Below are 72,089 nucleotides of genomic sequence, written 5' to 3'. Positions count from 1 at the left end.
ATCTTTATTAGAGCCGGGTGGGAAATTTTAGCCAAAATATTTTTTTTTAAACAAAAAAATAAAGAGACTATAATGCTGAAATATTTTGTGAATTCAGGCTGATTTAGTTAAAACACACAGTTTTGGTTAAAAAAATTCATTTTGACATTTATGAAATTAAACATTTTTATTTTTAGGTTCAAAATGACTTTTGGGTCAGAGTTTCTTTGATTTGTATTTGAAAAGCAACACAAAACATTAAAAACGTTCAAAATCAAAATGTAACCAATTTTTCCCAGCTTATTTTGGCTTGACTGAAATTTTTTTTCGATATTGCCAGCACACCAAAAAATCGGTTATTGGCACAGCTGTAATCTTTATTACTGGCGATGAGGCATGGTCCCGAAAGAGCTCAGTTTGAAAGCTCGTCTCTCTCACCAACAGAAGTTGGTCCAATAAGAGATATTATGTCACTCACCTTGTCTGGCTAATAGAACCCTCCCAAGTCACTTTGCAGAGTAAAACGGCAGCTAGGCACTTCGAAGATAGGCTTTTGTGATTGTTTGATGTTAGAATTTTATTACTTTGTAACAAAAATGTTAAGGCTTGTACAGACACTACTAAAACCTTTATAGTGATATTGGTTATCCTTATGACTGGGGAGGGGGGTGGCTGGGCCACATCTCAATAAGTGGTGTTGCAACCTGGTGCACTGGGTCACAGGGCTGCTCAGGTTTGGCCTGCCGCCTTTCCACCATCATGTGCAATGGGCAGCCAGGCCAAACCTGAACAGCCTTACGACCTCAAGTGTGAAGTTGCAACAACTAGAGCAGGGAACTGGCCCAGCCTTGCCAGCCAAGAGTTGCAGGAGCTACTGCTGCAGGGTCAGTTTTTTTGATTTATACATTGTTTTTCCATTTTATTTTGTGTTATTTCACCTGGGGCTCTACCTGCTGCTGATAATGCTGCGTTAATTCCCTCTGGATGGCTTCAGCCTAGTATGACAGTAATGTCATCTTGCACATCCCCAAAAGTGGGACCAGTGAGGGAGACTGGCTTTGAAAATGTAAAAAAAAATTGATGACTGGCTTTGAAAATGCATCTATCAAGAGAATACATTGAAATGGTTCTTGTGAGATTGTTACAATGACTTTAATCAAATTTTATTTCATTTATATTTGCTCAATGTGTGACAGCTGTTGTCTTGGCCAACACCCCGTGGATTAAACTGGGGACCTTGTGACTTAAAAGCATGCACTGCTATAGCTTGAACTTAGCTTTCCAGCTGGGACTGTAACAAACTTATAACTTCTGTGGCCTGGGCACACAGGGGGACCTATAACACACACTCACTAGGGGGTTACATAATCACTTCTGAAGACTTAACGAACAGTTCCAATTAATTTTAAATTCCTTCCCAAGCATTTCTAATGCTTAAAAGGTGCAGTTTTATCTGTCTAGTATATGAAACATATTTAAACAGCTGCATTGTTTTAATGCAGGTGGCTACAAGCTATGCTTTTTATTTTTAAAGCCTAAATTGGATTTGAAAGAAACCCTCAATACTTATCAAGACGTTAAACAACTGCAATGACCTAGAAATTGGTCTAACACATGAAGTGTTTTTTTTTTTTTTTAAAGTGTTCTATATTCTGTGACCTGGACACAGAATACAAGTCTATCACAATATCTGCAACAGCTAGACCAGGGGCATCCACAACTCTTTTCAGCGGCCCGAGTTCTGTGATGGCTAATATGTAATAGTTTTAAGTTGGAGCATGGTATTTCCCTTTCAGCCTGAACTTTGAATATTATAGACTAGTATTTGGTGGACACATTATTCTAAGAGAAGTCAAGGTATTCCATGGTACGAAACTTTTTCAGGAACAGACGTAAGTCATTACATGCTTTCTAACACAGTTTTAGAAAAACAAGTCTCCAAAGGCACATGTGCTTTGTTACTTACTAAGAACTCTGGCTTCATTTTTACACCTGGGCATTATGGCTAAGGCTCAGACTTGGTCAGGGATATTTTTAGTCAATATCATGGACAGGTCAAGGGCAATAAACAAAAATTCACAGCAGCCTGTGCTGTCTGTGATATTTACTAAAAATATCCCTGGCCAAATGGGGAGGAAGGGGGCTCCCCTGGCCGCTCCGGGGGATCCCCTCACCAGCTGTGGTGGCTGGAGCAATGGGTGGTCCTTCATCACCCTCAGCAGGTGAGAGCTGAGGGGTTCCCCTGCTGCCCAGGGGCTAGGAGCTGCTGGGGGCCTGCCACCAGCAGCGGCTGAAAGCTGTGCAGCCTGTCAGCTGACAGCTCCAGCCCCAGGCAGAAAATGTCACAGAGGTCTCTGGCAGTCACGGATTCCATGACATAATCATAGCCTTCATTATGGCATATCCTCTACCGCATCTGGCTTAATGTTAGGCATATAAAAAAGGAGGATTGTGGGTTCTGGAGCTAATTATATTACCTAGTTCTTTGCCCAGCCCAAGCCTGAAGCCCAGATTAGAGTGTGGAAGCTGCCCTAAAGATCATAGTGCTGGTTGGAAACTATTTGACAAAATGTTCTGCTGTCAGAAAACACTGCATTGGTGTAAATTAAATGCTTTGTGGAAACAGGTCGGTTTTGATGAAATGTTGTATTGGAAAAAGATTGGAAAAAAAGGCATTTTATTAACACTGAAATGTTCTGTTTTGACCTTTTAGGAATGCAATGGTTTGATTTGCCATTTTGAAACAACTGTTAGTTAATGTCTGTATACTAATTGCATTGTATAAAATAAAGTCAAAATTGGAATGAAACATTTTGATTTTTGTCCAGTTTTTCGATTGACCCAAAACTAAATTATTACTGGAATGATGTTTTGTGGGAAATTGAGAATTTTCTGTTTTTGTTCCATTTTGGAATGGAAAAAAATTAAAAACTACTGTGGAATTGCCCGCAAAATGGAAAATCCACTTCCCACCCAGCTCTAGCTCAGACCCAGCCAAGCATTGGGTCACTCCTCTACCTGCCCACCCCACCTTCTCAGCCAGAGGTCACAGGGCTAGAGATTTAGAAATTGACTAGGTTAGGTGTATGCCTACCGGAGACTCCCCATTCTGGAGATTTCTCCAGTTAAGTGGTCAAAGTCAGTCTCTGTTCCCCCGTGCTGTTCAAGACGTCCAAAGAAGTCTTGCTCCAATATTATTCTTATTAGTGAAATCCCTGCACAGTGATTGCAATGGCACAGAAGAGACATAGGTAGTTCTTGATGCAAGGAGTTTACAATCTAAAAACCTACTGCCCAAGCCTGATGTAAGAATGCAGAAATTCCATGATCTCAGGGAGTTTGATGGTGCCAACTCTGGAAAGGTGCCTGTCATATTTGTCCACATTTGTGACTGGAAAGTGAGTGATTTGGGGTTGTTAGGAGAATGTCTGCAAAGAGTTTGGAGTACTAAAAGCACAACAACTAACTGTGGTAAATATGGGTCTATCACCCAGGAGGGAGATAAAATCTTTTACCAGACAGATGACAGAATCCGATTCTAGATACTGTAACAGTTAAAGAGCTGGGGAAAGCCTACCATACTTATGTCAGTTCAGCCAGTGTGGGTGGAATGCAAGAGGGGAGCCTGCGGAGAGAGATTCTAAGAAACAGCACTAATCTATAGGTTTAGTTACCAAAATACTCAAGGTGGAAGAAAAGCGGGCTTATCAGTTGACCCAGTACGGTGGTGTGATGGGGGGAAAAGGAAGACAAAACTTCGTTCTACAGATCAGTCTCTGATTACTGAAAGTACTAAAGCAAATTCAGCAACTAAGGGTATGTCTACACTGCAATCATGGGGTGTAATTTAATCTAGCTACTTCAGGTGCTCAAGCAGTGAAGCCATGGCAGCATAGGCCTTGGCATGGCCGGTACAAAGCTGCCTCTAACCCGGGGTAATTACTTGGGTTGCTAGTCTGAACTGAAGACCATCCTGTACAGCTTCACTGCTCCAATACTGACTGCAGTATAGCCATATCCCCAAAGAAAATGATAAAGCATCGTCTCCCCCGACCCATCTTGAATTTGTGCAACAATTTACAATTCTATTTTTGTTTGATGGAGAAGTGTCGATTCTTTTTGCTTCCACCTTGGACTCTATGTTATGCTATCCTGGGAATGCCACAGAGAGTCACTTCCAGCGAAGGGGAACTGAGGTCCGTCTTCATTCCAAGCTTCCTTTCCCAGGCTTTTCATGCAAATTTAGGTATTGAAACATTAAACAGCAATTTGTGCAAGCAAACATAAGTGCACAAATGCATGTGCATTTATGTGCATGCAGATGTGCTCTTTCCTGTTGAAATATGGCCTTGGATGGTAGATCTGGGTTTTTGCTCATTACAGAGTGGGTGAAAAACTTTTGAAATGAAACTAAGCAAATTTCACATGGATTTGGCTTTCATGAAAAAAAAAACCAAAACTTAGGCCATGTTCACTAACAGGGAGGAAGGGTCAGAAAGAAAACATTTGCTTTCTGTTGCTGCTGGAAGTAGGTGGGTGAGAGCATGATCAATTTAATTTAAATCAGTGCAAAAAAATTAGCTTATTTTTTTAAAAGCAGAGATAAGGTCCAAACCAATATAACCCCCGAAAATGGGAAGCTTGATTAAACTTCAGGACTGGTCCATGCTGAATCTCTACAATGGGTGGAGCCAAAATCCAAACGCGCCTGCACTTTGAAGGGGTTCTGATCTGGATCCAAACTTGGGAGCTCAAGTCCATTAAAAGTGGCTCTGGAAAGTGCAAGAAAGCATTCAATTTAGCGTGCTGTTCAGAACCGTATCTACCAATGTGATGTATATTTCATTTCCTCTTTACTCCTAAACACATTTATGTGAAAACAGGATCTTTGCTTCTGAAGTGGACACATGCTCTTGCTTTTTCCCAACTGCAAGGCATCATTGTCCCTCAATTCACAGTGACCAGCTGTGATACGTCAGAAGGACTAAGGATTCACCCTGAGAGCAGCATTGCCTGTAATAAGCCAAAACCCCTGTTATGAAGTGGTGAAAAACTGCTGTGTTCTCTCTTCCCAGTAACAAATATCAGATAATTTGTTGTTTTAGATTGTCTGTTCTTCTGAGACACACTGTCTTGGTTTGTGTCCTGCATAGTGCCAAGCACAGTGTCAGTGCTTAATAATTAATAACATTGACAAACTTTTCCCGTTTTTCTCTGCCCAAGAGAGGCAGCTGCTTGCGAGGGCATGAAGCCCCATTGAAAGAGACTGGAAAATTAAACTGTACCTACAGCGAAGGCCTTTTGAAAGGTGCGTAGCACTGAAGTTGAAGCTGAAACCGCTCTGTACCCTACAAATTTGCACACAGAGCCTTTGGGGGCTCCCAATTAAGGCTCTGTGTTTCCACGTTTGTGCTTCTGGATGGTGACACTCTTGAAAATAAAGGGATAGCTTTGAATGCCTAATAAGGTCTCCATTCCGACTGATGATAGACAACTCCTCACTTCCCCCTGAGCACACGAGACAACCTTACAGCAATGAAACTATCTTGAAATGAGCCTTTACTGTTTAAATAACCCAGAGCCATATCTTATTGCTTAAGTTACGGTACGGTATATGGAAAGCTGGCACAAGGAAGCTGGATGTGTTAAACAATTACACTGATAGTAAGCTTTGGTTTTCCTTCTGCATAATAGTCAAAGTTTTACAGTGCTGTCACTTACCACCTCACTAGTAATCCTCCTCTTCCCCAGTGATTGATGAAGACTTGCTTCTTCCATGAACTTCTTTCCATGACTCTTTTTTTATATCAGGGGTTGTCTACATAGGAAAATTTTCCAGTTATACCAATATAATGACACAGGTGTAGTTAAAGCACTATAAATATACAAGTATAACTCCCAGTGTGGATACTTATAAACTAAGCCTGGAAAAAGGACTCCTACTGGAATCAGAATAAGTGTGCCCACATGGGGAGTTATATCAACATAACTTCACATACCACCTTATTATTGTAAGGTTGCTCACCACTTCCCAATATAAGACTCTGTTTACAACTTTGCCAAACTTCAAACATTTGGGCTGAAGTTTTCCATGCTGGATATCTGCCTCAGACTGAAATTATTTCTAAAAATTTCAGCCAGAACAAGTCAGTCATTTTGGAGAATGAAGCTAAGGAAACGTACGTTCTTGGGTTCATATTAAAAAATTCTTGAGACATTTTCTTTGAAATGCTCTCGTGCTCCTATACCTCGGTGGAGGAACCTGAAATTTGGCAAGGGGTTGACCTTTGTTTCAGGGATGTGCCTTTTGCCATCCCCAAATCTGGCCCTATTCCAAGCCTTTTAAAAACTCACTGTTTGCATTTGCTCAGTGGAGGTTTGCTAGAGCTTAACAACTAAAATCTCCAAAAAATCTGTCCTCCCTGAGCCTGATACGTTCTCACACTCCTAGCACCGATTGGACTGTACATGATCCATCTCTTCAGAGTGCCTGTGTGTAGCTGGATACTGCACACGCTGGCCCAGACTGATTGAACTATCCTCTCACAGCTCCTATGTGTGACCAGCCTGCACCTTTAGCGATCCCCACAGAGCAACCAAGCATGCGCCAAACCCAGGGCTACAGGGGCTCAGGACTTTCTCTGTAACTGCTGCTCTGAGCCAGATTGTCTCTCCTTTAGATGCCCCCCACTCAGCCATGTGTCCACAGGGAAGAGGAAGCTGTTTGATTTGAATGCAGAGAGGACAAAATCTGGATCAGTGGGTAGGGAAAGGAATAGACTAGGACAAGGAGTCTGGTGACACTGGAACCGGAGTGTGGAGGGAGAGAAACTGGAACTGGGAGGGGAAGCGTGGCACCAGTTGGGCAGAGAGGCTAGAAGTGGGAGTCAGGGAAACAGAGATTGGAAGATGGTGATGGAAATGATGGCGGGACTGGAAGCCAGTTCGAGTGGGGCTGAGGGAAACACTGAGCTTATAATTATATATATATATATACATATATATATTATAATTACTGAGCTTGGACATGAAGGTGAGTGAGAGCTCCCTCTACTCTGGTCATGAATCAGAGTAATATAGTAAAAGAGGCTGTTGTCTGTATGACCCCCAACAGAAGTTGGAACATGTGTATTGAATGAGGCAGGGGACTTCAGGAAGAGATAAGGGAGTCCCATGATAAAGGCAGATCAGTGCTTCCCTGGAGAACTGTATTCTATCCCTGTCTCTGCTACAGTGTTACTATGAGATGCTGAGCAAGCCCTTTTGGGTGATCACTAACTGTATGTTCCTTATTTTCTGGTTGCCCCCACCTGAGAGCCTGGGTCACGACTTCCAGAAGTTCAGAGCACCCAGAACTTAAGCTGGGTGAAATTTTCATGTGAAATGTTTTTCACCTCACAGGGGTTATGTGAAGACATATTAATTACTGTTGGTGAAGCCCACGAGGAAATTAATAATTCTATCTTCATTGCAGGTTTTGACTAAGTTATAGCAAATAAGTCATGTGTCCACATATTGAACAATGAAGATAAAACAAAATATTGACTCACTGAGTACTGTCCATTCTGGGCACTGAATGAGGTCTTTTGGAAGAAATAGCATGCGATCATGTAGTTAAAGACTGTATCATAATGATCATGAGCTTCCAGTACGATGCTGTAGCCAAAAGGGCTAATAAAATCCTTGGATGCATAAACAGGGGAATCTTGAGTAGGAGTAGAGGGGTTATTTATCTCTATATTTGGCATTGGTGCGACCACTGCTCCAGGACCTCCATCTATGCAGCTTAACAAAGAGAAGGTTAAGGGGTGACTTGGTTACCATCTATACGTCCTTACATGGGGAACAATATTTAGAAATGTGCTCTTCAATCCAGCAGACAAAGGTATAACACAGTCCAATGGCTGGAAAATGAAGCTAGACAATTCAGACACAAAATAAAGTGTAAATTTTTAACAGTGAGGGTCGTAAGACCTCATTCATTGGAACAATTTACCAAGGGTTGTGGAGGATTCTCATCACTGGCAATTGTTAAATCCAAGACTGAAATTTTTTCTAAAAGAGCTGCTCTAGTTCAAAAGGAATTATTTTGGGGAAGTATTATGGCCTCTGTAATACAGAAGATCGGCTAGATGATCACAGTGGTCCCTTTTGGCCTTGGAATCTATGAATGCATACATCATTCCATAACTTTTGAGTGCTTGATTTTGTAATTTTAATAATGTTATTTTATGACTTTTCTGAGTATGCAATACAAGTATAACTTTCCTGTGTTGACAAGCCCTCAGAGAGTATAGATCCTTACAGAAGGAAGAATTTTTCTAGAGTTCTTGATTGTTGCCTGATCTTTATTTTTAGGAGATGATGCAGGAGTTAAATGAATTTTTTTATAACCTGAATAGCGCCAAACATGAGTCACAATATATCTCATGTCAGCATGTGTAGTATCTCTTAATCAGTGGTTGATTTTATATGCCGTTTTGATAAGTATATTGGCAGTATACCACAGTAACATTTTTAGTAAGCAAATCATTTGGCTACATAAGCAAATGTAAATGATTGGTACAGAAAAATCCAAATAGGTATTTATTATTTTAGATAGGTCAATTTTGATGGAATGAGAGACTAAGTAGAATTGTAAATTGTATCAAGTTAGCCAAAGTTGAACCTTTCAGTTCTCATGTACAAATAGATGATAAAATATTGGTTAGATACATGTTGGCCAAGTAGTTAGCACAGAATTGTCATACTGAAATAGATTAGGTCAGATATTTAAATGTTGTTTAAATAATAAACTGTTCCACAGTTACAAGGAGATATTAAAAGGTTAAACATTTAAAAGCATCATCTATATTTATGTATCCAAGTTTTGGGTTGTGACTGAGTTTTTGCAAAGTTGCTTTTGCTCACACACAAATAGAGTACTTTAGCCATCTAATTACCTTATTTGAATATGAAATTCTTAGTTTTAGGGCATGAAAAAACTTTAGTGGCTATAATTATGTATGAAAAAAACTGAACTTCCAAGTTAGAGATTATGCTGAGTATTTGTTCCTAGAAGAACCATTGGGATTTTTTCTTTTCCTTAAGTCATTATTTTATTTCAAGAGCCAGGGAACAGAGTTTTGGAAGCAAAGGGAGAATTTCCAACTTCCCTGACTGAAGAACTCTAAAATAAAGATTGAAATCTCTTCTGAGCGAGGACCTTGTCTTCATATCTGTCTGAAAGTGCTTAGCACGCTATTTTTGCTCCATAATAAATAATAAAATTAGTCATGACTTGTGTTGGTTTTGCATTAGTAGGGGAATACTGTTACTTATTTTACTATTTAGTGTGAATGTATTCAATTTATTTATTGGCATTTCTATAGCATTCATTACTGTAGTACCAGAGTTGCACCTTGTTTATTACACGTGGAGACTTCATGTAGACATAGGGCATAGCACAAGTAGCAGCCACAAATCATTAATATTTGAGAAAACATAAATGATGGATATAATGGAAACAAGCCAGTTTTAGAGCATGATACCTGATGTATATGTTTCCCTTGTTCTCACAAGTAGTATTCCCTCTTCAGGAGGGAAAGAGAACACAAGTCTGATTGGACAGCTGGCAGTTCGTAGGCATTGAAATGGAACCAGAAAGGGAACCAAGATGTCCTGAGAGACAGTCACATCGCTGCAATAAAAGAGCCCAACAGACATAGTAGGCCCTATAGGAGATTGCAGGCCATAGGGACCTCTCTAGAGTGTCCTCTGTTGTGACAGCCTGTCCAGCAGAGAAAAGGCCACAGGAAAATTGGAGGGAAACCTGCCACCAAAGAATGGGGGAGGAGAGCCAATTAACCCCACAATGTTACTGAGAGAAACACAGAAATGCCTAATGAATGTGAGAGAGGAGTTCTTTAAGTTAAGCGCCAGTGTTGACACAAGAACAAATGGAAATAAAACTGGCCAAGTTGAGGCTTGAAATTAGATGAAGGTTTCTAACGATTAGAGGAGTGAAATTCTGGAACAGCCTTCCAAGGGGAGCAGTGGGGGAAAAAACCTAACTGGCTTCATGATTGAGGTGTGAAATGTTTCTGGAGAGGATGGTACGATGACACTGCCTACACTGCAATGTACTAGATTTGTGACTGCTTGTAGCACATATCCCCAAAGGCTGGTGATGGGTCACTAGATGAGGAGGGCTCTGAGTTATTACAGAGAATTCTTTCCCAATGTGTTTGGCTGGTGGGTCTTGCTGATATGTTCAGGGTCTCAGCGTATGTCTACACTAAGAAATTAGGTCGATTTTATAGAAGTCGATTTTTAGAAATCAATTTTATACAGTTGATTGTGTATGTCCCCACCAAGCGCATTAAGTCGGTGGACTGTGTCTTCCATACCGTGGCTAGCATTGACTTCTGGAGCAGTGCACTGTGGGTGGGTGTCCCACAGTTCCCGCAGTCTCCACTGCCCATTGGAATTCTGGGTTAAGCTCCCAATCCCTGATGGGGCAAAAACATTATTGTGGGTGGTTTTGGGGACATGTGGTCAGTTGCCCCTCCCTCCCTCCCTCCACGAAAGCAACACCAGACAATTGTTTCGCAGCTTTTTTCCTGGGTTACCCGTGCAGACACCATACCACAGCAAACATGGAGCTCGCTCAGCTCACCACTGCTATTGTGAGCATTGTAAACACCTCGCTCATTATCCTGGAGTATGTGCAGAACCGAGCTAAGATGCCAGCACGAGGATGATTGTGATGAGGACATGGACACAGACGTTCCTGAAAGCACGGGCTGTAGCAATTGGGACATCATGGTGGCAGTGGGGCAGGTTGATACAGTGGAATGCCAATTCTGGGCCTGGCAAACAAGCACAGACTGGTGGGACCGCATAGTGTTGCGGGTCTGGGATGATTCACAGTGGCTGCTAAACTTTCGCATGCGTAAGACCACTTTCCTTGAACTTTGTGAGTTGCTTTCCCCTGCCCTGAAGTGCAGGAATACCATGATAAGAGCTGCCCTGACAGTTGAAAAGCGAGTGGCGATAGCCCTGTGGAAGCTTGTAACACCTGACTGCTACTGGTCAGTCGGGAATCAATTTGGAATGGACAAGTCTACTGTGGGGACTGCTGTGATACAAGTAGCCAATGCAATCACTGATGTTCTGCTATCAAGGCTAGTGACTCTGGAAAATGTGCAGGTCATGTTGGATAGATTTGCTGCAATGGGGTTCCCTAACTGTGGTGGGGTGATAGACGGAACACATATCCCTATCTTGGCACCGGACCACCTTGCCAACCAGAATATAAACCGCAAGGGGTATTTCTCAACAGTGCTGCAAGCACTGGTGGATCACAAGGAACGTTTCACCGACATCAACGTGGGATGGCTGGGAAAGGTGCATGACGCTCGCATCTTAAGGAACTCAGGGCTGTTTGAACAGTTGCAAGAAGGGACTTACTTCCCAGACCAGAAAATTACCATTGGGGATGTTGAAATGCCAATAATTATCCTTGGCGACCCAGCCTACCCCTTGCTCCCATAGCTCATGAAGCCATACACAGGCAGCCTGGACAGTAGTAAGGAGCGCCTGCTGGTATGGTGACACATCACACACAGCTGAGCAACAGATTTCAGTTTCCAGGCAGCCATGGTAAGCCTTTTGGTATGCGGGGTTGGCTTCCTCCGCCTTCATCACATGTGGGAATGGTTTCAATCTGCAGCACCATCCTTTCCCATAGCAAGCAATGCCAGCTGGATTTCACATTTAAAAGGAGGGGCTGTGGTTTTTGGGTGGATGTGTAGCACACACCTCCCCCCACCCCACCGCATGGCTCTTCTCTGGGATGATCCCTTTTATCCAAGCGCAAACAACCCAGCATGAACGGAGTCCTTTTACTGTTCCCTTACAAAAATTCCCCTATTTCAACCATGTAACCATGAATGATATCACTCTCCTGAGGCTAACACAGAAAGATAAAGACCAAAACCCAGGACCATTCGCTGCCATGCTTTGTGCTGCAATGATTCTAGAATACTTGCTACTGGCTTGGCGTGGTAAAGGATGAAGGATGAAATAAGGCAGCCCTCCCCAGAAAACTTCTGCAAAGGCTTTCAGAGTACCTCCAGGAGAGCTTCATGGAGATGTCCCTGGAGGATTCCCGCTCCATCCCCAGACACGTTAACAGACTTTTCCAGTAGCTGTACTGGCTGCGAATGCATCCCAATTCTGAAAGGCAAATCCAACATTAAACACTACTGCTTTTAAACCCTGTACTGTAGTTACAAATGTGCACTCACCAGAGCTGCCTTCTCCAGCTTCAGGGTCGGGGATCCCGTCTTGGGAGGATATTGGCTCCAGGGTGATGAAAAGGTCCTGGCTGCTGGGGAGAACGGATTCACCGCTTGTCTGCTGTGCATTCTCCTCCTCCTCCTCCTCTTCCTCATCCACAAAATCCTCCTCCCTGTTGCGTGAGACTCCCCCCTTGCAGGTATCCACGGACAGTGGTGGGGTAGTGGTAGGGTCCCCCCCCCCTAGAATTGCATGCAGCTGATCATAGAAGCGGCATATATGGGGCTCTGACCCGGAGCGACTGTTTGCCTCCTTTGTCTTTTGGTAGGCTTGCCTGAGCTCCTTAACTTTCACACGGCACTGCTGTGTGTCCCCGCTGTAGCCTCTCTCCACCATGCCCTGTGCGATTTTGGCATATAATTAGCATTTCTTCTTTTTGATTGGAGTTCAGCCTGCACAGATTCTTCTCCCCATACAGCAATCAGATCCAGTGTCTCCCTTTTGGTCCATGCTGGAGCTTGTTTGCGATTCTGGGGGACTGTATGGTCTCCTGTTCTGCTGAGCTCGCCACACTGACCAAACAGGAAATGAAATTCAAAATTTCCCAGGGCTTTTCCTGTGTACCTGGCTAGTGCATCGGAGTTCAAAGTGCTGTCCAGAGCGGTCACACTGGAGCACTCTGGGATAGCTCCCGGAGGCCAATATCATTGAATTGCGTCTGCACTACACCAAATTCGACCCAGCAAGGTCGATTTTAGCGCTACTCCCCTCGCCAGGGAGAATTACAGAAGTCGATTTTAAGAGCCCTTTAGGTTGATGGAACGGGGTTGGTTGTGTAGACGTATTTATTTTAAAATCGACCTATCGTGGCTAAATTCGACCTAACTCCGTAGTGTAGACCAGGACTAACTGACCTCCATATTTGGGGTCGGGAAGGAATTTTCTACCAGGTCAGATTGGCAGGGACCCTGGGAGTTTTTTGCTTTTTTCTGCAGCACGGGACACAGGTCACTTGCAGGTTTAAATTCGAGTAAATGGTGGACTCTCTGTAACATGAAATCTTTAAATCATGATTTGGGGACTTCCGTAACATGCAGGAGTCAGACTAGATGATCATGATGGTCTTTCTGGCCTGGAAGTATGAGTCTATGTAACTAACAGTATTGCCAAAGTCAAGTGTTAAAAAACTACGTGTCAGGACCCCCAAAATCATGACATTGGCTTAAAAATCCCTGGATATTTTAAAAAATAATATATTTTGATTTTTTTTATTTCCCTTCTGGTTTCCAGCTTTTCTCTGCCAATATGAGGGCTAGAAACTTACTTAAAACAAGACAAAAAACACAAGCAAACCCTGAGATTCTCATGCAATCTGTTGGTTCCAGCAGCGGTAGCTTTAAGTAAAATACCAAATACCACAAGACTCATGATAACATCAGGAGAGCTAACAACACTGTTAAAAGAAAGCCCTGAGCTCCTTGAGCCAAGGAAATGGGAAATTTCTTACCTAATATTTACCTTTTTTGCTAGTAGCATCTCTCACAATTCTGTGACATAAAAGCTGTTTTCACTCTTCTCTGCAGTTCTGGAGGGGGTTGTGTTGTAGTGAAGCCCATGCTTGCCATGTCTCCTGCTCTACCTTCCCATCAGAAGCATTATTCCAGAGCTCCGAGAATATGATTGGAATCAATAACCTCAATGCTAATCAGTGAAATTATGCAGCTGGCCCACATACTGTAGACATAAAAAATTAAAATGTCCCTTGGCTAACGAAGCCACACCAGGGAGGGAAGAATTGTGGGAGACGCTGCTAGCAGAAAGGAAATTATTGAATAAGAAATTTCCCACTCTGCAGCCCAGATGCCACAGTTCTGTGATATGTGGGAAGTAGCAAAAGCACTCAACATTAAATAGGGATGGAGAATGAAACAGACAAATAGAGAAGACTTTCCTTGAAAGTAAATGCCTGATTTGGCAGTTATTTTTGGATCAGTGGTGGCATCGCCTTCCTTCCGAAGTAAGCTGGTGTAGAAGATAGAAAATCCACCCTGTCACATTTAATAAAAGGTGTTGATAGAGCACCAAGCTGCTGCACTGCAGATTTCCTCAGTTGCAGCACAAGGTCCTTCTGCCCAAGTCACCAGCGGTCATGTAGAATTCACCTCAATACCTTCAAGAATAGGTTCACTTGATGCTTTGTGTGCCTCCACAATGCACAACTTAATCCATCTGGCCAGCATAGTTTGGATGCCTGAAAACCTGGGCACTTTGGGTGAAAGGACTCAAACAAGGAGCCAGATCCTCTAATCAATTCAGTGTGCTTGAGGTAGATCTTTAATACATACATCCAGACCATGTGATATATTTTCAATAGGATGCTGTGAATTTGGACAGAACAATGGGAGGACCACTGTTATCTTTGGTAAGAAAAATTCTGGAGTCCTTAAGAACCATCTTGTCATCACAGAACCTACAATAGGGTTCTTGCATGGATAGAGCTGCTAATTCCAAGACTTGTCTAGCAGATGTGATTGTGACCAAGTAGCAGGTGTTGATTGATAGATAGATAGAATGGTGTGACCATTGTTAAAGGTTCAAAGGGGTGGGTGGTCAGAGCTGCTAGTACCAGTGGTAGATCCCACTTTGGAAAGATTGGTCTGATTATAAGTCTAGCCAGTTTGAGCAAGCTGAGAAATCTTGAGACTTAAGTATTTTGCCTAAAACTCCCAAGGACCCTACTTGTAAGATAGGCAGGGACTATCCTGTGACCAACATCTGATGCACTATGGTACTGGTCTGAAGTCCCTTGCTCGTACGATCCTAAAGAGAAATCAGAACAGCTGGAATTCCAGGATCCTTCGGATGTCAGTGAAGGATGTCAAGGCTCATTGTTAGATGCAGTGAGGATTTCAACACCAAGTCTGCCAGGTCTAAAAACAATTCTTTCCTTGGCCACGTGAAACTATCAATCTGGCTCCATCCAAGCTAGAATGGTTTACTTTTCCCATGGCTAGTATCAAAGGAAATCCTAAACCTCAAATACTAGTAAACGAGGTAGGGGCCAGAGAATGCTTAGTGTGTCAGTGAAAACTGACAGACTGGCAACGAGATACACAGAGACAGAGCCACAGATACTGTGAGCAGGATAGGCTGCTTCTCCCTGCCAGTGATCGATTTAACAAGGCTAAAGGGAACTTAATAGCTAGCAAGGAAAGTTTAAGATGTCAGTGACACCCATGCATGTAGTTCTTTTCTTGTTTTTGCCCTTTGCTCTACCTGCTTTGTGCATTTGAGGGATAAATAAATAGTGCTTTGTTTTGAAGATGCTGTTTCTGTGTCACTGCAAATGTAGATGGTCACAGGCTCCCAAAGGGAAATTCTTATCAGTGCCACAACTAAGTTGGGCCTGTCTAGTTAACACAGTTGGGAACCAGGTGTGCTGGGATGTAGCCCAGAAAACCAGTGTAAGTGTGTTTGGACTGTGGAGGTTCACCCACAGTGAGGTGCAGGAAGCCAGGCCTGTCTCCTAAAGGGTACACTCAAGCGGAACTAAAGCGGTCAAAGGCACGTTCACTCTGTAGCTGTGACACAACCAGAACACAATCTGTAACAAATTGACGATTTTCTCTAAAGGGAGATTTAACAGATTTTTTAACATTTTAACAGATAAAGCACAAGATGAAGGACTAGTTGGTGTCTGTGACAGACCATCAAATCATGAGAGGACAAGATGACCAGCTTCTTAGGCATCTATCTATAATATGTAGGGAAAAAAAGCTGTGTTATCTTAGGGGACTTCAATCTAACATATACTGACAGTCTCATGCTGCCAGTATTAAAACAACCTTGGAATTTCTAAAAATTATAGATGATAATTTCCTCACTGAAAGAGCACTGCCTTCAATATGGGGAAATTCTACACTAGACCTTATTCTGACTGATAGATGGGAATTAATCAAAGAATTAAAATGAGTGGTTACTTATGTGAGAGACAAGATAGTATCTTTTATTGGACCACTTTCTGTTGGTGAAAGAGACAAGCTTTCAAGCCACATAGACTGTAAGAAGAGCTCTGTATGGCTTAAAAGCTTGCCTCTCTGACCAACGGAAATTGGTCCAATAAAATAGATTACCTCACCCACCTCATCTCTCTATTATCCTGGGACCAACACTGCATACAATGGGTGCAAGCAAACAACATGCATTTCATGTTGTTTGCTTGCACCCATTTACCAACACTGCATACATGGTTACTTACATGTAAGTGATCGTGACTTGATCACATTTGTTATGTGCAAACAGGATAAAGCCCAAACCAGCAATACATATACTTAACGCTTTAAAAGAGCAAATTTCTCAAAACCTGAAAACAATTATGACGAAAGAGCCACAATAAGACAACTGAGAAAGAAGACTTCACTGATTATAAACCCAACCTGGCTTAGAGGAGAAGTGAAAACAGCTACCAAAAAAAAAAAAAAAAATCAAACAATATGTAACAAATGGAAAAAGGGGAAAATTGATAGCAATGGATATAAATTAGAAACTAGGAACTGTAGAAATTGATATGGGAAACAAAAAGGCACGAGGAAAAAAATCTATGAATAGCAGAGTTAAAGATAATGAGGAAGTTTTTAAAGTATATTAAGAACTAAAGAAATCTCAACAATGGAATTGGTTCATTACTATTTGGAAATGGTAGAATCGTCAATAATAATGCAGAAAAGGAAGAAGCGTTAAATAAATATTTCTGTTCCGTAGTTGGGGGGAAAACAGATGATGTATTCATATCATGATGATGATGAAGAAACACTTTCCATTCCAACAGTAACTCAGGAGGCTATTAAACAGCAACTATTAAAGTTAGACCAGGAGTCTGTGGACCACAGGTTGAAAACCACTGAGTTAGACACTTTAAAATAAGCAGCTCTTGATAATGTCCATCCAAGAATTTTAAGAGAGCTAGCAGAGGAGCCCTCTGGACCATTAATGAGTTTCAGTAAGTCTGGAACACCAGAGAAGTTCCAAAGAACTGGAACAAAGTTAATGTGCCAATATTTTAAAAAAATTAATGGACTCAGCTTGACAATGATCCTGGGCAAAATAACGAACAACTAATATATCATTCAATTAATAAAGAATTAAAGATGGGTAATACAATTAATGTCAATCAACACAAGTTTATAGAAACAGGTCTTGTCACAGTAACTGGACATTTTTGATGAGATTACAAGTTTGGGTGATAACGGTAGAGTGCTGATGTAATATACTTAGATTTCTGCAAAGCATTAGACTTGGTACTGCATGATATTTTGATTAAGAAATTAGAACAATACAAAATCAACATCAAACATAAATGTAATAAAACCAGGCGAACTAAGAGGTCTCAAAATGTCATTATAAATGGGGAAATATCATCAAACAGATGGAGTTCCAGGGGGTTCAGTTCTTGGTCCTACACTATTTAAGATTTATCAGTGACCTGGAAGAAAACATAAAATCATTACTGATAAAGTCTGTGTATGACACAAAGATTGGGGGAATGGTAAATAATAAAGAGGAGAGGTCACGGATACAGAGTGGTCTGGGTCACTTGATAAAATGGGTGCAAGCAAACAACATGCATTTCAGTAAGGCCAAATGTAAAGTTATATACGTAGGAACATGAAATGCAGGTCAGGATGGAGGACTTTATCCTGGGAAGCTGCGACTCTGAAAAAGACTGTCACGGTGGATAATCCTATAAACATGAGCTCCCAGTGAGATGTTGAGGCCAAAAGGACTAATGTGATCCTGGGATGCATAAACAAGGGGATCTCAAGTAGGAATAGAGAGATAATTTTACCTGTATTTTGGCACTGGTACAACTACCACTAGAATACCGTGTCCAATTCTGAAGGATGTTGAAAAATTAGAGAGGGTTCAGAGAAGAGCCATAAAATTGACTGAGACATTGGAAAACATGCTTTATAGTGAAGGTCTTGAATAATTCCATCTATTTAGGTTTCAGAGTGGTAGTGGTGTTAATCTGTATCAGCAAAAATGAGGAGTCCTTGTGGCACCTTAGAGACTAACAAATTTATTTGGGCATAAGCTTTCGTAGGTTAGAACCAACATCATCAGCTGCATGGAGTGGAAAATACAGGAGCAGGTATAAATACATGAAAAGATAAGAGTTGCCTTACCAAGCGTGAGGTCAGTCTAATGAGACAATTCAATTGACAGCAGGATACCAAGGGAGGAAAAATAACTTTTGAAGTGGTAATGAGAGTGGCCCATTTCAGACAGTTGACAAGAAGGTGTGAGCAACAGTAGGGGGAAATTAGTATTGGGGAAATTAGATTTAGAAGATTAAAGGGGTGACTTGATCATAGTCCCATAAGTGGGGAATGGAAATATGATAGTAGAAGGCTCTTCAATCTTGCAGACAAACATACAATGTGATCCAGTAGCTGGAAGCTAAAGCTAGACAAATTTTGACTAGAAATAAGGTGCAAATTTTTAACAGTGAGGGTAATTAACATTGGAATAATTTAGTGAAGGTTGTGGTGGATTCTCCATCACTGGAAATTTAAATCAAGATTGGATGTTTTTCTAAACAATATTCTCAAGTTCAAACAGGATTTAATTCAGGGAACTCCTATGGCCTGTGTTATCAGGAAGTCAGACTAGATGATCACAACGATCCCTTCTAGCCTTGTAATTTATTAATCTCTAATTGCATTAAGGTTAATTAATATATCATATCATTAAGCTATCTTAATGAGGTGCTAGTGTGTTCTGACAGTTTTGGAAGAACTCTTCTGTTGGCCTGAGCTGAAAAGTAAGGCTTAGTATCTGCAGTCTCAAACAATGACACTGGACTGGCTCCAGATCCCACATGTGGAGGGCATTGCCATTAGTAATGAATGAGGAGAGAAGCTGTCTGGAGTGGGCCTCTGCAGTCCAAGGCCAGAACCAAATGTGGCATCTGTTTGGTGCCCTGGCTCTGCTATTGCCTGAGGGGAGTGGGAGGCAGAAGAGTGGCAAATGCAGGTGGATGAGGCCACCACGCTGCCAATTACCCAATCCAGGAGAAAAGGAAGAAAAAAAAGTTATAAATTGCTTGCTAATGCCTAAAAACTAAACGTTGCCATAGGAAATGGTTGGGAGCAAAGAAAACTGCCACTAACTGCTGCCCTAGAGGCAGAAGTTCTGGAGGGAAGCTGGAGAAAGGGATGTGTCCAGCACAGACTATGCTGCAGGCTACACGAGCTGCAGCCGGTCTGTTTCCAGACCGTGCCAAGGAAACATCTATACATGCTTGTGCTCCACACCCTTCACATCCTCACTCTTGTGTCCCGCCCCGACACAAAGTGGCAGGACCTCCTGCCACCTCTAGAGGGTGAAGAGCCCCAGTGGGCTGGCCTATATACCATCTTGGTCCCGAGGCCCGCTGGGGATATCAGTTGGCGGCTCCTTCACAGGGCCGTGAGCATGGGCGTGTACTTGGCGCGGTTCACCCTAATCCTGGACACCTGCCCCTTTTGCGGCATGAGGAAAACCCTGGCACACGTCTGCCTGGAGTGCGCCAGGCTGCAGCCCTATTCCAGCTCCTCACGAATATTTTGTTAAGATTTTGATTGCACTTTTCCCCTCACCTCCTTCTCTAGTCGCTCCCTGTCCATGGCCCCACTAAGTCACAGGACCTCCTGGTCAACCTCCTCCTGGCTCTGGCTAAAGTGGCTATCTATAAAACCAGGGTGAGGAGGTTGGCCGATGGAGTCTCCTGTGACTGTGGGGCCTATTTCCGATCCTCCGTCCGTTCATGCCTCTGGGGAGAGTTCCTCTGGGCTGCATCCACTGACTCCCTTGACGCCTTTGAGGAGCAGTGGGCGCTGTCCAGGGTTCTCTGCTCGGTGTCCCCATCCGGTTCCCTTCGTTTGACCCTTTGACCACACTCCTGTCCTTGTTGTTCATTAGTTGTCCCCCGTAATTATTTGGTTTTCCAGGTCCTGTGGATCCCCCTCTTAGGCTAGGGGGGGATCCTTTAGCAGTGGGTGGGCGAAGCCTGGATCCCAATAAGACAGACTATGCTGCAGCACTGAACCATCTCCAGAAATGCAGAGAAGGGGAGCAGTACATACATCACAGAGATGTTGGGTTGTAGAAATGAACTGTCTAGTGGCCTCAGACAAACCCCGTTCTTTTTGGATCAGACAGTCCTGAACTCCCTGTGTCAAGACATGAAATCGTAGGGGAAATCTGACAAGTAGCTCCAACACAAAAGTATCCTGGGGATGGCTAGTTGTTCTGGTTTTAACGGCACCCACTTGCCTTTTCTGGAGACATAGGATGTGCGTATTGTGAGGGGGAGGGTGGGAAGGTAGCAGAGCTTGAGCATGATGCACTGCTGCTGGTGATCTCTACATATTCTAACTTATGCCAGGGGCCCTGACAACAGGGGCTGACTTTTAGTTTTCCCTGAGGCACAGTCAAACAGCTGTGGCTGGTGTGTGCTGAGCACCCACTGTTTTTTTTATGTGGGTGCTTGAGCCCTGGAGCACCCACAGAGTCAGCGCCTATGGCCCAGACTCTCTGCACCCTGCCAAGGACATTTTCCTTGTGTTTGTATGTTTGAGGAGTTGTTTTTGTTGGGTTTTCTGTTGTTTTTTCCCCAAACACCTTTAGATTTGTGGGTGACACTACTGCTTTTTCGTTATGAGAAACTCTCTTTAGAGCTTATAAGGCATTCCCCCTTCTTCTCTGTCCGCAAGGGTCTTGGAGAGGAGATGCAAGGAACTCTTGAACAGGACTTAGGTCAAACCATTACAGGAGGTTGTAGAGCAAGGTGGGTAGGGACTGCGTGCTTCCTTCACAGAGGTTAATGCTTACTTAAGAACCTGAGTGAATATTAGAGACCTTGTTACCACTGGAAATGGGGAAAAGGTTTGGGGAGGAAGGTACTTTTTCTTTTCTCTGCAGCTCAATTGGTGGAAACGAATAGCATGGCCATGCTATCACCCATTTATCCAATAAGACAATGGATCAAGGTTGGCTGAAATGGGAAAGGCAGCTCCCAAAGGTAGTGGCAGGCTTTGGGTTGGCTCCAGTGTTGTCAGCCTTGTGAGCAAAATGGCATCCTCTGCCAAGGTTGATACCTTTATGGTTTCTGGAAGGCAGGGTATGAAAATCCCTAACAGTAACATACTCCTCGAGACCTTCAGAGAATGGAGAGCACCATCGGTTCTTTTGCTAAAGAGCTCCAACTTCTCAAAGGGCAGGTGACTTGTATCTCTTTGAGTAACTCAGATGCTAACAACTAAGAGATTCATCTCATCATGATGGCCACAGCCATCAACTGTGCTGGGTGTGTCCATGGCCACCCACAGTGACATTCTAGCAACATTTGGCACTCTTATGATTTCTGGCAACTCCTCCCTGTTGTTCTCCTGTCAGAGATCTCTAACAGGAAGGGAGTAACCCTCTCCCAGGTGAGAAATGTTATATTTTGCTAACAGGGCTTGATAGTTCTATCCCTGGAGCTGGAGTCAGGCAGAAGTGTACTCTTTGTACCCACACAGATCTAATTTCTTTGCGACTTTGTCCGTAGGTGTACCTTGTGATGACATGTATTTTCTATTGGACTGTGAACACCACTGAAGATCCTGGAGTTGGTGGATGTACAAAAGTTCAAAGCCCTTCGGAGACATCTGGTAATTTTTCCCCACCTGTTTAGATAGAGGAAGAGAGTGGATGAATTCTGACAGAGTCCCTTAGCTGGCTCCAGTATGCCACACTATGGGGAGGGAAATCCTGGCTGCAGGGAGGGAAATCCTGGCTGCAGTTATCAAACTTAAAAACCATCTCCAAAAGCACATGGGACTTCTCTCATATTACATTCCCTATTTCAATGTCCAGAGTATCTGCAATGTCAGACAGAAGAATGCTTTGAAGTCACCAGCTCCTAGGGGAGGAGCTGTTGTCACTGCCTCATCAGATGAGGCCTGCTGTTGGAGAATGGGATCTCCTCCTCTTCCTGGATGCGTGAAAGGGGCATCTGCTCCAGGGCACATGCAATGATGGTCCCCAGTTAAGTCAGTTATAGCTAAGGTGGCATGGGGTACTGATTTGCTTGAGGCTACTTGGCCCAGTGTCACTTATGCCCTGCCTGGGACAGAGATCTTATTAAGGACTTGTGGCACTGTCCTTGGGGTTGCTCTCTGAAGAGAGGGGAAAGGAATCCCTGCTCAATGCAAGGAAGGAGTAAGCTACCAAGAGTGAGGACAAATAAATCACTTCAAATGACAGTGCCATAATGTGGCATCTGCACCAATTCTGGAGCTGGTTGCCACTCTGGAGTGGGGGATGCTGGAGTCTCTGAGGGAAGTAACTGAGCCTGTAATTGGCTCAGTCATCAGCACTAATATCAGTGCCAGGCCTCCTTCATCCTGTGCCATACTCTCCTTGCTAGAGGACTTGGGAGGCTCAGTCCTTGAAGGAGTTATTTTTTACATCTTCCTTGTGGGATGATCCCATGTGCTGTTTGGAGCTACCTTTATGGTCTGTGCAGGTTTGTCTCTCGCACTGCCTTTCCGTATCAGTGGCATAGGTGCCAGGTCCATTATTGAGGTAGTCTGTGTCAAGGTTGTTAGTGATTAGGACACTGGTGCCGAGGTTGTCAGGGTTGATACTGATTGTGCAGGTGTTAACTATGTCCTCTTTATTTCCTTACTTTCACTGCCTGATCCCGGGATATGGTGTCTGCTTGGGGGAGTACTGACTGATGCTTGCTCATAGACTTTAAGGTCAGAAGGGACCATTATGATCATCTAGTCTGACCTCCTGCACAACGCAGGCCACAGAATCTCACCCACACACTCCTGTAAAACCCCTGACCTACGTCTGAGCTACTGAAGTCTTCAACTCATGATTTAAAGACTTCAAGGTGCAGAGAATCCTCCAGCAAGTGACCCATGCCCCACGCTGCAGAGGAAAGTGAAAAACCCCCAGGGCCTCTGCCAATCTGCTCTTTTGGTTCCACCTTGGTTGACATTTACTTTGGGTCTGAAGTGGACAACTGCTCAAGCATGCCCACATTGGTTCCTTGAGCACGTGTAACTTGAGTTGAATGTCCCTAATGTGAAGGTTCTGGAGAAAAACAACCTGCACACGAAACACCTGTCCAGGATATGGCTCTCTCCAGGCAGAAGAGTCACAGGTTATATCAATGACTGAGTGGGGATGAGTCCATCGCAGGATAGGCAGGATTTGAACTCTGATGGTTTAGTGTCAACCATGTTGGCATACAGTATCTTGCCCTCCTATTTAAGGGTGGGTAGGTGGGTGTGTCCATCTGCCCGTCCCTCCTTTTGGGGAGGAATGGGGGACATCCAATCAAAGAAAACATGGAAGAAGGGTGAAGATAAATTTTCTTCAGCAATTTAACTGAAAAAAGACAAGTTTGAAGCTCTGAAAAGTAGAAAATTGGAGTCTTGCTGGGTTCCATCTTGCTATCATAGGCAGTTAGAAGGAATTGAGGGATGGTGGGACACTCTGCCCTTTATGCGGCACAGGGCACGTACACAGCCCTAAAAGACACTGCTATTCAAAAGAATCTGACCTTGCATGCATGAGACATGTGCACCTATAGAGGAATCCATGCTGACACATACTTGAAGAACATGTCTTTATTTATATTTTTAAAGCACCAGGTACATTTATAGTGCTTTCTAAGCATTTTGTAATAATTCAAAATCCTCCATATTTTTGTATTTACATTTAAAACAAGCACAGAAATATGTATATTTTAGATTTTTTTTAAAGATGCAGAGTTTAACAGTACAATAGTTTGACACTACTTAACTAGAATTTAAACATTAAGCTATATTTTTTTTCAGTGTCAGAAAATATAGTTCCTTTCTTCATATCCAGTAACTTAACTTTTGCTGTGTTACTGAGTCATCCTACAATACAAAATTACTTCAAAGTTCTAATGAACATAGGAACCTAAGGAACTGATACTGCACTTCACAATCTCAGAACACTGATCAATGTTCTTTTTTATCCTGTAGAATTTCTCCACATATTCAGAACGGCCCAAAAGCTCCACAAAATCTTCATCATGTGTTATGACAAGAAGCTGAAAGTTGCGCTGTTGCGAGCGGCTTTTTATTATCCTATGAAAGAGTTGAAGTTTAGGACACTTTTAAGGAAGTTGCATGCTAACTTTACATAACTTGCAAATACACAAAATAAAAAACTCTAAAACAACATTAATGCAATATTCTAATCAATACTGTATTCAATAAAAAAGGTATCATCCTAATTATTATCTCTTCATTTTTAATTTAATTTTTCATATATAAGAAAATGTGATTAACGATTTGGGCAAAAACAGGAATCTATTGGAAACAAATGCAGGCTCTCCTCCTGTCATCTAATGAATCTGCCCATTAGTAAAATGCTTCACAGTTCATACTCTTAGGCTCTGAGTATCAAGGATGTAGTGAACTCTTAGCAAAGATAAAAGAATAAAGAGCTGTGACCCATATTAACTGCATGACTAAAAAGCTCTTCACTGTTCCTGTGGTAGCCCTAATGTGGATGCACCAAGACAAGGAGCATAAACTGTCAAACAATCTAACAGCTAACGTTCATGTTACTTCTTGGCTATGTGTAAAATGAAAGAAAACTGATACAATTCTTCTCTTCTCTTCCAAACAAAGAAGCAGGAATCTAAAGCTTTTCCTGCCCAAAATATGGTAAGAGGTGTACAGAATTAGCAAGCCATTGGGCAAGATTAAAAAAAAAAAAAAAAATTCTAACCAGTGGCAAAACTACTGCAAATGCTGGACCTGATTCTGTTCTTACTTAAAACTCTATAGGTCAATGAAGACACAGTAGTGTAAAACCAAATCTATTTATAACAAAGAATCCACCTTGCTCAAGTCTATTAAAACTCAGAAGACATCATCCCAAAAGACTCCCAATGAAAGCTGAAGTCACTTACTCCACCAGAGCATGTGCAAGAGACTCTATGTTCTCTCGATCAAGATTGGTGGTAGGTTCATCCAGTGCAAGAATGCCACAGTTGAGGCAGAATGTTTCTGCCAGAGCAAGACGAATAATGAGGGAAGCAAGCACCTGAAAGAAAATAAAAACTCACTCTTCAGTATGTTATTAGAAAGCACTGAAGTACATAACTGTTCAATTTATAACACCAAGAAAAACCAGCAGCAGGCCTTAGAGTTAAAAGACAACATGCCAGATGTTTGTAAATGTCCATTAACAGATTCATTCACTGTTAACAGACAGAACAAAATGAAAAAATTCTAATCTAAATTAAACAATTAATTCAAAAAAGCTATGCTAAAAGAATGTTGTGAAGGTTGGAAAGTGGAGTACCTAAAACTTAGGAAATAACAGAATTAAGTATATCTCAGGAAACTTAATTCCATGTGTATGTAAGAATGCATTAAGATACAGTCTTTAATTAGGTGATCACACTTATTTTGATCCATTCTCACACCTTTTGACACTGGATGGTTGAGATCTGTTTGTATATCTTAGTGGACCTGGTCCCTTTTTGGGCAACTGAACCACTGAATTATTTTTCTGAAGTTGAGACACTTGAATTGCCACTACTCAGGCTGATACTATGTTACTAAACCTGATTGATTAGGTTCTCATGTGACCTTATGACCAAGTAAAAATTATAAAGACATAATGGGAATTGTAGCAGGGGTATACTCTACTAAAGGATGCTTTCCAGTGACCACAGATGTAGGCATAGTTCCTGATGAACTAGTTCTCAGAAAATGCCTAAGGAGAAAAAGAAATGAACATGTTCCACTCATTTACAAAGGGCTCTCATGGAACATCCTAGGCTACTGCAACAGTATTTTTAGTTTTATCTTTACACTGCTGTCTGGCAAAAGTCTTAGATTTTCCTCAAAACGTAACATGTGGAATTTTTATTTAAAAAAAAAAAAGGGACAGAATTGCTTTCAGCAAGAGATTAATTTGAGGGCATTCCCCACACTAGCTTGATAACTGGATGCATCTTTTCATAGAATATCCTGTCAATGCATGAGTGCCATGGAGCAGCTAGACATATTTTGAATCACTCATTTTAATTTTAGGCCATTTTTTCCCCTTTCCTTATCTTCGCTTCTAAAGATCCAGAATACGCCTATTCTCCCAAACATCCAAACCTCCCACAGACTTCTTGTTCCTCGAATGTGCATTTAAATAAAATGCTGTAATATACCTTTTGCCCAGCACTGCATCTCCCTCGCATGTCCAAAGCAGTATCTCCTTTTATCATGACTACTCTATAATTGTAGCTCCTCCTTTTATCAGATGCTGAAACATTTTCATCTGCATCAGAACGAATTTCTATATATTCGATATCTAACATGGGAAGAAAATGCAATTTCATTATAAAAACATGTTTTAAAACAATGGATTGAGACAGTGAGGTGGTAAAATGTGCAATAGTTAAACAGAGTTGGGAAGGAGAGAGAGTGTTACTGTAGGCAATATAATTATACAAAGAATATTCAGAACACTCGTGCCATCAGATGAATCTTTGACATTAGCAGGTTAATTTATACAAACAGGCAAAACTAAAGAAGCATACTTAACCGGCACAAGTTTTTTCTTTGGAAGGATGTCTGAACTTTGGAAAATATGTGAAGAGAATGAATTACTTCTGATTAAACCAAACCATGGTTAACCACATAATTCTTTATTACTACTACAATCTGCTCACAGTCTAAAGGGGGACAGATGCAGATTCTGAAGAATGGCACCTTCTCTATTTTGATATCTTAGCTTTTTATATTTTGAGTACACAGTTTTTATTATAGAACATTCTATACCTACTAGACAGCACCTGAAGACTGATATCGATAAACTGAAACTACAAAAAATAATGTAGGTACCTTGCCCTCTGTAGGTGCTTCGCCAAAGATCACGAATGATTTTGTTGATTTCTTCCATTTTCATGCTGTGAAATGTCATTATTGCTCTAAGAAAGGGTGAAAAAAACAGTCCATTTGCTTTGGGCGTAACTGTGCACTGCGGCTGACTGCAAGCTCCTTGGAGCAAGAACCACTTTTCCTTCTATGTCTTCTAAGCAAATAGTTGGTACTCAAATGCTCTTTAAAATAGTAATTTATAGTCGTGAGTGTAGCAGAAATATCTATACAATAAATACATTACAAACAAGTAAATATTCCCTCTCTTACGCAACCTCTTATTTTTTAATGTTAATATATTTTCATCTTGAGAGACGTTGGAGCAATGGAAGCAAAATTGTTTGACTGCTCTTCTTAGGGCTTGTCTACATGGCAATTTATTGCACAGCAATCCAGGATGTGAATCTACAGCGCACCAGCTTGCCACGCAGCAGTACATTAAGCCACCACATTCTGGGACTTTTACTGCGCTGTGGCTGTGTTCACATGAGATGGTACCACATGGCAAACTAGTAATACTGTAGCTTGACATCCTCACTTGAAGTGCAGTAACTTCCCATGTAGGCAAACTCTTACATGTGCATTCATTCACTGAAGAACAGGACTACTAACAACTTGTAATATAATCATAATTCACATGTAAAATCTACATTTCAAATCTTTACCAAAAAAATTAAAGGTTCCCCAAACCTGCAGTGACTACAAAGCAACTGTGATTAAGTTACATTAGGGTTAGTAAGTTATGGTTAGCGTTAAAGTGGCAAAAATAAATTCAAAGTTATGGGTGCACCACATTTTTAAAAAAATCTCAGTAAACTTTCGCAAAAATGACACCTGTTTAAGATTCCGAAAGTTATGAGCTATATAGACTTAGGCCCTGACCCTGGAAACTCTTATGGTGGTGACTATCTTTACATATGTAAGTACCCTCACTGAGTTCAATATATGAAGTTACTCAAGTGCATACATGTTTGCAAAATTGGTCTTTTTTGGTTTCTCCTTCAGAAAAATGAGATCACAACTACCATAAACAGAGATCTGAAAGAAACTTTCTATTCTAAATTTCTAGTTACATTACCTTTTGGTTATAGTGCTTGATGTCTGTCATTCTGGCAGACATACCATGTCTACAGCTCAGATTCTTAGAGGGGTAATTTTTTAAAAGGATGGTGCTAATTACAATTTTATTAAACAGAAACTCTTTTGTTCTTTTAGTATGTTGCTAACATTTAGTTTTTATTTACTTTTTTTATGAAAGGAACAGAATTTTGACAGTACAGAAACAAAATAGCACTGCCTTTCACCTTTATGACTGATTCTACATAATGGTTCAGATTTTCAAAGAAATGCAGGGAATTTAGCTATTCATTTAAAATGAACAGAGATGTGTGGTTAAGTATCCTAGATTTTGAAAATCTCAATCAGCATTTCTAAATATTGAAGCATACAGGTAATTCTTATATACTGATTTGCAAACCATCCAATACTTAGGCACAACAGGAAGGCAAAGGGATATCATCAAGGATGGTGGGCTTAGAAAATCCCAGAAAGACTTCTCAGCCATGTCTTGCTTCGCAGGCACACATATATATATGCATGTCACAGAGTGTGCATATACATGTCGTTATACTTCCTGCCCCATTCTATCCATTTATTGCAGGTACTGAAATTTACCAAATTCCTACTTTTGAAGCACTCAAATATTTATTGTATACAGCTTGCCTGTATACAAAAATAAAGCAGACTAGCAGAGTGGGGAATGACACCATGTGCAAACAGGATGGTATTTTAAAGGATTTAGGGATTTTTCAGTCTTGCAAGTGAACCTTGTAATAATTTTGTCTTCCTTCACTAAAAATGTCCATCTTTATCAAATTTAAAAGCACAAATATGCCTTCATTGTTAAAAACACAAATAAAATAAAATCCTTTTAGAAGTGAACGAGATCTGGCAAGAGACTAATGAACATCATATAACATACCACAATCAAAGAACATCTGAAGCTTGGGCTACATTCAGTATGCACTGTAGAGTTTAAAATTATGGATCAGTCACTAGGCAAACTTGTAGGCACTCACTACAGCGGAATGAGCAAGCAACCCTATACCAACACACGATGGTTCACCATCCCTGCCTCTTAGCCCAGCCGAAGTGTATATTAAAAATGATAAAAACATGCAAATTAAAATAAAAATGAAAACATGGTTGCAATAGAAGAAAATTTTTTTAACTCAGTCATCTCCTTTTATTTTGACAAATTCTCATTCTTTTGGACAAGACTGGAAAATCACTAATGTTAGAGGGCCAAGAAAAATATTTAAAACTGGACAGATATTTGATTGTTTTGGTTTCTATCTCATAAGGATGGAGAAGCAAAGCTTGGCAGAACATTTTTTTTTAAAAAAAAACAGAGGTTCAATTTAGATATATGTTTCATACATTCATAAATTTTAAGGCCATGTTGGACCATTATGATAATCTAGTCTGATGTTATTAGTAAGGCTATGGAATGCCCAGATATTTAAATAGCAGGGAATGGAAGAGGTGAGATCTGAACTCCTGATCTTTTGGCTCCCAGAGCACTGAACCTTCCCCTAAACTAAACAGTATTTTTAATGTACAGTCCCTTATAAATTCTAATAATTTTCCTCACAGAGAAAAGTTATAGTACAATACTTCCCTGTGGTAACTCTTTTGACCAAACAACAATCTTTTCTGTCAAGGATTTCTTAATTCACACTATTATTTATTTGTTCTTATCTTTGTCTTGTCTTATAGTGTATTTTAAAACCTGAAGTAATTTCAGAGATTTTGCGAGTATCTATCTATCTTGGTGTTATATACTGTTGCCCATCAGCATAGTATCTGAGTACCTACAAAGTAAAACCAATGGCAAAGGTGAAGTCAATAGCAGATTTAATGTAATCTCTGACATGTTTCCCTTTTCAAGGCAAAACCTCTGCTTGGGGTAGGTGGATGGGTTTTTTCCTTTGGTTTTTTAGATATTAGTAGTTTCCTTTTTATTATTATTGTTGGTAGGAGTTTATTCGGTGGAAGGGAACGTCAGATTAGTGAGCATCATTCTTATGGTGGGAAGGCTTTTTGTATTAACCGTCAAAAAGGATAAAAAATAAACTTGGGTCTTTGGTTGACATGTATATAGAAATGTGTGCTCTTTTTCTCCCTTTTAGCTAGAAAAAGAAACATTTTTGCCCCTTTAGTATTTTGAAGGGGTTAGGCTTCAAAAGTCAACTCAGGCACTCACTCTGCAGTCAAGAAGTCAAGTCAATAATATGTTGGGCTTTGCAGGTAGCAGGTATTGAGGGGACATAGAGTAGTATCTTCTTGATTACAGAGTGCAGAGGACTCTTTCCTCCCTTCTGGCTCTACCAAGAATACTGTTTCAATCATTTGGAAATGCTTAATTCTACTAATAAATTCCACCCACCTTGTTCTACAGTAGTAAAACTGACATAAGAACTTTATTAATCCTATATTTCATTTGAATCCCCCACCTAATAATATCAAACGTATGTTTTTTATGTTGAATCATTTCTTTTTTTGACATTGAACCAAAGACCTGTAAGAAGTAAGCACTGAAGGAAAGATGCATTTTTGAGTTGACCTTTAAACAGAAAGCAGTGCTCAACCTGGTGCTTTGCTATAATATCAGATAAGAACATGGAAATAGAAGTAGATTGCTGGCTCACGTCATTTGCATGAATGTTTCTTTTTTCCTTTTTTAAACTGGGGCAATAAAATGTACTATTTTAAAAAACTATTTTTCCCACCTGCCCATCAACAGAAACATTCTCTACCTCTTGTTGGGATATACAAAATTCCCAATGCCGTTAATAGGAATTGCTAAGCACGAATGTAGGAAAAAACTTCAAAACATTCTCAAGGACTTAGGAATTTGTTACTCATCAATATTTATTACCAATCTTCAAATTTCAAAACAATAAAACTATGTAAAATCTTACAGCGAAAACTTGACAACACAAAAGTGCACATAAAACCTTCCCAGCCTACATGTAGAGATTTCAAACTCTGACCATTAGAGGCAACATTTCTTCTCACTGATTATTGTAGATTACCAATAAGTGATGCTTATCTGTTTTTTCTTGAAATTACATGACTGGATTTCCTGTATTGCCTTAAACAGACACACAATAGAATCTATACTATGCAAGTGAGTTCTGAACTCTAAAAGGGAAACCTGCAGGGGAATTCCTGGAGAGCACGTCCATTTAGATTGCAAGGTAAAAATTTAGTGTGCAAGGTTGCACACTAAATTTCAACATTCACTATTTAATGAATTTTGGAGAGGCTTATAGTGGAATATTAACAAATCTAACTGAAATTAATTTTTGTAGTAATAAAATTACTTCTATTACACTAATTTCATATTCTGAAAAAATTTACATGTAAAGAAAGTATACTTTCACTGAAAATCAACCTTTGAACACCGCAGAAAAAACACGAGGTAATATGTACTGAATAGAACTGTAATAAATTTAAATTTTAATTCTTGTTCATCACAATATATAACCATCTCTGGTTAAGTCATTATCAATGGAGGACTAACCTTTATACATCCGCAGTGCATCCATAAAAGACTAACACAATTGTGATAATTTACTATAATATGTTAAGTATCATAACATTAGCCCCAAACTGTGCTCTCTGTGTCTCTAAATCTTTGTAAAATACAGAAGACACTAAAGAATATTTGTTGTAGTTTAAATTCCATTGTAAAACAAACATGTAGAATACCTTTACTGATGAAAAATTGTAAGCCCAGTAGAAAGGAAAACTAGTTTATTGCTTTTAAAAAAAATTATGGAGGAAAAACAGTCCCCAACAGCTTGCTTTATCTTTACATTCATTTAACATAGGCCTTGGGCATGAAGCCATAAGCCCTTAGGAAACTCCAACTAGTACAGAATGCTTCATCACATCTCTTTAGGAGTACGGGCTACCACAAGCACATGTAACTGTTCTCCACTCTCTATGCTGGTTTCCCATAGAATATCAACACAAGTTCTCAATCCTTATCTGCAAGGTACTCAATAGCCTAGGCCAGCTGAGCGTATCAAAAAGATCAACTAAAGCTCTGGAATGAAGACTGCGATCAACAGTTCTGCTTCTTGGGACAATGGAGCTTTCTACCAGAAGAGAAAGATCTTCTGTGCAAGAGAAAAGTCTTTCTTGAGGAGGTCAATCTGAGACTTGAATGACAGGACGTAAGGACTCCCACAGGAAGTAAGGACCATCACAAACCTCACCACACTCTACTCTAAGGAGCACTTGTTCAATCTTTTCTTCTCTAACAGAAACACAGCACATACATTAAAAAACCCTCAAACCCCTCCAAGTCAAAACACTACACTGCACACATAATTCTCCACTTGGTATGAGAGGAGAGTTAGAAAGTGTGACAAATGCTAATCATATTGCTTAGTGCGTGACTAAAAGGTACTAAGATACTATGGTAATGAAGGTAGTACAAGAACTTATATAGAAAAGAAGAGGAAAAAATGGGTGTGATAACCAAATTCCACCATGGTCATAACTGTTACTTTGACTTTTTGTCTTTGGGGCTAAATGAAGAAAAACTGCAGAAAGAAATCCCTGATTATCCATAACAGTTATACCTTGTGTATCTTAATTGAGTCGAAAGTTTACTCCCTCCCCATTCCCCCCGTAAAAAAAACGGTATGAGGCGTGCCAATGATCAGAGGGAGTGATAAGAAAATGAAAATTCTGTGTGACTCTCCTTATACAGTTTCCTAAAAAATTCCTTTATGTGGAAGGAATCTATAGGAGAACAGGACAATCTGCATGGAGACCCTGTGTTTCCACACCACCTTTGGATCCTCTCTGGTCCCAGACAACTCTGCTGCTAGGGAACAGTGCTGCCTGGGTTACCTCTGCCTTTAGCTTCCCTGGGGAGCCCATGAAAGTGGGTTTCATAGCACGGAGAGAGTTCTACACAAAAGGCCAACAGAATGATCCTGTATTATCGTTTAGGTTCAGCAAACTTGTCCAGTGAATGAATATAATGATATGAATCTTCTCCCATACCTCCTAACATGTACATCCAGACCCCAAAGAGTTACTCTAAAGAACTGGGAATGAAATGGGTCTGAGAGGGTTAGGAAGACAACTTTGTTATGACTTAACTGGTTCAGCTGGATTGCATACATGAAAATGGAGTGGATGACATGATGACAGATATACCTTAATTTCTGGGGACATTTTAATGGTTCCAATCTTGTGCAATGTGCTGAATTATTTTCTTCATTAATAAAATTTGTTTTAAGAAAATGCAGCTATCTTCATCCTATCTTCTAGCTATAAAGAAGTTCCGGTTGCAAGTTTTCAGGATAAATATTATAGAACCATTGAAAAAGAAATACCTCATATTTCTATAGGACCTTTAAACTTAAATAACTGATTTTATATCAGGGAAAGAATCATGGTATTTTTCAAGAATGTCAAGAATTTTTAAGAATTAATTTACTCACTATTTTGAATTTATCCTAGAAAGCTTGAAATTGAAAGCTGTTTCCATACCAAAACTCTTCCTTCCCTGTTGTGTTCACCAATGGTTTGTTATACACTGTTGTTCCTAAGTGTACTATATGAATAATTTATTTTTATAAATTGAAGAATTTGGCTTTGATCAAAACCTAACCATTTTGACCCAGTCAACCTTGGGCTTGACAATGTCTTTTTAAAATTACATCTCGGCAGAAAAGAATATTGATCAGACTTTTTTTTCCCCAATAGCTACACATGATAAGTCAGCTTTAGTGGCATAGTTTGCACTGCAAAAGATAATATTGCATTTCAAAAATTATTTTAGTTTTAGGCTCATGAGAGTGGTGTGTGATGTTTTCTAAGTGTAAAACAGTCTCTAAACGTTTAGGGAGTGTCTTCATATTAAAATACTCACTTATCAAGTGCCTTGTAGTACATGTCTAGATCCCTGTTTACCAGCTCTGTTGTTCTCATAACAATCATCATTTCTCTGTATTTTCCTCCGCATCTTTGAACTGAGATTCTCGAAGCTCTTTCTTAAACCGAATGATCTCTTCCTCAAATCCATGCTGCCGACCTAATGCCAAACTGTGATTTCTTTTCAAATCCTCTATTTTCTCCTCCAGACGTTGTCGTTCACTGTCAAATAAGAGAGGAATCAAGGTATATTATGTGTCAGCATTTAGGCTTCATATACAAAGAAGTCTTTAAAAACAGCCCTACTTCCCTATTTACGCCAGAAAGTAACATTTTGTATACAAACTTAAGTACTAGAAATTAAATCCACCAGGCCTAAGGTATATTTATTGGTCTGAAAGTTGGAAGCGTACTATGGAAGTACATTTAATATTGGCAAAAAGTGAGAAAACATTTTGATAAAATTTGTTTACAGAATAAATTTAAAGCCACTATCTAGTTAGAGAAAACAAATGACCAATGTTGGAGGCTGGAATGCTAGAAATATATAAAATAACTAGTCTGACATTATGGACCTAATTATTCATGCTGCTGCTCAGCAACAAGATTATTATATTGATAATTTGTTAGGTGCCAATACTGCATTTGGCACTGTACTAACAAATATAAAAAATAGCTACTGCCCCAAAGAATATACAATCCCAAGGGATTAATACCAAAATTGCTGAAATCAATGGAAGATCTGCCATTGGCTTTAATGCAAGCAGGATTGAGCATGAAAAAAAAGACATGAAGACAAGATATACTTGTCTGGAGAAGTGAATTAATTCCCCACCCATTGATTGGAATTATAATGGAAAAATCATTGAAACCATTCAACGTGCAGCAACAAGAAAGAGGGCAAAGATACTCTCCCTAGCTACATTTTTTAAAATGAGACAATCATACATGACATTTTAAATTTCATATTACAAAACTATCGGAAAAGATACAGTGCTCATAAAATATTAAGCTGTATTAGACGTGTTATATAAAAGTGGTGGTATTGTTTATTTTATAATTCTATCTGAAATGCTACTTGCAGGGACTGGTTGCCACAGTAGTCACAAAGCATATATGATTACATTGGGTCTAGATCCTGCAAACACACGTGAGTGACTACTCATATGAGGAGTCCCACAAACATCAAATGGACTTATGCACGTCGCGTAACTTCACTCATGTAAGAAGTGTTTGTAGGATTGGACCTTTGAGATTTTGTAAAGCAGCAGTCCTCAAAACTATGGTTTCTGGAATATTTGTTGATCAAAACAACAAAAATTTGCTGGCTTCCTCTTAATTCCTACTACTAAATGACACACAAAAAGACAGGAAAATATTGAATGTACTTTTAATTAGCACCACTTTTTAATGTAAGCAATTAGCTTATGCTATAGTTGACACAGGGATTTTACGCAAGCATGAACTTGGAAGTGAAGTGGTCTGTGTGAGTGGAGAAAGGTTGTCCATGAAACAATTCTCTGTTAAGATGTGATCAACTTCTTGAAAATGCCCGCTTAACATTAAAGATGTTATTTTTTTTTTAAAAAAGATAAGATACCCCTACTTTTTCAGCTGTGGAACTTTCATTTCCCCCATCTCCTTCAAATTTTGCTTTCGTTCTTCTTCAACTTCTTTTAGCTCTTCATTTCTTTTTCTTAATGTAAGGTTATCCTCTAGCCATCTTTCCTGGATCTAAAGTCAAATAAAGTCAAGTGGTTTAAACAGATTAATGCATTTTTCAAATTCCATGTTTTTACAAAAAACATGACTTTCCACAACTAAATGAAAGCTTTTGATTATTTTAATCAATGGCTCTGACAGATAAGTCATCGGAGATGAAATTTTCCATGAACCATGTATGCCTCAAAATGCCTTTAGGCATTACAACGAATATTATTAATAATAAAATATCAGACATGCCAGTGGGATTTTTGCTTGCAAATAAATAAAATTTAGGGTGTCACAATAATACTTTATTCTGATTAAACACATAGCATAGTGAAAAAAATGAGATTAAATCCAATCTCATGCTTGAGAATATACGTAGTATTTGTTAAATACACCATCAAAGAATTTACAAGTATTGAAAGAGCACAGTACAAGCTAATAAAAATGTTCAAGAGTGACTAGTTGCTTCTGATGCCTTGATTTCTGGGTATCCTTAAAGGGCCCTCCTACTCAGAAGGCTCTAGACACAAAATTACTAGTCACTTCTGAAAATGTAGGCTGTTAATTACACTATATACTTATCTCTTTTGGACTACCACGTAAACTGAACATTACAGACCCTGCTTTTCAGAATGCATCTACTTAGAATGTGTAAATCTTGCATTTTTTGGGCTGATACATGGTAATTATTCTGCACTAAGGTCCTGATCAGGCAAATTGATCTATGTGGGGAAGACCCTGTGCCAGCGAAGGTCACTCCTGAGTCACCGCAGTTCTGCCTGGGTGCTAGGGACCACCTGCCTGGACCCACCTACAGGATCAAGACCTAACCATTCAGTATATGCTCTATCATAAACCAAGACGAGTCGGAACCTACCTTCTGAGTATCAATGTCTTGTCTAATTGTTCCCATTTCTTTATTTATTTTTTCTTTCTGTTTCTCACAGTCAGATAGTTGAGTTTTTACTTCATCAAGTTCAGACTCTTTTTGCTGACACAAAAAGGAAGTTTTGTTAGTTTAATAAAAAATAAAGTTTAAGAGTATTTTTATTCTCTTTATATATAAAATTACCTTTTTATAGTCTTCTTTTCCTCCCTGAATATATTTCTCAATTTCTTTCACATAGTCATGGATATTTTTAACTTTCTCTTTGATCTCATTTATCTGTGGAGAAAAGTATCTAATGAAATATAGGTTTAGGTCTAAGAAATATATATACTTCACAGAACTGCATAAACTTTAAGTACAGAACATTTTCAAAGTGCAGATCATTATCATAGCTAAAGTTTACTTTGCTGTGAAACCATTTAGTTTTTAAAAGCCAAGTATAATCCAGTTTCTCTCACATTACCATATTTTTCAAAACACGTTAAAATGTTATATTTTCTAGCAGATAGATGCATAGTTATTTTTTTATGACTGTTGTTACACAGAGCTTTTTTCCCCTAACAAGGCTATTTATTATATTACTACATTTTATTGATTTTTAATTAATTGCTGTCAGAAATGTAAAGTAGCCAGGTGCTTTGCAATGAGTACCAATATAAATTCTAAACAATCTCACACATTTGATAGGTTGCTTCACATTAATCTTCTACTATGTAAATCCACCACAATTCTCAACAAGGAAAACTTCCTGATGACAAAGGCCCTGCACCTTTGTCTAAAAGAGTGTGTAATTTTAATTGACTGAATTTCTACTATCCCAACAAGCAAAATATATTTTACTAACATGTGATAAGTAGTCTAACCTTCTCTTGTGTTATTTTGTTACTTGTGTTCTTTTTGTTGATTAGATCTACTCTCTCCTGCTGAAGTTTTTCTAAAGTTGCTTCCAAAGGAAATAGCTGATCCTTCGCCTCCTGGGGGAAAAAAGGCCAAGATGCTTAATTTCCATTAGAAATCCATCCTTATCTTCTCAATGCCTTAGAGATTGTTTCATGTTATTGCTTCTAAAATTGTGAAAAAAAAAAAACCATGCATGAATGTGAACAGACATGGTTTTTCTGTGACCTGGAATGTTTTTTAAAGGAAGTATGTTTATTTTTTCAGGGTTAATGAAATTGTGAATATGCCGATAAAGCAAGTGCTATAGGTCCCCAAATTTATATGGTGGCAAAATAAAGATGAGAAATTTAAAAAAAAAAAATCTTAATTTCCATGATAACTGATAATGTTAAAATAGGACAAAGTTAATCCTAGCGTACCCCAGTTAAATTAAATATTTAACAGTATTTCCGCAAAAGTAAATAAATTACTATTGGATTTTCTTACTTTGATCTCTCTGTACAAAGACTGAACCCCAGTGGACAATTCTACAGTCTGATCTTCCAGTTGTTGTCGACGCTGCATATTACTGGAAATTTGTAGCTTCTCTGCTTTAAGTTCATTCACTGTACTCTTTAGCTGCTGGATCTGAGTCTGCTGGTCCTGTTTAAGTTTTTGATTTAACTCAATTTTACCAGTAACTGTAGAAAAATAAATTAAAAAAAAAACAACACATTTAATCAACCTTACATTAACCAAAACACCTTTTACTCTGCACTAACTGAAATCTTACTCTTAGTATCAGATGACAGATCATAACACACAAAACATTCCAATGAAAAATGAGAAGCAGTATGCCTGACATAAGATTTCATTAAAAGATCTTAAATAATCATCAACTATTGCTTTAAAACATTAAAAATATAAATAAGCATATACTTTAAAATACAGAGTTTTAAAAAGTTACTTTCAATATTCAAAATGCATAGTGGCTGGGAAACTAACAGTTTAATTCTATGATTTACCTGTATCCCACAGGTGTTTTTTTTCTTGTTTTTCCTGGCTTACTTGTGTAACAGTTCGACCTAAGTCTACCCCTTGCAGCTTATTGGCCTGCTGTGCAATTTTTCGTTCAACATCCCTGAGATCAGTCTGAAAATAACAGGAAAAACGTTAAGATTTTTGTACTGTTGACTGCTGTATTTAATAACTTTAAGAAAACAATCTTGCACTTATACTACTTCAAATTCAGAGCAGCTTAAACTAAAAAATGTGTTTTAATCTAAAATGTACTATTTATTTTTAAAACAAATGTACAAATGGATGAGGTTATTAGAAAATGAGTTTATACTATAGACAAAATTTGCAGAGTTCTTAACGCAGATTCCAAAATTGCATAATTTATTTTGAACACCTAAATATTCTCAAATTCAGAACTTCAGTTGTGCACGGGAAAACAGCATTCACACAAAGGTTTCTATCTGAAAAATTCAGTGTGTAAAACAGATGATGTAATTTTGTAGTCCATTTTATTAAATTAGGCACAATTGTAAAAGCTTACACTTAAGGTCTGTTGAAACAAAGAAAGGAAAAATGTAGCCAGAGTAATAAATATATAATGATGCATTCAGAACTAAGGGAATTTTAAATCAGTATGATCAACATGACTTACTTCAAATCATACAGGGTGCAGAAGTATAGGACTTTATTTCCTGCCCATTTGACACCTTTAAACACTGTGCCACGGTTTGACACAGCTGAAACTATGTCAGCTATTGTACTGTTTTTTTTAAAAATCAGTCAGAGTTAGGAACATTCTTGAATTTATCTTCTCTTATTCAGTGCTGCATGAATATTTTCACTTAATTATGAGGCAAATGCTGCCCCCACATGTATGTGGATGGAGCTATAGCAAATGGGCAATATTTGGAGAGGCACATAGTATGAAGCCCAGATGCAGGAAGAGTTGGAATAGAGTGGCAGAAGGTTAGGGGTGTAAAGGACAGTTCAGTTACTAATTAGGAGTTGCTTCCAAAGTGATTGTGTTCCCACTTGGAGAACACAGGAAAAAGATCTTTCACCTACTTCCACCATGGAGTTCTACAAACCCAGTGATGCTTGTGAATTGTTTGTAAAGCACTTTAGTATCCTCTGAAATTAAGGGCACTATACAAGTATATAATATTATCATCACCCAAAACATATGATAAGTTTGGTATTATTTTTTTTAAATCCTTTTTTTCCTCTATTGGCTTTGAGATTCTTCAACATTTAGAGGCACCGTGATGGACTGCATACCAAGGTAGCACTAAGGGAGTGTTATTTTATTCATTAATAAATCTAGTAAACTTACCTGATACCTTTCCATAAGTGTTATATCTTGTAAACATGCTTTGGCACTTTCCTCCTCAGGCATAACTGTACCTAAGAGAGTTTCCTGTTCTTCTACATCATTCTTTAGGCGCTGAATATCTCGGTTTACATTCTGTAGCTTGTTTCTTAAGTCTGGTATGTCCTTTTCTTTAAGTTCAGCTATGGTCTGCCTTAATATAAAATATAAATCTATAATAACAATTGCCCATTTAAAAATAGTAGCTTAAGTTCAATATAATGTGTAATTTGTGCTATGATTTAGAATTGGAGCAGATGGAACTATTTTACAGAAATTGTCACTTACTGAAACCTGCCTATCTGGTTATCTCATTCATCAACCTATGGTAACAGATCCTATCCTTTCAGTCAGCTAAGATCAGTTCAAAGCCAAGAAACCTTATCAAAGCAATGTGCTCATGCTAGTCTCAGATCTTACAGAAAACCACTATACAATACTACCACCTTGTGAAGAAAAAGCATCTCAGCTTTTTATATTGTGTATTCCCCCCTGGCCCCTGCCCTTACACACTAAGTCCCATGCAACCCTGAGCTAACCAGACTCTACTAGAAAACAGGCCCCCAACATTTCCTGAGCTTGGAGATCCTTCACCTCTGCAAAATTCATGCGTTTTCCACCCCAACCCCAAATCTTGTTGGTACTGACATGAATGCTAAACTTTTTTTCAGTTTTGTTTTGGGAGAGTTGGGAGAGAAGAAAAGGAGAGTAATTCAAAGTGCCCTGTGTGATACATTTTTCCCAAGTGCCCTGTGTGATACATTTTTCCCAGTTGAAAAGATGCAGACAATTTTGAAGCAAGGAGAATTAATCTTTGTAGAGAGATCTGCAGGAATCCATCTGGTGATTTTTTTTCAACATTAACTGCTATCTGATGCCATCTGGTAAATTTCAAAGACAACAACAATTAAACTGCTCCTTAGAAATATCTAATGTCAAGGGATAAAATTCAATCCATGCAGGGATGGGGTTCTCAAACTTGTGGTCGGGACCCCTCAGGGGGTCATGAGGTAATTACATGGGGGGTCACGAGCTGTCAGCCTCCACCCCAAACCCCACTTTGTCTCCAGCATTTATAATGGTGTGAAATATACATTAAAAACACTTTTTATATATATATAAGGGGGGTTGCACTCAGAAGCTTGCTGTGTGAAAGGGGTCACCAGTACAAAAGTCTGAGAACCCCTGGATTAGCAGTATACGGATACAAGGATGGATTCCAAAAAAGGCAGGAAAACACACACACACATTGAACCTCAGCAATACAGAGGAGGTACTGGGGACCCACTAGGATGTCCCCGCAGATCCCAAGTTCAGAACTTCTGCTCCAGAAGGTCTGAATTCACAAAACCTTCTCAGAAACAGAAAGATTAATAAAAATAATTGATTTATATCTCCTGTAACAAAATGTTTGTAAAATGGTGAGCTTGATTCACAGTTTGTTTTCAGCAACATAGCCTCTGCTTCAGCACTTATGGCAAACATATTTAACATGAAGTAGAATGAAGACATTTTAGTGACAGCATAAATAATTTCACCATTTTAATTATATAGATGTTAAAAAGTGAAAAAAAAAATGAAGGATTTTTTACACTGGACATGACCTCTGAAGAAGCAACACTTAACCAATTCCTCTGCCTAATCCTCAACAGAAATGTGAAAGTACTGGAATTGTCAAACATATAGTACAGTCTAAACGGAGTAGAGGACAAAGCTCTTGGTTATTATATATTGATGTAATGACACTTTTGAGGGTTAGTGTTTTGAGAGTTGAATTATCTACTTCAAAATATTTTCCTCACGTTTATCCTTGTTCTTTGTAACGCACAGAAACTATCATCATTTGGAATAATATGATTCCTTTTAAAAGTGTGTAACAAGAGGTGCAGTATACTTTGCATGGTACCTTATTGGTTTAAGCCCCATCATTTCATCACGCTTCTTTTCTCTTCTTTTAAGCTCAGACTCTGTTGACTTCAGTTTATCTGGAGCAAGACGTAACTTGGACTGCAGATCGCTAATTACATCTTGCAGTTCTGATTCTGTTTGAAAGACCCTCTGACAAACTGGACAACATGACTGGTTCTCATCTGTCAGCTGTGTAATAAACTGTGAATAAACTGCTGTGGCTCCAGCAAGCATAGCTGTTTTTAAAAGAATAAATTAAAGTTTGTCAATTAAAGCAGTGAATAACCAAATCTGCAACAATAATTTGTAGCACTATAAAAGGAAACAAAGTTGAAACCTGTGAAATTAACAGAACAATGGAATATTTTAGCTTAAATTGCTCTCTCTTAAATAAATGAATTGTGAAAGTGACTGTAATTTTCTTTGAATACTACTAGACTCTTCTGCTAACATTAGGCACGACGAGCCACTTCTATGGCCAAACAGCAGCTGCTAGTTTGCTCTGTTTGTATAGCTGGCAGATCCAGGTAGTGGAATATTCTCCCAGCTTTGACACAATCCAGGATCAGGACCTACATATTTACTACGTCAAAGTAGTTATTAGTAAATTTATAAGAATAAAGTAATAAGGTAGCAAATTCACTGAGATAACGAAAATGTTTTCGTGGCTGTTTACATGCAATATAGAAGTAAAAGAATAAAACTAAGGAAAACTGATTTTAATTTTATTCTTAAATGTGGCACCTTCAGGTTGGGCCTTATATAAAATTTTATATTAACTATTGCTCATCTCACAAATAAAGATAAGGACCCACTACTCCATATAACAGGCACTATTACTGTCTTAAGATTTGGAATTTAAATTTAAAAAGAGCTTAGAAGAAAGTGAAGAAATACATAAACTTACCTCGCTGCTTTGAAGTCTTTTCAATTTCATCCTGAAGTTTGTACAGATCACTATCAAAATCTTGGCTTCCACAAACATCAAAAAGTTTGTCTTCATAATTGGACAACTGCTCTTCTTTTTTTCTTAACTCAATACTGGTATGATTTTTATTTTGTTCTGCTGAAGCTAGTTCTTTACTGAAACAGTGTGTGAATTCTTATATTAAAGAAGGGCACCGAAACAAGCTTACAAACCATTATAGCCCAGAAACTATTAGGTTAGCTTGAATTTCAAATTCACATTGGACAAATTCCTGCTAGTTTTGGCTGAAAACCTAATCTATAAGGAATACGATAGCGAGAACAGGCGTTCGCATGGCACTGTTGTAGTCAGCGCCGCAAGATATTTACGTGCCAGATGTGCTAAAGATTCATATGTCCCTTCATGCTTCAACCACCATTCCAGAGGACATGCATCCACGCTGATGATGGGTTCTGCTCGATAACGATCCAAAGCAGTGCGGACTGACACATGTTCATTTTCATCATCTGAGTCAGATGCCACCAGCAGAAGGTTGATTTTCTCTTTTTGGTGGTTCTGGTTCTATAGTTTCCGCATCTGAGTGTTGCTCTTCTAAGTTTTCTGAAAGCATTCTCCATAAGTCATCCCTCTCACATTTTGGAAGGCACTTCAGATTCCTAAACCTTGGGTTGGTTAGAAGTCTGACATTGGTACCTTTTTTGCGTTTTGTGAAATCTACAGTGAAAGTGTTCTTAAAGCGAACATGTGCTGGGTCATCATCTGAGACTGCTATAACATGAAATATATGGCAGAATGCGGGTAAAACAGAACAGGAGACATACAATTCTCCCCCAAGGAGTTCAGTCAAAAAATTAGTTAACGTGTTATTTTTTTAATGAGCATCATCAGCATGGAAGCATGTCCTCTGGAATGGCGGCCGAACAACGAAGGGCATACCAATATTTAGCATATCTGGCATGTAAATACCTTGCAATGCTGGCTAGAGAAGTGCCATGCGAACGCCTGTTCTCGCTTTCAGGTCACATTGTAAACAAGAAGCAGGCAGCATTATCTCCTGCAAATTGTAACACCAAACTTGTTTGTCTGAGCGACTGGCTGAAGTAGAACTGAGTGGACGTATAGTCTCTAAAGTTTTACATTGTTTTATTTTTGAATGAAGTTATTTTTGTACATAATTTTACAACAAGTTCAACTTTGCAAGTTCAACTTTCATAATAAAAAGATTGCACTACAGTACTTGTATTAGGTGATTTGAAAAATACTATTTCTTTTGTTTTTTACAGTGCAAATAGTTGTAATAAAAAAATAAAGTGAGCACTGTACACTTTGTATTCTGTGTTATACTGATTTCAATTACATTTGAAAATGTAGAAAACATCCACAAGTATTTAATAAATTTTAATTGGTATTCTATTGTTTAACAGTGCGATTAATCGTGGTTAACTTTTTTAATCACGATTAATTTTTCTGAGTTCATTCCATGAGTTAACTGCGATTAATTGACAGCCCTAATACTAACCCATTTTCTAAAAATATTTTGAACTGGCTTTTGGCTTAAGTATCCTTGTGAAAGGGGGCTAAGTTACATATGCAAAAATATATTTGTTAGGAATTCTAAAATTAGACTGCTTCCTAACAGTTATAAACAAAGTCCATTACAGAACGTACCTGGTACGTGGATATTTCCAATATAAAAAAAAAATCAGACTTATATTATTGAATAAAACATTATTCTACAACCATAAGGGGATGAAACCCAAACCAAATTGTCATTCTATTCTTCACGAAAAGTATATTTCTTGACTGATCATTATATTTCATGTTTCTGAACTTTGCAGTATCATTGAGTCTCAAATCTTATAACCAGATCTATATGGAGTCTCATGAACTTCAACTGGATTCTGCACAGCTATAAGGGGGTCTGTCAATATGTGTCCCACTGCAGGACTGGGGCCTCAATAATTTTACAAACTGAAATTATGGGCTTGATATAGAGATTCCTGGGTGAGGTTTTTTAGCCTGTGTTATGCAGAAGGTCAGACTAGATTAGCATAACGGTCCCTTCTGACCTTATATATGCATTAATTTTAAGATGCAACAAACAATAATAAATCAAACAAGACATATCTGTAGTAAGGTAACAGAAACAATGGATTAAAATCTCCATCTTCAAAATGAACTAACTTCAGAAATTAATTCTGAAGCCAGAATCAAGCAAATGAATACTTACTTAAGTTGGGCAAGCTTGTCTCTTGTCTGATTAATTTCTCTAGTTTTAGCATGAAGCCAATCTTCAAGCTGTTTTTTGTTAGGAAAATATCCCAGCAATGAGGTCAATTCATCAATATGTCTAGATTTTATTTTTCTGATCTGCTCCTCTTTGTCCACCTTGGGGAACAAAATACTCTTAAAATATACTTTTCTATATTCACAAACTGTTATTTTATTCAGTGTACTTATAAAGTTACATCTTTTTTCAAATGCACAATTTTTTATGCAATTAATGATGTAAGATTCTGATAAATAACTGCTCCTCATAAAGCCTCAATGAAAGATATTAACTTCATGTACATTTCTTAATAAGGAAGATACTAGGAAAATCAAAAGAAATACGCTACTTTGTCTTTCGTCAACATATCCATTTGAGTGATTGTCGTGGTATGCAAGTTTAGCTGTTCCATCTCTTGATCCAATTTCCGAAGGACCTTGTCCAGGTTTGCTTTCTCATTCTGAAGTTTCTGTACCTCCAATTCAAGAGCTTCCACATTGCTGTTCTTCTCAGCCTCATCTAGTTCACATTCCTAAACAGAAAAATAAAATCAACCAAAGATTTATTTTTAAAATGTGATTTATAATTATGCCAATTCAAACAAGACTAATGAAGTCAGACTGATAATGAGACAAGAGGAAGGGATTTTCATTACTCAACAGTAATAACTCTGATGGATAAAGGAAGGACAATTACATGATCGGAAAGGACTCCAGACAGAAGGATGAAGGCTATGAAATGGGGCTGTAAGTAAGGGATGTAAAACAAAGAAAAGAGGACATGGATGTTAAGACTCCAAAAAGGTTGTACAGCCTCCCCAACTGCTCATCTACTACCCTGATGGATGCTAACGTAAGAAAAATGAGTTTTCATTCCTCTGTTAAGGTGCTAGATAGATAGAATATGGCTTCAATGTGCCTCATCCACATCCTGTTTGGTCTTTGCTTTTTGGCATCCATTGAATGATAAAGTACACTTAAGAGTTTTACTTAAGGGAAAGACTATGTGGAGAAATTCCATGATGCATTAAATTCTTCAGCTATAAGTACAAACATTTGGCTAAAAAGGCACAAGTAAGGAGGCAGCAATTAGACAACTTGCCTTTGAATAGGGATGGCTTGTTATAAGTTTATAACTGTGAAAATCATGGCACTATGTTCTTTTCAGGGTCCAAGAACAATCATGACTGATTCCAACAAGTAAAATCTAGGTTACTCTCAAAGAACATGATATAGATTTCACGGTTTTGGGGATGGCAGAGGTGATCAGGTTCTTTCATTATATCACTGCTGTCCGCATCTGCAATACTTGATGTGACCAAAAGCAACAAGACAACCAAATATGCTTTCTGGTGTGTATTTATTTAAATTATTCAAATAGAAAATCTTACAGCCTTGATGAGTTCCGGATCCAGTTCCAGAATCCTGTCTGAAGACTCCTCCAACTGATTCAGTTCATATTTCACATTCTTCAGTTCAAGCTGTTTGTTATTTTGAATGTCTGACTTCAGGTCAATGATTTTTTCCAGTCCAGTTTTCTTATCTCTTATTTCATCTATCTGTTTTTGTTTCATTGTTTCTTTTTCTGCAAATTCTCTCTGAACAAAGAAGCCATCCAAAACAGTTACTAAGCAATTATCTACAGCTGAATTATTTTATACAAAGCCCCCTACAGACTTTTTTCTATAAGTAGATCACTATGACCATATTGACACCTGTTTAATGCAACACACTGAAATATTTTGGAACAGTAATAGAGCTGGTTGGAAATTTTCCACCAAAATGTTTTTCTGTTGGAAAATACCGAGTCGTTGAAATCAAATCATTTTGCAAGAAAGTGTTGATTTTGACAAATCTTTTGACAGACACCAGGCAGGTTTCCAACAAAAACTTGCCTGGTTTCCCACCAGCTCATCTACCGACTTCCCTCGCTTCTCAGCAGTTCACCTGGCAGAGAGCTTGGGAGCTGGGGATGCCCGAATGCCTGGGCAGCAAGCTTCTAAGCTGGGCAGCCCAAAGAACCATGTGTTTGGGGAGTCAGCCATCCTAGCAGGAGTCGGGCAGTCCTCTGAACAAACTGAAAAATTCCATTTCGATTCTCCTGATGTGGGACAAAAGTTTTTTTTCCAAAATTCAAAATTTTGCATAGGCAAGGAGGATTTTTTCCAGCCAATTCTAGACATTCATGTTAAGCAGAATATTATTTGTATTACCATACTACCTAACATAGGTGCTGACTCCGTGGGTGCTCCGGGGCTGGAGCACCCACAGGGAAAAAAATGGTGGGTCCTAAGCAGCCCCCTATCAGCACTTCCCCCTCCCCCCGATCCTCCTGCCTGCCAGCAGACCCCGCCAATCAGCACCTCCGCATCCCTCCCATCCACAGCAATCAGCTGTTTTGTGGCGTGCAGGAGGCTGGGGAGAGAGGGGAAAGGGGGCAGCCTTGGGGACGGAACAGGGGCAGGAAGAGGCGGGGCTGTGGCAATGATGGAAGGGGTGGAGTGGGGGTAGGGCCTGGGGCAGAGCCAGGGGTTAAGCACCCACCAGCACAATGAAAAGTTGGCGGCTGTGCTACCTACGAGCCCCAGTCATGGGTAAGAACACCACTATGCTAGGCACAGTACAAACACAGAACAAAAAGATGGTGCCTTCCCCAGGGAACTTACAATCCAAGTATTAAATGTTTTTTCACTACATTAGAGCTTATGATAAGTTACACTGTGTGTAATTTAAAAAAACAACAGCACCTGAACAATATAAGGTGTCCTTGCAAGGTCTTCCTGGCAGAAGCATCTTCTAATACCAAGCATACTCTAAAAACGGTTGACAACTGTGTGTATAATACTAGAATTGGAAAAATTGGAAAGAGTCCAGCGGAGGGCAAGAAAAATGATTAGGGGGCTGGAGCACATGACTTATGAGGAGAGGCTGAGGGAACTGGGATTATTTAGCCTTCAGAATAGAAGAAAAAGGGGAGATTTGATAGCTGCTTTCAACTACCTGAAATGGGGTTCCAAAGAGGATTGATCTAGGCTGTTCTCAGTGGTAGCAGATGACAGAACAAGGAGTAATGGTCTCAAGTTGCAGTGGGGGGTGGGGGGGTTAGGTGGGATATTAGGAAAAACTTTTTCACTAGGAGGGTGGTGAAGCACTGGAATGGGTTACCTAGGGAGGTGGTGGAATCTCCTTCCTTAGAGATTTTTAAGGTCAGCCTTGACAAGGCCCTGGCTGGGGTGATTTAGTTGGGGATTGGTCCTACTTTGAGCAGGGGGTTGGACTAGATGACCTCCTAAGGTCCCTTCCAACCCTGATATTCTATTATTCTAATTGTGAGATAAGGATTAACGTAATGGTAATGTAGGTCCCTTGTGAACATTTGACTAGGAAATAAAGAACATGACTTCTGATGACTCTACTGCTATCAAGTCACATGCATTATGAAAACAGATATTATGAGAATTAATTATGAGAATGCATAAAGCAAGGTGACAAAAATCTTACCATTAACTGACTGGCAGTTTCTGCTTCTCTTTCTTGTCTCTCTTTCACAAGCTTGTGAAAACTGTTAATTTGCCTTTCATTAAAAGGTGTTCGTTCAAAACCATCTAATTCCAACAGTGCTGCCAAAGTCTGAATTAACGAATCCCTGGTTCGGATGTCCTGCTGGTGACGATCTGCTTGTAGCTGAAGACGACCTTCACATATATGTTTGTACACACATGCGCGCACACACACACAAAAAAAATAAGGTTCACATTTAGAAGTGTATACATCAAGAACATATGTTGCTTATATCTGATTATGTTCAATATGCAAATCACTTGGAAGGGATGTTTCTACTGAATTTTTTTAAATCGCATGCATCAATAACTGAATTTTAGCAGTTTCTATAGTTGAAGAGACTCTTAAAAGGTCTTTTTTTAAAGAAATATGTTTCATTTCTTATGTTACTGATGCCACTTTAGATTTATTAACACAAACAGTTTAGCTTACTTATCACTATTTATGCTAGCTATTTACTTTTGAACTTCCCTTAACTTGGACAATGAACATATGCTAATTAGTGTAACTTTTATTTTTAGTCAGGTCTGCTGTGCCCACATAATTTCACACTAAAGGTGTGCTGCTAAACTGATTTCATCAGGGCCACTTTGTGTATGAATGCTAAAATAATTTAAACATGACTTTTATTGGTTTAGCCTTCATTAGTAAATTGACAGAAACAAGCTACAAAATACAACCAGGTTTAAATCAACGCAGGTATGCCCACACAGTGGGTTGCAACAGTTTACCTAAATTGTTTTTTTAACTGATTTATGTTAAACCAATGTAACTTCTGTATACAAACAAGTCCTAAGGGGGAGAAAACCAAACAACAATCCAAAAACAAACAAGAAACCCAACTCACTTCTGTTGGAAAATTTATTTTTACCTACTATTGTTTCAAGTAACTTATATGATTTCTAGAACTGACAGACATTAGAGAAATTTTTTTCCCCTGTTTTTTACTTTGTACATCTCACAGCATTTTGTCACTTCCCCCCCATGTAGTCAATAAGGCTGAACCTGTCAACTGAGTTCAGTGGGACTATCCTCATTTACTTGTGAGTGTGTTTGCAGCATTGAACCTTTACTCAGTTTCCACAGTCTGTGTGGGCCTTTTACACAGCAGCAGGGGAGAATGCCCTTCCACTTCCAATTTTTTAAAATAGGAAAATGTAATTGCTGTGATCCCAGGAAAGTGGGATGTCTGTCTCGTGCAGTATTCAAAACAACATTTAACTTTTCTTTTTTTTAAAGACTAGATTTCAAGTCTCGTGTTATTTTTCTAAAATAAATAAAAATATTAACTGACTTTTAAAAAATCATGAAAACACTTCTACAGTCTTGTAAATTCCTTTTTTAAAAAAGGACATTAAAATTGAATTTTGTGTCTAAACCAGGGGTTCTCAAACTGGGGGTCGTGACTCATCAGGGGGTCACAAAGTTATTACATGGGGGGATCAAAAGCTGGCAGCATCCAAAACCCCACTTCGCCTCCAGCATTTGTAATAGCGTTAAATGTAAAAAGAGGCTTGCTGTGTGTAAGGGGTCACCAATACAAAAGTTTGAGAATCACTGGTCTAAACTACCCAAAAATGCCCTTTTTAAGGTCTATTGGCATTGCCATTTTTCCCACATTTTGCAACATTTTATTATTCCCCTATTTTAGGCTCCATTTGTCTTCAACAAGACCTACATTTAGACTCCATGAAGGCAGAAGAGTTTGCACTAGTAAATCTTAACAGCAGATCACAGCTTTTACTTGCTTTGCAATGAAACAAGGCATTGGAGTTCTCAGTCTGTATTTTGTACAGATTTAAAAAAAAAACCCTAAAAGCAAAATGTTTTTCTTTGACCAATTCAACAAAAACCCATTTATTCTAATGCAGGAATGTTAGTAGGTGGGGCAAAGAAATGCAGTGGCAGACCAGCAGGAGATAAGCTGCCACCAATATTTAAGATAATTTTTTCTTTTCTAAGTGCCTATTTTGTGGCCTTAGTCATTCAGCCAATTCAAATTACGTAATTATGAAAATTGCACTAAAATTGCCAGCTCATATTTATTTTCTTCTCTTTCTAAATCCACATAAAATTCAGTATATAGGTTTTAAAATTGTTTTAAGTAGAAAAGCAATAACCTCCCTCCATACCATGTGTATTAAGTTAATTTGTCCTTTTAAAGAATTTTGGTAATTGTCTGAATCAAGAACACAGGACCTAAGGGGTTAATTACCACAACACCAAGAAGGAATGTCCACCGTTTAAAGGTTATGCTCTTACTAACCTAGTAATCCTGTTCCATTTATAGTCCTTCCAAAGATCATTATTAACTATACTATCAAATATTGATATTATTATAACTGTAGTTATGACAACACTTTCTGTTTATAGATATTTTCGTAAAACTTGTAATTAATGTATGTATCTTGAAATAATTAATAAGCTATACAGAACATGATGCATGGTATTTAGGGATTTTTAAAGAAACCACATGAAATACAACTTGCCTGAAGTCAACCCTTTGGGTATGTATGGTGCACTCACTTCCCTCCCAACAATTTTCTTGGCTAAAATCCATTAACTACAATTGGCGACAGATCTCAATTCCTCCAAACTGGAGGACTCATGCTAACGCAACCAGCTCACAGACCAAACATATGCTTTGTAAATTGTTAGACTGATGACTTCTTGGTGACCTAGAACAGAAATGCCCAAAATGGCTCCTTTTCCACAAAAAGTCCATAAATGAATGAGTGCATCAATGTCAACATTATTGATCAAAAGGGCACGTGTACAATTGAAATCCCATGGAGAAGACTAATGACCTTTTGGTTCTCTCTGACAGTGAAGGTCAAAGTCTCAAATTTGAACTTTGACCCCCTGTACTAAGCAGCCAATACTGAATAAGTACACCACATTTCAAGATTCTCATTGGCTCAAACATGGAAATTCTGTCACTCATCCTTTTACAAGTGTCTATATTATATTAGATAATTTCTGCATTATTTTTTTTTAAAATTAGCCTATTATACCTTGTTCAACAAGTAATTCTGATTTCTCTCTGTTAAATCTCTGACACTCTTTGCTTGCTCTATCCAGCTCACGTTGACAGTCTGTTAATCTCCTTTCCTTCTCTTTTACTGTTCTCTGATGGTTCTGGTACATATCCCTCAGTTGGTCATCTGTTCCTTGAAAAACCTATGCAGTCAGAGTATACTGCAGTATTAAAAAGTTAGCTTTTTAAACTGATTTGTAACAAAATACTTTGCACATGCTTATAAACTATATAATACATTTTCCAAAGGTTAAACACAAAATAAAATTAAAAAAGATAAAATATCACCCGATTTGTAATTTTTACCATAAGACTACTCAAACTGCAGTGCTAAAAGGTATTTTGAGTTAGCTTTAATAAACTTCTTACTGCAGGAGTAAGCCACAAGAACTAAGTAAAATTATCTGGGTCCAATAAAGGGATTCTCCTTTTTTCATATTGATAAAACAATATGATACATATTTTTTGTGATACATGCTCTTGGACAAATTCTTTCTAGTTGTCAAAATAATTTCAGATAATTAGCGCAAACATAATAAAAGACCACTAACTTTTTCACTGGCTATTTTAAAGGGGAGAGAAAACAGGAATATTTGTGATGCTAATGAGAAGGGATGTCCTTGTACTTGTAGGTCAAGTTTGGGTTGCTCTGCTGTCCACTGCCAGTTAATGCCATTTACATATGGTCATGACAAGTCATTACTACTCTATAAACTTGCTCACCCCATTGTTCATCACACTGAGCAGTTCATTCTACTCTGTAGATCTTGGAGGGAAAGGTAATAATAACAGTTTTAATCCCCATCTCCCTACTAAATCAAAAAAACACATCTTCATGACGTATTCTAACAGCTACTTGCTATATTTAAACCATTTATTTTAGGGGTCATTTTTGTTGATGGTGACCACTCGTGGCTGTCTGGTTGCTCTTCACTCTGAGAGCCAAAGCATACTGAAAATTCACTTTGTAATGTCGTAAATTGCTCAGAAATCATACATGCAGAATAATATTTATGGATATCTGTATTACTACCTAACTACATTATACAACAACCTATTGCATCTTGCCTGCTTGAAAACATCAACAATGCTGGTGACTGATAATAAAAACAGTACTGATTAGGAGGGTCAGCCACACTTAACTGCTTAATACTCTTAGCAAACTGTATATTTTAAAACCACAGCCACCACCTTTCATAGTTTCTTTGTACTTTTTTTTACTGAGTTTTTATAAACTTTGCCCCCGATCCAGAAAAACACTTAAGCATGTGAGTAGTCCCACTGAACTGAATGGGACTGTTCGTATTTTTAAGTGTTTTCCTGGACTGAGACTTTACTAGTGGGGGGATTTAAAAAAAAAAAAAAAGATTTATTTATATATTTACTGAAGAATACTCCGTTGAGTACACTAAAAACATTCACACCTTTCTGTATTCAGTTTTATAACAATTGTGACCAAAAATGCTTGGAAAATAAAACCAACGGAACAAAACACTGTTCTGGCTATGGGTACACAAGTTTTGTAAAATTTATGGTTCATTCTATAGTAAATGTACTGTTCATTCTGTAATACATGATTGCTTCTGATTTTTTAAGATGAAGGATGGTGACACACAGGATTTATAAAGCAAACCTTCTCCATCTTCTGTTGCAAATCTTGGTTATCTTTTTCCATCTGCCTTTTCCTGCTGTCCAGAGCTTTAATCTCATTGTCAAGTCTCACTACTTTTGCAAGATTCTGTTCAATTTCTGCGAGACGGTTCTGAAAGAAAAGAAAAGAAAAGAAAAGAAAAGAGAAGAGAAGAGAAGAGGATTGCTAAAGTAAATTGGCTTCACTACAGTTTATGGATTTTATAATCAAATTTTCTATTTAAATATATTGCATTTTAAAAATGGGTCATTTCCAGCACCTACAAGTTTATAAGGAGTTTTAGACACTAAGACAAGGGTTCTCAAATCTTTTCAGACCTTGCCCCACATGTTAATCAAGACATCATCTTGTGGATCACCTCCCCTTCCTGATTAGACAGCATCCCTGCAGCAACTACAGTCATTACTTAAATGGAAAAGTAATATTAACAAATTATTTGAAAGCTTATTCTTCAGAGAATTTCCCCCACCATTGATGATAATCTCAGTGATCAAGTGCTGGTACTCACCACCCACACTGAGAATGGCCTTCAGAGCAGGCAGAAGACAGGTGCAGTATTCCTAAACCTTACTGTTGAGTATGACATGATCTCGTATACAGGCCTATTATACAAACTGTCACAGGTCCCACTGAAGCAGGTTGTCATGGCTGTTGAACTGTTGTTGAGAAGTTGCTAATTTAAAATTTTGCTTGGACAAAAAAAATACATCCCAGCTCCTAGAGGTCCCAAAACAATGGTTTACCTTATGGCTCAATTTTAACACTAACACTTTTCAGTCTCTTCACAATGACCTTCCCAATACCACTGCCAAGCATTTTATCTATGTCATGACATCTGTCTGGTAGTACAGTACCAGGATTCCAGTCACTCAGAAGTGCTGAATGTTGACGTGAAACAGATGGCCTACTATCGTAAAAGATGGAGACTTAAACCTAATACCAAAAAGACAGTTTCCAGCTCCTTCCATCTACACCACATAAAAGCCTACAAACTGCTCAACAGCCTCCTGAATGGACAAAGGCTGGACCATGACCCAAAGCCTGTATATCTAGCAGTTACACAGGGCTGTACACTGATTTTCAAGGAATACCTTACCAAAACGTTGCTGAAAATAAAGACAACAGCCTGATCAGCAAATCAGCTGGTTCTACCTGGGAAGCCAAAGCACAAACACTACTCCTGGAGGGGCGCAGAATTCATACTGTCTGCAGATTTCTTGACTCCCTCACAGAAAGATGTGGGAGCAAAAAAGTCTGTGGGGGAACACACGTCCCTTCTGCGGCAGCCCAGGCGCGTCTGCTGGGAGAAGCCAGCAGATCACCGTGGAGGGGAAGGAGGGAGGCTGGGCTTGCGTGCATTCGGCAGAGACGTTATGGGGGTGGGACTGGGCAGGTGCCTGCATGCGAAAGAGTAAGAGAGACTCACTCTGTCCCTCTCGCTCACCGTTGCTGCATCCTGGGCTTGGAGGCGTAGGGCTGTGTGAAGCAGTCTCTGTCCCTGAGGCAGAGCATAAATGTAACAACTAAGGGCTACTCTACACTGGCAGCACTTTAATGTGGCTTGTGTGGTCACGGCAGAGCACTGGAAGAGAGCTCTCCTAGTGTTCTAAAAAAACCACCTCCACAATGGGTGTGGCTCCCAGCACTGGTGCACTGTCTACACTGGCGCTTTACAGCGCTGAAACTTGTTGTGCTGGGGGGGGCGGGGGGGGAGAGGAGGGAGAGAGGGCGGCAAAGTTGCAGCACTGTAAATTGCCAGTGTAGACAAGCCCTAAGCAGGCAGGCTGCTAATGTTCCCATTGTTAGTTGATTGTTCCCATTCTTAGTCAATTAAGGCTCCTTTACCTTGCTAGAGTGGTGTAAAGGAGCCTTATAGAGTCCTCAGCTAGGAAGGAGTATGGGCTTTCTCGCTTTTCCTGTGCCAGAGAGGCACAATGAATGGGGTAAGGTTACAGCTCAGGATCTATTTTACTTATCCATTTAAAAAAAATGCACAACAGTGATTAGCAAAACTGTATGACTTTCATGTGTGAAAGTGAACAATTTAAAGCAACATTCTATTTTACAGAACACCAAACACCAAAATAAAAGTAATGTAATTTAAATGAAAATCCAGGATTACAACTGGAATGCAGGGTATTGGTTACCAAGTATTTGTAATTTAACTTTCATGTGTTTAGGAAATACTGAACAGTTATTGTGATTTTTTCTGTATGATAGTTTAAATAAATTACCAAAATAAGTGAAACTGGTGTGATTATATTGCATTATTTTGACAAATAAAATATGCAGAATTTTACATTTTTTGGTGCAGAATTCCCCCAGGAGTAAAACAGTAAGAAACCCTGGGCTTACCTTGTGCTATTCTGTAACGGAGTATTGCTCCCTGGTGTGTCTCATCTCACTTCACACAGGACTCCTAGACACTCAGCTGAATGAAACCATGCATATAACAAGCCCCATGAGACAACACTGTCCCTCCTGACTTCAGGCAACAAGTAGCCTTGCAGAATCTGCTCCCTAAGGTGCAAGACATTCCATATCTACCCATTTAAAGATTTGTTTAATCCACCAAGCCAACATCTCAGCTCATGGCACTGCGCTTGGACAATTCCCCTAAGGATCCTCAATATCACTCCCAGGTGGCATACTAGGGGGTAAGAACAAGCTTCAAACATAGCCAATGACTATCTTATAACACATCCAACAGTCCAGCCCTCTGGTTTTGACCTTCTACACCATCTTTGGATGAAGCTCAATCACTTTAGATGTGGAGTGATCAAATGTGCTGCTAATGACAATAAGTAGGCTTCTGTAACTCCCTCCTTTCCTGCTGTGGCCAGTTAGAATATGTAGGCCACATACTTACAGGCTGCACCCATCAGCAAGGGATACCTTGTTCCCTCATGGATATGTGTAAAAAAATAATGACCTCACCTATTGCATGGTTATCTAAGCATCTTAAACACACTTGACTTGACTGTCTATGTAGATGCAACACAATATAAAAGCAATGTATTTAATGTATTTTAACTTCTTTTAAAGATAGCTAACACTCAGATCTCTGCATACCGTGGTTAAAAACTTCTGCACTAGGGTATCCCAGAAAAACATGCACAGTACTACTAATGGAAGAGTTACTGAGACAAGAATTGCTATAATTTATCTACATTGGTTGTAGCTATGGAATGTGTCATGACATCATGGGAAATACAGGCTCAAGGTATCATTTACTTAGAGGCAGGGAGAGGGTTTTGCATAGATGCTTTTCTACCCTGTGCTGACAGTATATTCAAGTACTAATATATTATTTGAGGGGAAGGTAATAGATATGAAAATATGCCACTCTGTGAAACTATGCAGGTTGTATAATCAATCTTCCAAAATCAGCTGTTGAGGTGCTTGAGTAAATATTGAAAATTGCATTTTCCCAAAAGTTTTGTAACTAAACCAGACAGCTTAAGAAAGGAAAGATACATGTTGCTTTCAAGATTTGGCCTGAAAATCTCCAATTGGATGTAAATTAATTTAAATATAAGAACAAATAAACTGGTCCAAGATGGTGTAAAGATAAGAACAGATCATTTCCACCACATCTTTGAATATAAATTCTACTCATACAATTTCATTATTTGTCATGATGAAAATGGCCTTAAGTTCTGCTCTGAATTTTATGGTTAAATGGCAAAAAAAATCCCCCTGATAATACAACATTAAACTGGAGAGATTTTAATCACAAAGAAGTCAGGAAATTCCCATAGCAAGCAACCTTTACTCTCTCTCCCCTAGTGAATATGTACAGTATTACAATAAAATCTTGAATTACATGATCATACAAATAAAATTACCTTTAGAGGATCAAGTCGATTCTCAATAGATTTTACATTTTCCTTAGAAGCAGCCAGTTGAGCTTCCCTATTACTAAGATGATCTTGAATTTCACGTGCTTTTTCTTTATTCTGTTTTAGATACTTCAGTTCCGTCTGACACTCTTTTACCCGCAAGCTTTGCTTCTGACGTACCTGACGAAGAGTTTCCAATGCTTTAATATACCTTTCAAAAAGAAAACCATGTGTAAATTTCAAATTCTATTGGCACATGCAGCTTTACGAATGAGCATTTTTAGCGAGCATTTAAACAATTATAATTAAATGGAAGGAGTACTTTACTGTAATTATGTTAGTTATGGAAAGAAGTAAACCTTGTTGCTGAGAAGATCTCATCAAATTTTTGTTTCAGGGCCCTTCCCTCACTTAAGGGCCAGTTGGATTCTTCTTGATGACAGAAAATGACATTGTTAATCACAGATTTGGAAACACCAAGAGCGCTGATCATCTCTCGGTCAATTTCTGCACACTTGGAACTGAGACTGACCTTTTCCCCATGCCTGTGTACATAGATTAAGAAAGTGCATAACAATAAGATGACTACTGGTTGCTGTACAGTTATGATTTTTTTCTAAAATAAATAACATTCTGTATAATTTCAACATTCTAACCCATCCTGTTTTGATGCTAAGTCACAAATAATTACTTTTACAATGGTAAATGTTTTTTGCCCCTCATTCTTCTCTCACTTTTTCCATTTTTAACCCTGAATACCTCATTTTCAACTAAATGGATTTTGATACAGCACTCCTTTGATTTCAAGCTATCTTTCTGTAACTTAATGTCATGTTAGCCATGTATATAGCACCAGTTTGCTAACTATGACTGCATAGCCAGCAGAGGGAGCAAAAACCATAGTGATCAGTGCAAAACAAATGATCTTTTTAAAAAAATGTCAGAGATGAGAATCAAACAAACAGATAGGTACTTGGAATGAGTTGGAACGGAACTATTTCCCCACAAAATTACTTTAATTTACTTCTGCAGTGCCAACAGGACATAAAGTGAATGTAGTGCATAAACACCACCTTCAGAACTAAACTATCACTGAGTGACTTAGGCGCCTATGTCCATGGAAAACCAAAGAGACTTTGGCCATTTTGAAAGTTTTACCCATTAAATCTAGGGATTTCTTGTAACACATAAAACAAATAGACAATGCAGTGGGACTACATGTAACTTTTTGTTAGACTTAATTTAATCTGAAAGAATGGGTGAAGGTTTGAATGAATAAATTATCCACTTATCTCTTTTCTTACATGAAAAGATACAGACAAAGCAAATGGACACTCAAACTAAGAAGCAATGTTTAAAAAACCTACAACTTACTTTGTTCTGGTAATGATACCTTCAAGAGTTTTAAACTCTGTTTTCTTGCCTTTCTGAGTACAAACCATGGATCGCTGAACAGCTGTAAGCTCTCCATTAACATCACGAAACTGCAGTCGAATCTGAGCTCTGACATCTGTTTCATTAGCAACCTTTGGCAGGAAAAAAATTATGAAAACTTATTTAACAAAGAAAACTTTTGTGGTCATCCAAGCATCTGTTCCAAAGCCGTAAGTGAAATCTTGGCTCCACTGAAATCAATAGGAGTTTTGCTATTGACTTTAATGAGGCCAGGATTTCACTCAAAATCATTTTTTGGCCTAGAGGTTATCCAGGATTCTTATGCATACCTTGCACTTTGGCTATTCTTATATCCTAAAATGCAAACACTCCCCCACACCCATCTGATAAACAGTTATCATCAGAGGGCCTTCCCTTAAGTAAACAGAAAAGAAAAATAACCTCCTCCAAGTCAGACACCAAACATTCATTTCTGTCAATGGACTACTCATAGTGTGCAAGTCATGGTAGGATCCGGGCCTAAATCATGCAGAGAGCAGATCTCTAATACTGTAGGTTAGCTCATATGCAACGTGTCCACATTATATTCCCATAAAATCTTATTTATTTAATATCAGTAACTGGGAAGGAATAGTCCATGTTCAAAACATTTTAGTTAAAACCATCCATTTACCAATACTGACTAAGAAAATACCAAATACCAAACAACTATTTGACAGACATTTTGTACCAAAAGACATTATAAAAAGTGATCAGGTCACATGTTACCTATTCTTGTATAAGTATTTTCTGGGAACTAAAACTTATAAAACATAGCCAGAGAATAATGAAACAGATATTCTCACACTGAAACTAAATACTGTTGCAAACATGAATTTAGCATTTTTAACAAGATTTAAACAATTTAACATCTTAGATGTTGTATATACACATGTGGAAATCTTTCATAAAGGTAAATTTAACTGCAAAACAATCTAGTTTGTAATGTTAAGATTGTGAGAAAAAAGACAACCAAGAAATTTAAGGTTGACAACTCATTTCTTGTAATTTCTCCCTCCCAACTTCAATCCTTGCTTTTGTATTACATTAAAATGGGTGATTTAAATAATTAACTCTTATTGGATTCCCCCCATTTGTGGCACAATCCAATGTTCATTAAATATTTTGTCGTATCTACTACCAGTTAGACATACAAGCTAGCCATCATGACTCCTACCTTTGGATCATGAACAAATGAGTGTCCTTTGGTGCCTGGAGGGAAATCTCCAGTGGAAATATATTTAAGGCATTCAATGATAGTCTACAAAAATGGAAATAAATAGGTATCAGTAATATCAATTTAGAGCAAGTAAAAAGCTGGACTAAAGAGGCAAGAGAGTAACTGTCTTTAAATACCTGAGAACCAAGAAAGGAGAAACATAATGGGATGAAATTAAGATAAGTGTTCTGAGTATTGGGAAAAACTTCAGGGCAATAGCTCTAATTACCTTGTGGAATAGACCTTCAGGTGGAGATAGTCCAATCAATAGTGGATTAAAATTAGATTGGACAAAACACTAGTAAATGTACAATATGGCATAATTCTGCATTGGCAAGGAGATCAATTAGATGATCTAATGCAGTTTCTCAACCTTTTGGATACCAGGGACTGGTTTGCTGCCTTCCTAAACTGTGTCAGGAAGTTCTCAGGGACTGGTGCCGGTCCACAGACTGACTGGTCATTGAGAAACACTAAACAGATCTTTCCCATCTCTAATTTATATGGTTCTAATACTTAGTGCATAAACAGGTATTTGTAAAACAACTAAGGCTCTGACCTTGCAATGAGCACCATGCAGGCAGAATCCTGTGCCTACGCAAAGCTCGTTGCAGAATGCAAGCCTGAAAGTGGAGCCCAAATTATGCAAGTGTCACAAAATGCGAACTGTTTAAGGTTTTATAATTTCATTAATTATAAATTCATATAAACAATCACTCTTGTTTTTATGAGTTTGTAATTATTTATAATGACATGAAGCCTGTTTGCACTGTACAAAAGTCTTACCGTTTTTCCTGCACCATTTGGCCCCACCAAAATGGTTAAAGGACTAAAGAAAGTGATAACTTGTTTGTCTTTGTCCTCTACCCCAAAACTTCTCACTCCAAGGATGCTCATCTTATCAATCTTAGACATTTCTGTAGAATATTCTTCTTCTTTTCTGAATCCCAAAAATTAATTTTCAAAATCCTACAAAATAAACAGTTAAATTTAGTGATGATTTAGGTACCAAACATTATCCCATTCTCCCAAAAAATCTTGTACTATCAAAAAAAAAAGTATGTTATGTGTAATTTAAGAAAGCAGAGCAAAGATTCTTTGATAATGGTTGAAGGTGTGGATTACAGACACTCCTTTAAATTATTTTGTAATGAAAATCTTATTTTTGATTTAGAGATTTTCTCTTTTACAGTGAAAAACCAAACAAAATATAGATTGGTAAGTTAAGAAACTTACCATTCTTTACTTATTCCCCATTACAACTAAACAACTATGGTCAGCCTAAAAATGTTTAACATTTCCCGAGTGTTTAGTAAAAGAAATATTCTGAATTAACTATAGTAAAAACTATAACTGAATTTTATGAGCTTTTGCTCAAAACGTGTCAATAAGAAAAAGTTATAGAAATTAACACTTTTTCTTGAAAAATTTCAAAATCTGCTGTTGCACTACAAACACAGTATCAAAACTCAAGCACATATGGACTGGCTTTCAGGTTCTTCTACAGTAATCTCCCTCCCCAACCCCCTTCCCCACAATCTAACATTTTAATTCACATAAGGTCCTACTGCTATGAGATGTTTTTATCTTTGATAGATTTACAGGCCTAGACCTACAATCATGCAGGCTGGCCTTGGCAGCCACATGGAGTTCACTGAAATCAGTGGAACTCAGTATAGGCAGCAGGGTCGCAGCCCATGTAGAGTAGCAGCCGTGTTAGTCTGTATCCACAAAAAGAAAAGGAGTATTTGTGGCACCTTAGAGACTAATAAATTTATTTGAGCATAGGCTTTCGTGAGCTACAGATGGAGAGTAAAGGGATTATTGATAATGAACACAGAGAAAGGAGTTGTTGGATGAAACCAAGATGTGCATTTTAGTTGTTTGGCTATTATTTCATTAGGTGAGGCATGGAGCAGTTTGCCCTGTGCATCATTCCCTGTCAGTGATCACTGCAGCATGATATTTTTTGAGAATGAAAGGTTATTTCCCATGACAAGCAATTTACTGCAGCAACAGACGGGGAGTAGAAAAAAAGACATTTCTCAGCAATAACAGATCGCTCCTGATGCCACAGGTTATTTATTATTATTCAATTCCACGATTATCTATACTACAGTAGCTGCTAGAAACCCCAGCTAAAATCAGGGCTTCGTTGTCCTAGGCACTGAAAAAACACATAGCGAGAAACAATTTTTGCTGCAACAGTTCTCAGTCTAGACAAGATAGATCAAATGTGAGGTGAAACTGCAGCACAGAGAAGTGAAGTGACTTGCCCAAGATCACAGTACAGTACAGGACAATGGTTGAGTCACACACAGGACATAGGTTTCCTGAAACCCAGTCCAATGCCGTATCCTCTAGAACGTTACTCTGGTGGGAGTGGGCACAGGAAATTTCCTGGAGATAGCAAGACACCAAAATAGTAGTGGGCGAAAGGAATTTCCCTAATATGGCACATTTCCACGGTGGGCGTGGAAATTTTCCAGCCATAGCAGATTAGGACACTGGCAGTGGGTGCAGGATATTTTGCCAAGATGGCAGATTACCAGGGTGAGTGGGGGCATTAGGCATTTTCCAGAGAAAGCAGGTTATCAGGGTAAGTGGGAGCACAATGCATTTTCCAGACATGGTACATTACCAGGATAGGAGTTGGTATGTGATATTTTCTACTGATGGTGAGTTAGGGAGGGGTAGGCACAGAGAATTTTCCAGGGATGGCAGGTTAGTCGGTGGGGTAATTTCCAGGGATGCCAAGTTACCAAGGTGGGGGCTGACAGGGGGAATCTTCTAGGAATGGTGTGTTGGGAGCATAGTGGGGGGCACAGGACATGTTCCAGGGATGAGTTTCAGAGTAGCAGCTGTAGCTCACGAAAGCTTATGCTCAAATAAATTTGTTCATCTCTAAGGTGCCACAAGTCCTCCTTTTCTTTTTCTAGGGATGGTGGGTTAGAGGCATGGGCAGATGGCATTTCTGGAGATGGCAGGTTAGGGGGTGGGCATGGGGCATTTCCAGGGTGGCAGCTTGGGGGGTGGGCAAGGGACCTTTCTGGGGGTGGTGGGTTGGGAGTGGGCATAGGGCATTTCTAGGGGCAGGAGAGTGGGCATGGCGCATTTCTGGGGATGGCGGGTTGGGAGGGGGCACGGGGCATTCCCGGGGTGGCAGGTTGGGGCTGGGCACGGGGCATTTCTTGGGATGGCAGGTGGGGACGGGACATTCCCTTGGGGGGATGGACCCGGGTCATTTCCGGGGGGGAGACTGGTTTTAGGGGGTGGGCCCGGGGCATTTCCAAGGGTGGTTGGTTCCAGGGGGTGAGCCCGGGGCATTTCCGGGGGTGGCTGGTTCCAGGGGGTGGGCTCGGGGCATTTCCGGGGGTGGCGGTGACCGGGGGCTGGGAGTCCAGAGCACCTTTCCGAACACATTATACCCCAGCCCGGCGCCTAGCTAGCGCCGTGGCGGGGGGCGGCCGCCCAACGCTCCCCTTCACCTGCCTTTCCCAGTGGCCCCCATTCCCTCAGGAAACAGCCGCAGCCCGGGTAGGGCACGGCGCCCCCCACAGCAGAGACCCCCGCGTGGCACGCGCCCCAGGTCACCTCACAACAGGCCGCAACGCCGCTCAGGCTGGTGATTGCCCGCCCTCTGACGCCCGGCCTCCAGCGCGAGCGAGCTCGGCCCCGCCCAATTCAAGAAGGGAGCCCGCCCAGCTGAGCTGCCTGTGGCCGGCCTGAGCGCGCGGCCTCTCCCCAGGTCTGTCCGGTCACGCGCCCCACAGAGCGGCCACCCGGGCCCAGTGCGAACGGTCGTGGCCAGGAGCCTAGCCAGGCACCAATGGTTCCCACACCGATCTCAGACCCTCTCCCACCTGCAACCCCGAAACTTACATCAGCCTCCAGTAGACCCACCGCAGACCCCGCGCATCTTTCCCATTCCCATATCAACCCCCCACTCTACCCTCCTCACACCCCCGCATCTTCCCCATTCCCATCTCAACCCCCCCACTCTACCCTCCTCACACCACCGCATCTTCCCCATGCCCATATCAACCCCCCACTCTACCCATCTCACACCCGCCGCATCTTCCCCATTCCCATATCAACCCCCCACTCTACCCATCTCACACCCGCCGCATCTTCCCCATGCCCATATCAACCCCCCACTCTACCCATCTCACACCCGCCGCATCTTCCCCATTCCCATATCAACCCCCCACTCTACCCATCTCACACCCGCCGCATCTTCCCCATGCCCATATCAACCCCCCACTCTACCCTCCTCACACCCCCCGCATCTTCCCCATGCCCATATCAACCCCCCACTCTACCCTCCTCGCACCCGCCGCATCTTCCCCATTCCCATATCAACCCCCCACTCTACCCATCTCACACCCGCCGCATCTTCCCCATGCCCATATCAACCCCCCACTCTACCCTCCTCACACCCCCCGCATCTTCCCCATGCCCATATCAACCCCCCACTCTACCCATCTCACACCCGCCGCATCTTCCCCATTCCCATATCAACCCCCCACTCTACCCATCTCACACCCGCCGCATCTTCCCCATTCCTATCTCAACCCCCCCACTCTACCCTCCTCACACCACCGCATCTTCCCCATGCCCATATCAACCCCCCGCTCTACCCTCCTCGCACCCGCCGCATCTTCCCCATTCCCATATCAACCCCCCACTCTACCCATCTCACACCCGCCGCATCTTCCCCATTCCCATATCAACCCCCCACTCTACCCATCTCACACCCGCCGCATCTTCCCCATTCCCATATCAACCCCCCACTCTACCCTCCTCACACCCGCCGCATCTTCCCCATTCCCATATCAACACCCCCACTCTACCCTCCTCACACCCCCCACATCTTCCCCATGCCCATATCAACCCCCCCACTCTACCCACCTCACACCCCCCGCATCTTCCCCATTCCCATATCAACCCCCCACTCTACCCTCCTCACACCCCCCGCATCTTCCCCATTCCCATATCAACCCCCCCACTCTACCCTCCTCACACCCGCCGCATCTTCCCCATGCCCATATCAACCCCCCCACTCTACCCTCCTCACACCCCCCGCATCTTCCCCATGCCCATATCAACCCCCCACTCTACCCATCTCACACCCGCCGCATCTTCCCCATTCCCATATCAACCCCCCACTCTACCCTCCTCACACCCGCCGCATCTTCCCCATTCCCATATCAACATCCCACTCTACCCTCCTCACACCCGCCGCATCTTCCCCATTCCCATATCAACCCCCCACTCTACCCATCTCACACCCCCCGCATCTTCCCCATTCCCATATCAACCCCCCCACTCTACCCTCCTCACACCCGCCGCATCTTCCCCATTCCCATATCAACACCCCCACTCTACCCTCCTCACACCCCCCGCATCTTCCCCATGCCCATATCAACCCCCCCACTCTACCCTCCTCACACCCGCCGCATCTTCCCCATGCCCATATCAACCCCCCCACTCTACCCTCCTCACACCCCCCGCATCTTCCCCATGCCCATATCAACCCCCCACTCTACCCATCTCACACCCGCCGCATCTTCCCCATTCCCATATCAACCCCCCACTCTACCCTCCTCACACCCGCCGCATCTTCCCCATTCCCATATCAACACCCCACTCTACCCTCCTCACACCCCCCGCATCTTCCCCATTCCCATATCAACCCCCCCACTCTACCCTCCTCACACCCGCCGCATCTTCCCCATTCCCATATCAACACCCCCACTCTACCCTCCTCACACCCCCCGCATCTTCCCCATGCCCATATCAACCCCCCCACTCTACCCTCCTCACACCCGCCGCATCTTCCCCATTCCCATATCAACCCCCCACTCTACCCTCCTCACACCCGCCGCATCTTCCCCATTCCCATATCAACACCCCACTCTACCCATCTCACACCCGCCGCATCTTCCCCATTCCCATATCAACCCCCCACTCTACCCTCCTCACACCACCGCATCTTCCCCATGCCCATATCAACCCCCCACTCTACCCATCTCACACCCGCCACATCTTCCCCATTCCCATATCAACCCCCCACTCTACCCATCTCACACCCGCCGCATCTTCCCCATTCCCATATCAACCCCCCACTCTACCCTCCTCACACCCGCCGCATCTTCCCCATTCCCATATCAACACCCCCACTCTACCCTCCTCACACCCCCCGCATCTTCCCCATGCCCATATCAACCCCCCCACTCTACCCACCTCACACCCCCCGCATCTTCCCCATTCCCATATCAACCCCCCACTCTACCCTCCTCACACCCCCCGCATCTTCCCCATTCCCATATCAACCCCCCCACTCTACCCTCCTCACACCCGCCGCATCTTCCCCATTCCCATATCAACCCCCCACTCTACCCTCCTCACACCCGCCGCATCTTCCCCATTCCCATATCAACACCCCCACTCTACCCTCCTCACACCCCCCGCATCTTCCCCATTCCCATATCAACACCCCCACTCTACCCTCCTCACACCCCCCGCATCTTCCCCATGCCCATATCAACCCCCCCACTCTACCCATCTCACACCCGCCGCATCTTCCCCATGCCCATATCAACCCCCCCACTCTACCCACCTCACACCCCCCGCATCTTCCCCATTCCCATAACAACCCCCCACTCTACCCTCCTCACACCCCCCGCATCTTCCCCATTCCCATATCAACCCCCCCACTCTACCCTCCTCACACCCGCCGCATCTTCCCCATTCCCATATCAACCCCCCACTCTACCCTCCTCACACCCGCCGCATCTTCCCCATTCCCATATCAACACCCCCACTCTACCCTCCTCACACCCCCCGCATCTTCCCCATGCCCATATCAACCCCCCACTCTACCCTCCTCACACCCCCGCATCTTCCCCATGCCCATCTCAACCCCCCACTCTACCCTCCTCACACCCCCGCATCTTCCCCATGCCCATCTCAACCCCCCACTCTACCCATCTCACACCCGCCGCATCTTCCCCATTCCCATATCAACCCCCCGCTCTACCCTCCTCACACCCCCCGCATCTTCCCCATGCCCATCTCAACCCCCCCACTCTACCCATCTCACACCCCCCGCATCTTCCCCATTCCCATATCAACCCCCCGCTCTACCCTCCTCACACCCCCGCATCTTCCCCATGCCCATATCAACCCCCCACTCTACGCTCCTCACACCCCTCGCATCTTCCCCATGCCCATATCAACCCCCCACTCTACCCTCCTCGCACCCCCCGCATCTTCCCCATTCCCATATCAACCCCCCCACTCTACCCTCCTCACACCACCCGCATCTTCCCCATGCCCATATCAACCCCCCCACTCTACCCTCCTCGCACCCCCGCATCTTCCCCATTCCCATATCAACCCCCACTCTGCCCTCCTCACACCCCCCGCATCTTCCCCATTCCCATATCAACCCCCCGCTCTACCCTCCTCACACCCCCGCATCTTCCCCATGCCCATATCAACCCCCCACTCTACGCTCCTCACACCCCCCGCATCTTCCCCATTCCCATATCAACCCCCCACTCTACCCACCTCACACCCCCGCCTCTTCCCCATTCCCATATCAACCCCCCACTCTACCCTCCTCACACCCCCGCATCTTCCCCATTCCCATATCAACCCCCCACTCTACCCTCCTCGCACCCCCCCGCATCTTCCCCATTCCCATATCAACCCCCCACTCTGCCCTCCTCACACCCCCCGCATCTTCCCCATGCCCATATCAACCCCCACTCTACCCATCTCACACCCCCCGCATCTTCCCCATGCCCATATCAACCCCCCCACCTCACACCCCCCACATCTTCCCCATGCCCATATCAACCCCCACTCTACCCATCTCACACCCCCCCGCATCTTCCCCATGCCCATATCAACCCCCCCCACCCACCTCACACCCCCCACATCTTCCCCATTCCCATATCAACCCCCCACTCTGCCCTCCTCACACCCCCCGCATCTTCCCCATTCCCATATCAACCCCCCACTCTACCCTCCTCACACCCCCCGCATCTTCCCCATGCCCATATCAACCCCCACTCTACCCATCTCACACCCCCCGCATCTTCCCCATGCCCATATCAACCCCCCCTCTACCCACTTCACACCCCCCACATCTTCCCCATGCCCATATCAACCCCTACTATACCCACCTCACACCCCCTGCATCTTCCCCATTCCCATATCAACCCCCCATTCTACCCTCTCATACACCCCGCCTCTTCCCCATTCCCATATCAACCCCCACTCTACCCTCCTCACACCCCCCGCATCTTCCCATGCCCATAGCAACCCCCCACTCTACCCACCTCACACCCCCCGCATCTTTCCCATGTCCATATTTTTGTTGTTCTCTGAATTGTCCATTTGTTCAGTCAGTCCCCATCTCCCTTCTCTCCCTCTTTCCTTCATTCCCTTCTTTCCCCCTTTTTTCCTTTTTTCATATCACCAATGGATATGGGGGATGGGAGGGAAGAAGAGAAAGGGGAGAGGAAAGAACAACAGAAATAAATAATGAGAAATTGTGAAAAATATTTTTTTCCCATAAAAACTACAATTTCTTAACTAGCTTTCTACAGCAGTTTGGTCACCTGTCTCAGGGCCAGCCTTGGGTTACTGATAGGGGCTGACCGGGCTGCGGGTGCTCTCTATTGAAAGAAGTTATTTAATCCAACTCTGAAGATCTGAGAATAGGTGTGTTAAAGCTGATGTCAAATCACCTCAGGGCTTGAACTCTCACTGCTTTGGCTTTAGCAACCAAGGCCAGGCAAAAGCTTTGGGTTGTCCAAAACACAGCAGCCAGCCTTCTGAGTCAGGTGAGGCACAAGGAACACGTTGGACAAGTTCTCTGCACTCTGTGCTGGTTGATATTCATTTTTTTGGTCTAAATCTTTAAAGACCTTAATAGGCTGAAACTAGCTTATTTTATCATGTACAACCCCCACTCTCCAAGACTACCTCACACATCAGCGATACCAGAGCACTTTTCCCTCACTAAAGAAATGAAGGCTAGATGTTATCTGCATTTGGCCCTAGGTTATGGAACACCCCCATTAGAGATCAGAATATGCTCTAATCTGTCCAGTTTCAGAATCCAGCACAGTCCCTCCTTTTCGTGAAAGTCTAACTAAACTAGGAGGTTGTATGCTGATAATTATATATACATAGTACAAGTGATCAAACCAAAGAGGAGTAAGAACACACTTTTATTTTTATTTTTAAACCCACTTACTCTGTTCAGCACTTCAATACTGGCAAGATAATTATTCCGATTAAAACCTAAAATAAATGATGTTCCAGGTCGGTGGGTAAGAGTGGCATCAGAGCTGAGCTATGCACCTCACATGGCAAAATAATCCCAACCATATTCGTGGTAATTGTGTGTGTTTGAGGGGACTTTTTTCTACATTCATGGCCTGGGCTTGCACATCCGTGGCAGAGCAGTGGTTGTACCATGACGCTGATGTCAGTGTAAGCCATGCAGCTGCTCTCCCTCAGTGACAACCTTGAGCCAGGAAATGGTTACAGGTTGTAGTCTAAACAGTATTGTAGGAGTTGGCGATTTATGAACTTGAATGAGAAGTCTATAAATTCATATAAAAACCATAAAAATCCCATTAAAAATATTAGTGCTTATTGTAGGATTAGAATACAATATGGCAATGTATCTTACTGTAGGATTATTATTTTAAAACTTAATTTTGGGGACAAAAACAACCTGTCCTTTAAATCTACCTGGAAAATAAATAGTGTTTAGAGATTAGTGTAGTGCAATTAATTTATTAATCTCAGTGCCATGAGGTGTTATTGAAGCTAAGGATTTAATAGGATTCAAAAAAGGATCAGACATTTAGATGAGTAATATCATGGTGGTGGGCATGGCATAAGAACCTAAACAAGATGGATTTAAGAATACCTCCAGTTACGTTACATAGGATAAATAATTATAAGGGCTCTAAACCCTCATGTTTTAGTACAAATATCTGTCTCTTACATTCTTATTTAACACTAATCACTGCATTATTTAGGTGCTAAAATACCACTACTGCAGTATGAAAACCTAGATATATAGCCTTTTCTTAACCACCTCAAGTAGGAAACTATTTTCCCCATAGGCACACTATTGTATAATTGTCTATTATGCAGATTTTACACCTTCCTCTGAAGATGCTAGTATCAGCCACTGTTGGAAATAGGATACCAGACTTGAGAGTCCATTGGTCTGATCCAGTATGGCAATCTTTATGTTCCTAAACACTATAATTTTGGTTGCAATAACATTTCCATTACAAATCCCTGTTTTTAGTTGTTCATAACTTTCTGAAAGTCTTCTTGTGGGCTGAATTTTTTCATGTTTTAAAAAAGGTGGAGCTATGTTTGGGTTATTGGAGAAGGAAATAAAACAAAAACACCTCAACAACTTTTTCCACTGAAAAAAATTAAGATTTCTGTTGCTCATCACTGAACAAAATCACTTCTAGTCTTCACAAAACAAAAAACTTCTAGTTGTCACTAAAAAACTAGTATATTTATTTATTTGGAAAACAAGCACACACCCAACTAAATTATAAGAAAATTAGAAACAATTAAAAGTTGCTCCCTGATCTATCCAATGGGGAATTCCTAGACCCTATGTAATTCTATTGCCACAAAATTCATCCCTCCCATAGAATTTTGCAGCTGAATCTAAGATGTATTCCTGTACACAAACAGCTAACAGATACTTTCAGTCTGAATTATTTATCTCACATGCACAGAACAAATCAAGAAATAACAACAGTGAACTCTCCATATGAGCAGCAGTCTGTATTGGACTGTCATAACTAAGACATATTGAATAATTTGGATTCCACTTTTAGTAAATAAACAGATATTTATAAAACACAAAGTAGGAGCTACACCTGGAGAAGTCGTAACAGTAACAATCTGCTAATGTATTTGTCAATCTTTGGATAGAGTGACAGATACTGAAGCAGTGAGGCAGCTGGTTCCTGTCAACGGTTGCTGGGATAAAGAACGAAGAGTTCAAGTCACTATCATAACTTTCAGATCTGACCCTGCTCACAATGGGGAGAAAAAGAAGAGATGCCACCTCCAGCTCCATTGCAAGGAGCTTCACCCACTTCCTGGGTGGCTAAAAGTCCCTAGACCCCTCCTGTGGTTTTCTGGGTACCTCTGAAAACTTTAGCTTTTGCATTTGCTGACTTTTTGGTGTTTGAACTTGTAACCTTAACATTTCATGAATATAGTTTGTTACATACATTTAATATACTTTGAGTCTGTTCTAGAGATGGACCTGAACTAAAATCCTGGATCTCAACATCCTTTAAGGTTTGAAATCTTAAGATGGATCTGAGTTTTGCAACTGGTCCTTATTTCTACAATGGGAGGACCAACCTTTTACATTTAAACATCCCCAAACTTTCTGAATCTGTACTTTCCATCAGACTCATCTCTGGTTTAAGTGATTGACAGATAAATGACAGATGAAGTTGGTTTAGACTTCATCATGAGTTCTGACCTGAGACTAGTTTTGTAGCTGATAATTCAGGCAATGACTATGAGCCTAGTCCCGTGATAACTCCACTGATGAAATCATTGTGAGTGATAGTGAAAAGGTATTCATGGAGTTTGAATAGGCTTTGAAGTATTAGACTTTTATTGGTAAATGTCTATTTCACCATACACACACAAAACAATGAAAAATATTTCCATTGATAATAATCAAAATTCACAGACAGGCAAAGTAAGAAAAATACTGCTTGAGAACTTCTTAGAGTTTGATTTAAGGATATTTACCATACTTTGTATATTTTGACATGTGATGACAGTTTGTGTTTTAATGATTATAAAGCTTAAACTTTTTGAATTTCAACATCTACTGTCATTAAATAATTATTTTCTGACTGCCCTCACTGTCTGACCACTCCATAATTTCATACAGCTATGAACACTTAAATTGATAAAAATATAAAAAATGCTTAAAAATAAAAATTGAATTCTGCCAAGCCAAGTGTAAGTAAAAGTCAGACCCATTAGCTGTCAAGGGCAGGAACAGCACACACAGAACACCCTTGTGCTTATTTGTCATTACTGTCTGAACATGATCTGGTTGCTACACAACGCAATGCCATTAACTGCACCA

At 40.5% G+C, this 72,089-nt stretch overlaps 1 protein-coding gene across 1 annotated transcript; it reads right to left on the bottom strand.

The window, feature by feature from the left end:
* Positions 1 to 23,915: 23,915 nt before the first annotated feature.
* On the bottom strand, positions 23,916 to 63,538 carry RAD50 (RAD50 double strand break repair protein). The gene is given in 27 exon segments (XM_077824499.1): positions 23,916 to 24,419; positions 25,253 to 25,386; positions 26,513 to 26,655; positions 27,189 to 27,274; positions 34,186 to 34,270; positions 34,273 to 34,409; positions 35,794 to 35,921; positions 36,775 to 36,888; positions 36,970 to 37,062; positions 37,650 to 37,760; positions 38,173 to 38,366; positions 38,691 to 38,817; positions 40,019 to 40,208; positions 41,961 to 42,198; positions 42,870 to 43,045; positions 45,121 to 45,278; positions 45,509 to 45,691; positions 46,550 to 46,756; positions 48,660 to 48,853; positions 51,734 to 51,899; positions 53,390 to 53,518; positions 57,256 to 57,460; positions 57,609 to 57,794; positions 58,624 to 58,775; positions 59,861 to 59,944; positions 60,689 to 60,871; positions 63,497 to 63,538. Coding segments are annotated over 26 exon segments (3,936 nt in total). The 5' UTR covers positions 60,818 to 60,871; positions 63,497 to 63,538; the 3' UTR covers positions 23,916 to 24,232.
* Positions 63,539 to 72,089: the final 8,551 nt, after the last annotated feature.

Source organism: Eretmochelys imbricata, chromosome 8, assembly GCF_965152235.1.
Source record: "Eretmochelys imbricata isolate rEreImb1 chromosome 8, rEreImb1.hap1, whole genome shotgun sequence".
Classification (NCBI taxonomy): Eukaryota; Metazoa; Chordata; order Testudines; family Cheloniidae; genus Eretmochelys; species Eretmochelys imbricata.
Note: the sequence above shows the minus strand (reverse complement) of the source record. Positions and strands in the feature narration are given on the sequence as shown.